The sequence below is a fragment of the Cervus elaphus genome, chromosome 32 (assembly GCF_910594005.1).
Source record: "Cervus elaphus chromosome 32, mCerEla1.1, whole genome shotgun sequence".
Classification (NCBI taxonomy): domain Eukaryota; kingdom Metazoa; phylum Chordata; class Mammalia; order Artiodactyla; family Cervidae; genus Cervus; species Cervus elaphus.
Window position 1 is genome coordinate 15164689 of NC_057846.1, and position 70913 is coordinate 15235601.

At 46.5% G+C, this 70913-nt stretch overlaps 2 protein-coding genes and 3 pseudogenes across 2 annotated transcripts; all 5 read right to left on the reverse strand.

The window, feature by feature from the left end:
- Positions 1-793: 793 nt before the first annotated feature.
- Positions 794-1713, reverse strand: LOC122687813 (annotated as a pseudogene).
- A 14891-nt stretch (positions 1714-16604) lies between these two features.
- On the reverse strand, positions 16605-19650 carry LOC122687799 (beta-defensin 103A-like). The gene is made up of 4 exons (XM_043893462.1): positions 19573-19650; positions 17905-18050; positions 17481-17644; positions 16605-16818 (listed from the first exon to the last, which is right to left on the reverse strand). Exons 3-4 carry the CDS (start codon positions 17536-17538, stop codon positions 16640-16642), a joined length of 237 nt encoding a protein of 78 aa, XP_043749397.1. The 5' UTR covers positions 17539-17644; positions 17905-18050; positions 19573-19650; the 3' UTR covers positions 16605-16639.
- An 11975-nt stretch (positions 19651-31625) lies between these two features.
- LOC122687809 (beta-defensin 103A-like) lies at positions 31626-43220 on the reverse strand. The gene is made up of 3 exons (XM_043893469.1): positions 43109-43220; positions 32392-32555; positions 31626-31771 (listed from the first exon to the last, which is right to left on the reverse strand). The coding sequence occupies exons 2-3, from the start codon at positions 32447-32449 to the stop codon at positions 31626-31628; spliced, it is 204 nt and encodes a 67-aa protein (XP_043749404.1). The 5' UTR covers positions 32450-32555; positions 43109-43220.
- On the reverse strand, positions 41800-42980 carry LOC122687806 (annotated as a pseudogene).
- A 14661-nt stretch (positions 43221-57881) lies between the features above and the next one.
- LOC122687807 lies at positions 57882-59197 on the reverse strand (annotated as a pseudogene).
- Between the last annotated feature and the right edge of the window lie 11716 nt (positions 59198-70913).

The following is a 70913-nucleotide window of genomic DNA, read 5'->3' on the forward strand; positions in this document are numbered from 1 at the left end:
TAATTTTGGTGATTGTCTTAACAATTATATTTGTTGTCTACCGTTGCCTTCATGCAAAGATTGTCAAAACTAAACAAACTCTAATGGTCAGAACTCTTCTTACAAATATTATAAATAAATAAGGGGGAATTGTCAGGGAATGTTTGACGGGAGGATTCCTACATGCTGTCTCTCATGAGTCCTTTGTCCCTCTTCAAGTGGAACAGCACGCTGCTCCCAGGGACTGAGGTCATTGTGTGAGGCAAGCATGAGTCTCCTTTAGTAAACATTCTCCTTAGGACAAAACACCTTAATCTCCTTCCCCTTTCTTGAGATATGGATTGTCTCCTGACCTTGTGACTAACATTAACCCTTGTTCCCTTGGTAACGGTTGCTGTACATTTGGTTTTCTGATCTCTATCATTCCCGAAAGAAGTTTCCTGTACTGCAGCCTGTATATACTCATAGAAAAATCATTAAAGCACCTTTGCTCCATCAGAGCTTAGGTCCCCGGGTCTTTTTTGTCTCTCTCTCTCTCTCTCTCTCTCTTTTTCTGGCTGACTCTCTGGAGCGTGGAGACCCGTGGTGCTCACTTTTCTGCCCGGGCTTCTAAGACCCCCTCGAGAGGGCGCCTGGTGCCTTCGTGAGCGATGCAAGTCCTGTATCAAGGACTTTATTGGTTCTCTGCATAAACCAAGGGATATCAGCCTCTTTCTCTCTTTCACTTTCTTATCGTCGACTCCGTACCACAAGGTTCTGGTCCAAAGGACCCCAATAATAATCAAGCTTCTAATTTTTTGTTAAAAGTCTTTAATTTGATTTGGCTTCTGGAGTCTTCAAGGAGGCATTTTCACACTATGTAACATTCTCCTCGTGTTTCTGGACTTTTCATTTCTTCTTCCAGCAGCATTTTTGGCCACTCAGGGAACAGCGACCTATCTGTTCCTCCTTTGAAAGGCAGCTGATCAGAGCACACCGGCCGCTTCTTTTTTGCAGTAATACTTTTGTAACCTGCTTATGATTCCTCCATTGCCTGCGGTGAAGAAACGGAGCACACAGAAGGTTTTAGGAAGGCCGAGGTGCAAGTCCAAGGCTTTTGAAATCTCCCTAATAAGTTATATGTTGCCATTCTCTGTTCTTTTATGTCTTATTCTTCTTTCTTTACCATCTGGAGTAAAGAAGAATGTGGGGCTAGCTACTAACAATGATTCTGTGGGTTCGGCTCAGCTGAGAAAGTTGCATGACAGTAGTAGCCCTCTTGCGACCTGACACCAGGGAAGCAGGGGCCACGATGATCCCCCAAGTCCTTAAGTGACAGAAAGACTGTACCTCCAACCGCTAAGCTAATAAAAGGGAACCTGTGCTTCTGTCCTCAGATTAAGTTCATTTTTCCTGTTGGTATTAAAGATTTAGATCACTTTCTTCCTGTCTCATGAACAGGTATAATAATCCTCCCATGGAGGGATGGTTTGTGAGCTGATTAGTCTCTTAAGAGTGAATCAGAAGGGATGGAGATGCTACTTTGAGCTTCCTGATGGTCTTTGTCAAGAAAAAAACAAAAAGAAAAACTGGTAATGTCTAGTTCTCAAGCAATAAATCTCCTTTATCTAAAATTCACAAACGAATGGAGAGGGCTGACTCTGACTGACAAATTCTCAATCCAGTCAGCCCTGTCATTTCCCAGCGCTTCTTACCTGGAACAGGCAGCAAGAACAAGAAGAGCAACACAAAGAGAAGGTAGAGAGACTCACGGCTGGCTGGCTTCCCAGCTGAGACTGGACAGGACGGTGTGCTCGCTCACTTTATAAAGGCTCCAGGGCCACAGCCATAGGGAGAAGCATTCAGCAGCTGCAATTCCTGAAATATTGCAGTGATGACAATATGATGTATTTCCTTAAGCTTCATGCCAAGGTCCCTTACAAAGCAGACCATGCCCATTCCCCCCAGGAGTTATTACAAACCTCAGGGAGACTCAGAGCCTGATGTGAGCACAGGCCTGTTCTGATGCCTCTGAGCTCTGGGTGCTCGTGTAGGGCTGGCTCAGGTCTGACTGTCTGGACGGGAAAGACCTGCCCACTCCAGGATGCAGTCCTGGGGCATGTAGCTGGGAGCTCACCTGTGCCCACTGTGGTCTTATAAAGCTTTTGCTTCTTCCCAAAGTCCTGGGCGAGCCTGAGCCCCATCAGTCCAGTCCAAGGCTGGTGTATTCAGAATCTAGGTGTAGACTGGGGCTGGGTCACACCCTGAGCCTGCAGGGATACGCCCGAAATGGAATCAGCTTTTAAGTTGTGTGGGAGGGGAGGGAAAGTGGGTTGCATTCCAAAGACTCTGTCTTGTGTCTTAGGCCTGTGATGGAGGGCAACATCTCAGGTCAAACATAGCTTATTCTTTACTGCAGTCTGAAAACCACCAAATTCGTGAGTCAGGAAGGTGTCTGATGTTTCCCTTCAGGGCTCTGCCCTTAATCGCCAGCATGAGAGTCCTGAGAGCGCCTTCCTTGGACACAGGACCAACAGCGCCCACGGTGGTGGCTGCTCCTCGGGGGTGGGGTCTGCTCAGAGCACCTGGTCCCTCATGGGTCGGCGTCATTTGAGCAAGAATCAACTTTGGCTCCTTTGAGACGCTAAGATCTGGAGGCGCTGTCACCACAGCACAGCCTGGAGCAGGCTGTCCCCTGAGGAGGGCTGCAGGGAAAATGCAGGACACCCAGCTTAGCTTGGATTTCAGGTGCTCAACAAACAATCTGATAGGATAAGTATGTCCCAAGTGATGCAGAGGTCACACTCAAGCTAAAGTATTTGTTGTTTATATATAAACAAATATATAAATTTATATACGTGTAAATATATAAACAAATCTATAAATGTGTTGTTTATATAATTCAGGAAGTAAATTTGTATTTTGGGATTGTTGAATATTTAATAAAAACATGGTCTTTGGAATCAAACCCAGTTGGGCTTGAGTTAAAGTCCTCCCTACACACAACCTGCACGGCTTTGAAGAAATTACCTTATATCTAAATCCAGCTGTAAAACAGAGCTAAAAACATTTATCCCGTAAATAGTGATGTGAGGAATACATTTGGGAGAAGACATTAAGAGTTTTGGTGTCTCAGTAAAGAGGTCCTAGTATGAACAGGTCCTAGTATGGAAAAGTCAACCTATAGGTGAATGAATAAATGGATGAATGGAGGGAATCAGGGAGGGAAGGAGGGAAGGAGGAAAGGAAGGAAGGCTCAGGCATAATCCTTAGGGTTTTGAGGGTCTGGAGAGAGCCCATTAAGTTGCTTTCTCCCAAAGTGTTCCGGAGCACAAGCACCCACTCACCCATTCCCAACATAACAGGGAAAAGCTTCTCATAATACGTCATGGTCTCTAGTCTTCACTCACACACCTCTCTTCCATCTTACATGAACTGTATGTTCTGAGATTTTTCCCTCTGTCCTGAGGCAACTTAGCAATAAAATGTTTTCACCTTTAATCTTTTGATCAGCATTGGAATCTTTCACTAAGTAGAGATCTATTTTAATTTAGTGATATCAACCTAAAAATAAAATGAGTGTTTGCAGTAAGCTGTTTCAGTAAGTCTTACCTAGTTCAACAGAATAGCTGTGAGGGTTTTACTTCATTGGCCCAGCAACAGTACTTTTATAATAATAGAAAAGAAAGGAGAAACTAAAAGCATTGGGTCATATTTCTCTCTTGTACTCATACGGAGAGCGATCCTTTACACTGACTCCCTAATTGTTAGGCATCTATCCCACCACTTCTTCAAACACAGATGACTCTCTCTCTCTCTCCTGAATACCTTGCAGTTGGCTCCTCCGCCCTTCTCAGGTGCACTGCGGCCCATCCACTGAGGCAGGGACAGCCGAGAGCCCCTGTCCATTGCCACACAATGAGGGGCCAGGTCAACAAAGGGCAGAGGAAGGGCTGAGTGAGGTCACACAGGATGCCTCATGATCCCTGTTGCAGGAGTCATCCTGGGGGAAAGGGGTGGGCCCAGCCAGAGTTGATGGTACCAATTGCCCTGAGAGTGATGAGAGGAAGTCGGGGCGGCAGACACTCCTTCTAAAGAGTTTTGCTGAAAAACTAAGTGCAAAGAAATACAAGATGATGATGCTATCATGTCAACGAAGAACTGTTTCCTTGTTTTAGGTTTTTTTTTTTAAGCACTGGCTTTGGTGGGTACTTTTTGTTTGTCTGTTTTGGAACTATTGGTCTCTTCCTTAGCATGTGGAATCTTAGTTCCACAACCAGGGATGGAATCCAGCCCCCTGCATTGGCAGCATGAAGTCTTTAACCACTGGATGCCGGGTCAATCCCTGCTGTTAGTTTCTATAGATGCAGTGCTACTGCTGCTAAGTCACTTCAGTCGTGTCTGACTGTGCCACCCATAGGCGGCAGCCCACCAGGCTCCCTGTCCCTGGGATTCCCCAGGCAAGAACACTGGAATGGGTTGCCATTTCCTTCTCCTGTGCATGAAAGTGAACAGTGAAGGTGAAGTCACTCAGTAGTGTCCAACTCCCAGCAACCCCACAGATTGTAGCCCACCAGGCTCCTCCATCCATGGGATTTTCCAGGCAAGAGTACTGGAGTGGGGTGCCATTGCATTTGCCATAGATTGAGTAGATGAAGCCAAGAGGTGGAGCTGATTTGGGCCTCACCCATAAGTAAGAAGAGAAATGAGATCCAGAACTCAGGTGGAAAGGTTGGCTTTGGATCAGAGCAGGAACCTGTTTGTTTCATGAGTCACATGGAAAAGCCATCCTCCTCTATTTGGTGCTGAAATGAGAAGAGCATTCCTCCCACACAAGAGTGCAACAAGACACTCAGAAATGTTATGGCAATAAAATATCAGCAGATACATTTAGAAAAAAACTTTAAAAGTTAAGCAAAAATTAAAAATTAAAATCGCAATAAAGAATATGATAAAACTTTAATAAACAGTACCACCAAACCACACTCAATATCAGATAAACTGTCCATGATAAAATTTTAAAAATAAAGGATAAAAGGGATATAAGATTATAAGGTGTAACACTGAGTCCCAAATACAACCTTTGAGATGAAAAAGAGTTGGCAGATGCACCATGGGCATTTCTGTGAATAAAGAAATATAAAGCTGAGCAAAATGTTGACAGCCGTTATCATTTTTTTCCTCCATTAAACACACACAGGTTTGTCTCTTTTGAGCTCCTCATTTTAGGCTCAAGACATGATTTTAAGCGATTGCTGTATTGATTTCCTGTTGCAGCTTAGCAAATTGCCACCCGCTAGGTTGCTTAAAGCAACACATACTTGTTATTGTGGTTCTGAGGATCCAAAGTCCCAAATGGGTCTCGCTGGCTTCAAATCACGGTGTCAGCAGGATGCTCTTCCTTCTGGAGGCTTCCATTCTTTTCATGCTTAGAAGCTGCCTGCCCTCCTTGGCTTATGGTCCCCCCTCCACGTCAGTATGAGCCGGGGCTGGTTTAGGCTCTCAGCGCACATCTCTCTGACACTGAGCTGCATCCCTCGTCCACATCGAAGGCTCCTTGTAAGGAGATAGCATTGGGCACAGTCAGTTAATTCATGTCATTTCCCTATCTTAGCCCCAATGATTAGGTACCTTAATTCTACCTGTGCTAGAATTCTCACTTGTCATGTGTCTGCCCTTTCAGGCTACTAAAACAGAAACACCAAAGGCTAGGTGGCTCTTTTTTTGCACTGTATTTTTTAATTGAAGGATGATTGCTTTACAGAATTTTGAGGTTTTCTGTCATACACCAATAAGAATCACCCATGTCCCCTCCCTCCCAAAACCTTGTCCTGTCTCCTTCTCCATCCCACCCTTCCAGCTGGTCCCAGAGCCCCCGTCAGAGTTCCCTGAGTGATACAGCTAATTCCCGCTGGCTATCTATTTTACATGTGGTATTGTAATAGGTGGCTGATTAACAACAGACCTCTACTTCTCAGATTTGGAGACTGGGAGCTCCAGGATCAAGACAGAGCAGGTGGCTGGTAGACGGCGGTGTTCTCCCTGTGTCCTCAGAGGGCACAAGGGTGAGCGATCTCTCTGGGGTCTCTTTCATAAAGGCCCTCATTCCACCCTTGAGGGTCCCACCCTCATAACCAAATAGCCTCCCAAACGCCCTGTCTCCTAACACCATCCCCTTGGTGACCTCAGCTTGCACTGAGGGAAGAGTTTGTGTGAAGACCAGAGAGCTGCTCACACATACCGCCTGCACCAGCAAGGCTCTTGATTTAACTGGGAAACCCTCTGAAGAAACTGCAGGCAGGCTGAGGTCCGCGTGCTCACCCTGCCCTGGCGGGCTCTGAGTTCCTTGCTGTGTTGTCCTCACTGAATTGTGCTTTCCATAGGATTTGTTTTTCCATCGCATTTAGTTGCATCCTATCATGTTCGCACAGAGAGACATGCTTTGTCCCTGTCAACTGTGTCATTCAACTGATGACAGTTGGTGAAGCAATGTCTCGGCTCAATGCCCGGCACATCCAGGAGTAGGACAAGTCCATTCCTACAGAGAGCTTACGGCCCAAAAGGGAATCGAAAGTCTATCCACCTGTGGACAAGGAAGGAGGAAGAAGCATAAACCAAACGGAAGTGAGGGCTGCAGGGGAACAGGGGAGGGGGTTTCCCCCTGAGCAGGGGTCGGGGATTTCCTACCAGACTGGTGTTCTGGTGATTCTGGACCCTTGGGATGCATGTTTGAGGGGAGACGAGGGGCAGGCCAGGGTGCCCTGAGCCAGGAATCAGGAAGGACAGCAGACAGAGGGGCTGGGGAAGGTCAGGGCCCCAAGGAACAGGGGTTTCAGATTCCCCCATGGTTCCCGTAAGGAGCTCAGAGAGCATCCTCAGGGATTTCAGAATTCGCCTGGGATCAGACACCACACAACAACCTCAGTGACCAGTGGGCAATTCTTTAATTTTGAACAAAATTTATTCTGGTTTAAATTTTAGATGCTCTGTCGAAGGGTGCAGTTTCTGACTCCGCATCGGTCCTGGCCACCTCGTCGCCTTCTTTTACCACCCTCTGCAGCATTTTACTCCAAACTCGAAACAGGTGCCAATCTCTCTCATGCTTCCAGGGCACCCGTTCGGCAGACAGATGCCAAAATTCAAACGGCAGCTTAGAGAATTTCTTATCCCTTGAGTAAATCCTAAAAAGAGAACGAAGAGGGAAAGAACGTGTCAGCAGGAAAAGCGGCATCTCGAGAAGGGCAGCTGTGTGCCCTCTGAGCGAGATCCTGGGGCTTTCTGTGCTGAGATGCGGACACGGCCTCATGACAACAGGATGTGAGTCCAGGACACTGTGGGCCAGTTTCCAGGCAGACGCTGACCCTGCCCAGACTCTGGTGGACCCTCACATTTCCAGAAGCAGAGGCTGAGGGACTGGGGCGTGAGGAGCACGGTTGTGTGCGGGGTCAGCTCCACCACGAGGGCAAAGACCAGGAAGCTCTGCTACATCCACCTTCTGGTCAGGAGTCAGAAGAGGCCCGCGGGCGTCTATTTTCACCGTCTAGTTTTCCAACACAAGGAGTCAGTCAAGTAATGGAGCTGAGATAGGAGGAAAAGATGCAGCTGAAACTGTAAGAACTGTTGAAAGAGAACTTACTCTCAAAGTAACTTACAACTGAGAGTGATAATGGTTCGGAAAAAAAAGTTTTGTATCATTGTCTCTACTGACTCAGAGCTCTCAGCGCTGGGGCGAGTCAGCCCCTCTCCTCATCCCTTTGTTGTTTCCTCGTGACCAGCGGCCGTCCTGCTTTCTTCACAGGCTCTCCTCCTCCCTTACTGGTTTACTCCTGACCAGCAGCCTTCCCGCTTCCCTCACAGACTTTCTCCTCCCTTTGTGGTTTCTGCCTGACCAGCAGCTTCCCGCTTTCCTCACATGCTCTCCTCCTCCCTTTGAGGTTTCCTTCCGACCAGCGGCCTTTCCATCTGCCTCACACGCCTTTCTCCTCCTGACCACAAGGCACCTCTGGTCCTTCTAGTTCCCCCCCAGGGATTGAACCCAGGTCCCGGGCACTGAGCGGCCGTCATCCTTACTCCCCTGGCGTCTCTCCCTGCCACTGTGTAAGAGTTGGGTTACAGTCATAAACAACAATGATGAAAAGGGCTTTTCAACTTCATTTTGACATCTAATCAGTTGTCAGGTCTTAGTTTCCACATCCTCTCACTCCCTCCTTTCCTCCTTCCTTTCTTTCTACATATTTTCATCCTATTTCTGGAAATATCAAGGATAAGATGAACATTAGACATCCGATCGTGCACACTGCTTTGGATGTGGTGCCTCCCAGCTGAGGAGCGAGCGTCGCATCATCAGCGACGTGTCCAGGAGGACCTTCCTGCTGAGGAGGCTCAGCACCGAGCGTCCCAAGAGCAGCTCCCGAAGCCCAGGCTCAGCCTGACTCTCCTCTGGACTTCTCTGGTTGCCCAGAGCCGCCACCCTTCAAGTAGAAAGATTTATAAAGTGACATTGTGCACTTCTGTCATGGGACAAAATCAGATTTCTTGTTTTTATGAAAAAGAAAAAAAGAGAGTCACTCATCAGAGGCATCTTCTGTTTCCTCCTCATGAAACCAATGAGGAGATGGGCTCAGAAGCTTTGACTCGCTAGAGTGGCTTAGAAACAGCCAGGAACTTTGCAGGGCGGTTCTCAGACCCCTCCCACTACTAAGGACTCAGCGCTGTCTTCTCAGAAGCATCACATAGGGTGGGTTTAGTCTGACCCCGTGTAGACGAGGGTAGCAGGACAGAAGGAGGTAGAAACAGGAGAGAGAGCCCGTGGCTCCCCCGGGGCTCCCAGGAGCTCACCTGACTCAGCAGACAGGACCACGAAGAGGAGCGCGAGGAGCAAGTGATGGAGCCTCATGCTGGCAGCCGGAGGTCTGGGGCTGACGCTGGAGCAGAGGCTGCGCTTGCCGCTTTATAAAGGTCCCAGGTTCCTGGAGGAATTCCGCGCTGGCTGTGGATTTGGTTCTTATGAACTGGTTAACTGAGTCTCTATCTGTGTGTCCTGGGAGTGGCCTTTATAGCACAGAGCAGGGTCAGTCTCTCTTATGCTAATGAGGCTGTTGAAAACCCCACAAAAAGCTTTCCTGCTGCCCTTTTGACCAGAGGCTTCTCCCTGGAAGTCAGTTCAGCTGTTGGGCAAGGGTGTGGCAAGGCCCAGGGGCCTGTCTCCCCTGGCAGGGGCACAGACTTCTTGCTCAACCTTGGCTTACCCGCTCCCCAGCCCCACCCTCATCCCTGCAGGGCTTTGAATCTGCCCACTGGTTTCCTGTTCAGAAGGACATGGCAACCCACACCAGTCCTCTTGCCTGGAAAATTCCAAGGATGGAGAAGCCTGGTGGGCTACAGCCCATGGGGTCGCAGAGAGTTGGACACGACTGAGTGACTTCACTTTCTTTATTTCGCTAGTTCTTTTGGGAAGGAAATGGCAACCTACTCTAGTGTTTTTGCCTGGACAGTCCCATGAACGTAGGGGCCTGGTGTGCTGCAGTCTGTGGGGTTGCAGAGCGGCAGACACAACTAAGCAACTCACACATACACTGTTTTCCTGAAAGGCTGTTTCAAGTCCAAATAGGGACTGACTCGTCCAGAGGCAGTTTCACACCCTGGGCAAGACTTGCTGACTCCCAGCATCCGCAGAGACAGCCATCCTCTCTATGGCCCCTGGGGCCCTGAGGGAAGAGATCCAGTGGTCCCAACCCTCTCGCCACTCCAGTTAGCCTGTTACGGCTTGGCAGCAACAGTTGCCGCCAAAGTCTTGGTTTTCTCTGCCCACCGGAGCTGAATAAAACTTGTGGAGACAGAGTTTGGAGCAAAGGGAAAGATGGCTTTAACCCTTAAGCTGGCAGAAGGGAGAACACAGTAGGCTCTTGCCTCAAGGAGCCTGTCTCCCCTCCGTTGGGAATCGAGGGCATCATACAATTGGTGTTCTCAGTCAGGGGTTGGAGATACACCACAAAAGGTGTAGGGGTCTTTAATGATCTCTTTTTGGACTGTTTGGAAACAGTCAAGGCCAGAGTCAGATAGCTGGTTTTCGTGTCTGGCAGTTGGTCCTGGTGGTTCGGTCCATTGTCCTTTGGGGATTTCCTGGCAACTTTCTTCCTGTAATACAGAAGGGGGAAAGCAAACCACTAGGGGGAGGCTTCCAAGAGAGTGTACCGTAAAATAAAGTATCCACATTAGGTAACACAGAGCAAAGAGAGGGAAATTAAACTACAAGGGGAGGTTTATGATGCGATAGAGTTAAGTATCAGGATGTGGCTAGACTAAATTAAAGGATAACAGATGCAGATGTGACTCCTGCAGAGATGGAGGGCAACAGGTGCCGGATGTAGTTTGCATAATCGGTTAGTCTTCTGAGAAGAAGAAACTTGGTTATCAGTGCAGACTGTAGGTTAGGAATAGTTAAAGTGGAGAAAGATGCAAAAGGAAAAAAGGAAAGGGAAAAAAATCTTTTCTTAATTCACTGCAGGACAATCACACACCAGTCTCATAAAATCTTAGTGGGACACGTGATGGGCAGATGGGTGCTCTGTTTTCTTTCATCAGAAACAGAGTGGGAAGATGATACTGCCACTGAACGCATCTCCCCAGCCTAGTATCACAAAGGCCCAGCAGTGGGGACCCCTTCACTGGGTTAAGAGGGACCTCCATCACTAAGTAACATCCCTCACTTAGTATCATCCATCCATCTCAGTGCTGGAGAGACACTGACCTGGCTTTTCAGAAATGCTAAACCTAGGATGGAGCTTGCCATGCAGCTCTGAGTAAAACTCCAAGCACTTTCGAAATGTGGGTACCCCGGGTGGACCCCGTCCTGAAGGAGCCCCCAGAGCTTCAGTCCTGTTTAGGTCCCCTGCTGTGGCTCAGCATCTCACATCTGAGGCTCGGCAAAGCCATGCAGGGTGCCTCCAACAGACAGAGTCCCTGGCTGGCACCCAGGGATAGGAATTTTCTGATGGAAAATAAGTTGTCTTGATCATGATTCCCTCTGCTTTAGCTCTACATGATATTTGAGAGAGGTAGACATCATCTACTTATATATATATCATAATTTATACAGATCCAACCAGTCCATCCTAAAGGAGATCAGTCCTGTGTGTTCATTGGAAGGACTGATGTTGAAGCTGACACTCCAATACTTTGGCCACCTCATGCAGAGAGTTGACTCATTGGAAAAGTCCCTGATGCTGGGAGAGATTGGGGCAGGAGGAGAAGGGAACGACAGAGGATGAGATGGCTGGATGGCATCACCAACCTAATGGATGTGAGTTTGGATGCACTCCGGGAGTTGGTGATGGACAGGGAGGCCTGGCCTGCTGTGATTCATGGGGTGGCAAAGAGTCAGACACGACTGAGTGACTGAACTGAACTGAACTGATACATAAGATAGATATATATATATGTATCTGTTTATTTATGGACCTTGCAGTCAAAATCTATGCTACAGGGTTAATTTACATACATACTCTAATACTACAGTGGAGAAAGAAGTGAGACTAAATCGCTGTCTGCAGTGGCTCATCATTGATAATGCTGTTTTTCAGGGAACTCTGCTTAATGTTATGTGACAGCTTGGATGGGAAGGGAGTTTGGGGGAGAATGGATACATGTATACGCATGGCTGTGTCTCTTTGCTGTCCACCTGAAACCATCACAACATTATTAGTCAGTTATACTCCAAAGTTTTTTTAAATGTAATTTTTAAAAATGCTGTTTTCTGGGACTTTCTTGATGGTCCAGTGGGTAAGACTGTACTCCCAAGCATAGCAGGTCAGGGAACTAGAACCCACATGCCACAACGATGACCTGGTGTAGCCTAAATAAATAAACAAAAATTTGTGTGTTTTAATGATCTATGGTTTGCAGCACAGCAGATTTTTTTCTTTTAAGGAAGATGATGCAGTTTTATGTGTAAGACCCAGCATGAGTTTTCACAGAAGGAAGTTTCCAAAAGGCTTGCAAGGTGCCATGGTGAGTTTCAAGAGAGTTTCTTGCCACAGTTCCTCACCATTGGGACATGGCCCTTGTAGGAATTCTCCAATTGCAGTGGCTTATTTTTCCTAGGCAAGATCTAAAGACGAATCCTTTGCAAAGCTGTTAATCTGGACATAAAGCCCAGGGGCATCTCTGTCCATCAGGGAAGGGTCCTGTTGTTCAGCAAGGAGGTCAGACATCCAAGAAACCATGCGGTGGCTCACCAGAAACCAGAGATGAGTTAATATAAGATAGAGGGAAGTGTTCATTGTAGGTAAAGTCTAAATGGATTATTAGTTTTCACAGGTTCAAAGCCAAACAAGGCCATGTGGATCAAGGGTGCTTCATGCCTGGGCTGAGAGGCAACTCAGGGTCTCATTCTTTAAAGGGAAGATAAATGCTATGTCCCCAAACCTTTAACCTGTGAGTAGGAAATTGAGGCAGTGTCTTTCCAGGAGAGTGCATCACTTCCTCAGGCAAGAAGGGGTGTCCCAGTCCTACAGATAAGGTTTTGAAGAGCAAAGCCCTTCACATCTACACCTCCACAAACTCAGGTGTTCTCAGCTCGGAGCCCTGGGTGTTAATGGGCAGAGGCCGTTGTTCCCAGTTCCCTTCTCCTGTGGATGGGGTGGGTGCCATGGCTTCTGATGGTCACCTGGGTCACACCCCGGTCACACCTGTCCTCAGAAAGGGAACAGGGCTGAGTCTAATGCTGTGCTCCCCCACTGACACTTTTAGCAGTTTTTTCTTTGAACTTGTCCCACACTTATATTTTGCAAGGAGCCTTGCTCAGTAGCTGGCCACTTGTGTTCAAGTTACCACTTTGACCTCCCCTAAACAACCTCGCCAGGTAGATATGACCCAAGTTTTAAACAAGATGGTCCTGAGGACTAGAAAGCCACGTCTGACACCATAGGCAAAACTGACTTAAAAGTCAGTTAAAATTGGCTGCAAATCCAACAAAAATATGTGTCCAAGGCCTCAGCATGCTAAGTGGCAGTGGTGTAACTTGGAGCAAAATCAGCCTCTCTTCACGGGGTCCTGCCTGCCGCCTGCATTCAGCAGAGCATCCTGAGAACTTCACCAGGGCATTCTCCTGTAAGGCGAGAGCTCCCACAGTGCTGTCAAAGGCCCGCTATCTGGTGCAGATGAGACCGGAAGTGGGCGGGGCACAACCTCTAAAAGAATGACAGGGACTTGCCTGGTGGTTGGATTGTTAAGAATCTGCCTTGCAATGCAGGGGATGTGGGTTCAGTCCCTGGCCTGGGAACTAGGATTCCACGTGAAAGAATAAAAGTAAGGTCTCTCAGTCGTGTCCAACTCTGCCACCCCCATGGAATTTGGCCCACCAGGCTCCTCCGTCCATGGCATTTTCCAAACAAGAATACTGGAGTGGGTTGTCATTTCCTTCTCCACTTACCGTGGGGCAACTAAACCAAGGTGCTGAGATGAATATCCTGCATATCGCAACTAAGATCTGAAGTAAATATTTTTTTTAAATCCTTTTGTATTTCGGCAGCTATGTGACACACCCAGAGGCACCATGACAGTTCCAGGGCTGAACATAAAGTTCAAAAAGTGGATGCTGACCCAGTTCATGGAAATCCCCACCCTTTCCCCAAAATAGCTGGCATACTCCTCCATCTCATCAGCCTATGAAATGACCCCCCCTATAAACACTGAGCGCCCCATACCCTGGGGCTGCGCTTGCCTTCCAGGATGGCCAAAGCTCTCTGTATAGAGTGTTTCCTCCCTGGATTGACCTTCTTTCACTTCACCGTGACTCGCTCTTGAATTCCTGCCTATGTGAAGCCAAGTACCCACACCTGGTGGCCATCCCAGGGACTCGGACATGACCTGGGATGTGACCATCCTCTCTCACCCCACTCTCTTGCCCGCAGCACTGCTCCCGTCTTCTACTGCCTCAGAGATCCCTGGAGCATTAAAAGAACACCGTCTTTTCAGGTTGTTCATTGTTTCCTTTGCTGTGCAGAAGTTTTCAGTTTGATGGATCCTACCGTCTAGCTTTGTTTCTGTGGCTTGTGCTTTTGGTGGCAAGCTCAAAACCATCCTTGTGGAGACCCATGCCAAAGAATTTTTCTCCTATGCTTTCTTTTAGGAGTTGTGTGGTTTTTGTAAACCTTTAATCTATCTTGTGTTTAATTATGTATATGATATAAGAGATCAACCAGGGACGGAACCTGTGCCCCCTGCATTGAAAGCTTGGAATCTTAACCACTGGATTGACAGGGAAATTCCAGGTGTAATTGCTAATTTGTCTGTTTCTCTGCTTATTCCTACAAGTTTTCTTTACAAATTTTAAACTTCCTATGTTAAGTACATTCTGATTCAGTAATCATATGTATTCTTGATGAATTAAACATTTATCATTAGGATAAATACCCCTCTCTATATCTTGTCCTTGTCCTAGAAGTACATGATTGTGTCCCATGCTTAGTCACTCAGTCGTGTCTGACCCTTTGTGACCCCATAGACTGTAGCCTGCCAGGCTTCTCTCCCCATGTGGATCCTACAGGGAAGAACACTGGAGTGGGTTGCCATGCCCTCCTCCAGGGCATCTTCCCAAACCAGGAATCACCCAGGTCTCCCACAGGGCAGGCAGATTCTTTACCATCTAAGCCTGTCAGTTAACCAATACGTCCTCCTGTGTTTCCTTTAAATTAATGTTTCCACAGCATATCTCTTGTCTCAACAGTGAAGAATCTGCCTGAGATGCAGGAGATGCGGAGACATGGTTTTGATCCCTGGGTGGGGGAGATTGCCTGGAGGAGGGCATGACAACCCACTGCAGTAACCTTGCCTGGATGATTCCATAGGGGTCTCAAGAGTGTTGGACACGACTGAGCGTCTAAGCAACAGAAGCAGCATATCTGTTTCCATCCGTTCATTTTTAATCCATTTGCCTTTATATTTGATATCTCAAGTGCGGTTTTTTAATAGATAATTAATATCTGATTCTTGCTTTTCTGTTTCTTTTTTAACTGAAATGATCATTTGTTTCCTGAAGATAATGTCTAGAATCTTAGCATCACAGTTTATTCCATAAGGCTGAACCAAAATTGCACCTAGTATCATAGACTTCATTTTTTTAGAGCAGTTTTAGAATTGAATGAAAAGCACAGTTTTCCCCTATGCTTTCAGCAACTCCACAGTCCACAGAGGGCAAAGAGTCGGACACAACTGAAGTGACTTAGCACACAAGCACACAGCCCTGATCCTGACGCCCGTTGCTGGTTTTCGGTCCAGAAGTGAAGATGTCTGCACTCTCTGAACTGTGACCCCACTCTCTTTGACTCAGGAGAATTGTTGGCCTGTTTGGGTTCTTGTTACCTATGCTTTAGACCTGGAAATCTGTAGAGGCTGGAGATGCCATAAGTCTTACTTCAGTTGTTTTCTTTTCTTTTTTTAAATGGCTGAGCACAGATATTTTTACAATTTAATTAGTTGATTCATTAATTTGTCTGCCTTGGACCTTAATCACAGCAGGCAGAATCTAGTTGCAGCATGTGGAATCTAGTTCCCTGACCAGGGGTGGACCGAGGCCCCCTGCATTGGCAACACAGATTCCCAGCCCCAGACCGCCGGGGAAGTCCCTCACCTCACCTGTTTTCTGCTCTCCTCAATTACGGTCCTGCATTGCTTGTGCCAGAGCCTGAATCAGTGGTTTCACAGGTTTTGCCTGGTTCCTAGTTGTGTACTGTAGAAGGGCAGCATACAGTCCCATGACATACTTTTTTTTCTTTAATGCTGAATTGTGGGGTCCAAGCTCTTGTCTTTGAGTGCATTCCCTTTCTTCCTGAGAACTCAGTTCCGTGACTGGGGGCTCTTGTTGGGGATGATGGGCCTGCCACCACGTTTGCTGGAATCATTCTGTATCAACCTCCAGAGACCACTGAATAGTTACAGGGCCTTGGAATGTACTTCAGCTCACAGAAAGGAGGACATGGCAACCCACTCCAGTATATTTGCCTGAATAATCTTATGGACACAGAAGCACTCATATCAGAACCCTTTTGAAAGGAAAGATCATATTTGTTGGAGAAACAAATATGTGTTTTTAAGAAGGAGGTAGAATTTGAGGTGCCCCTGAGAGATGGGTTTGGAGACATAGCTGGAGGAGAGATTTTATCCAGGCCTGAGGTCAGTCAGAACAGAGGCAAGAGTGAGAGGAAAGCTAAGGGCAAGGTCGAGGAGGAGCCAGGGTCCCCGTGTCTCTGAGCTGGAAAGTGCTCAGAAGGACCTGGGAAGACCCTCAGGGAAGTCCTGAGTTTTCAGAGATGGATTTGGTGTGGAGATGCTATGATAGATGGACAGACGGCACAGCTCAGATGGGTGATAGAAGGCAAAGGAAGTGTTTCAGAAAGAACAAGTGGTCCAGCCTTATTGTGGGGTGAAAGTTGTGAAAGAGGAATAAATTCTGACAATCTTTGGGTCATCAGTTGAGACCCTCTTGTGCCTTCCTCTAGGGATTCTACTTTATTTGAATTAAAGGGGGGTCATTAACACTTTCTAAGCTGCCTATTGGTAACAAGCAACACAATAAACAGAATGTTAAAAAATAATCATGATAATAATCAAGCTTCTAATTTTTTGTCAAAAGTCTTTATTTTGATTTGGCTTCTGGAGTCTTCAAGGAGGCATTTTCACACTATGTAACATTCTCCTCGTGTTTCTGGACTTTTGATTTCTTCTTCCGGCAGCATATTCGGCCACTCAGGGAACAGTGGCCTATCTGTTCCTCCCTTGGAAGGCAGCCGATCAGAGCACACCGGCCACTTCTTCTTTTACAGTAATACCTTTGTAACCAGCTTATGATTCCGCCATTGCCTACGGTGAAGAAACGTAGCACTCGGAAGGTTTTAAGAAGACCGAGGTGCAAGACCAAGGATTTGAAATCTCTCTAATAAGTTATCTGTTGCCATTCTCTGTTCTTTTATGTCTTTTTCCTCTTTCTTTTCCATCTGGAGTAAAGAAGAATGTGGGGCTAGCTACTAACAATGATTCTGTGGGTTCGGCTCAGCTGAGAAAGTTGCATGACAGTAGTAGCCCTCTTGCGACCTGACACCTGGTAAGCAGGGGCCACGATGATCCCCCAAGTCCTTAAGTGACAGAAAGACTGTACCTCCGACTGCTAAGCTAATAAAAGGGAACCTGTGCTTCTGTCCTCAGATTAAGTTCATTTTTCCTGTTGGTATTAAAGATTTACATCACTTTCTTCCTGTCTCATGAACAGGTATAATAATCCTCCCATGGAGGGATGGTTTGTGAACTGATTAGTCTCTTAAGAGTGAATCAGAAGGGACTGAGACCATACTTTGAGATTCTTGATGGTCTTTGTCAAGAAAAAAAAAAAAAAAGAAAAACTGGTAATGTCTAGTTCCCAAGCAATAAATCTCCTTTATCTAAAATTCCCAAATGAATGGAGAGGGCTGACTCTGACTGACAAATTCTCAATCCAGTCAGCCCCGTCATTTCCCAGCGCTTCTTACCTGGAACAGGCAGCAAGAACAAGAAGACGAACTCAAAGAGAAGGTAGTAGACCCTCATGGCTGGCTGCCTTCCCAGCTGAGACTGGACAGGACGGTGTGCTTGCTCACTTTATAAAGGCTCCAGGTCTGCAGCCATAGGGAGAAGCATTCAGCAGCTGCAATTCCTGTAATATTGCAGTGATGACAATATGACGTATTTCCTGATGCTTCATGCCAAGGTCCCTTACAAAGCAGACCATGCCCATTCCCCCCAGGAGTTAATTACAAACCTCAGGGAAACTCAGAGCCTGATGTGAGCACAGGCCTGTTCTGATGCCTCTGAGCTCTGGGTGTCGTGTAGGGCTGGCTCAGGTCTGACTGTCTGTGACGGGAAAGACCTGCCCACTCCTGGATGCAGTCCTGGGGCATGTAGCTGGGAGCTCACCTGTGCCCACTGTGGTGTTCTAAGCTTTTGCTTCTTCCTAAAGTCCTGGGCGATCCTGAGCCCCATCAGTCCAGTCCAAGGCTGGTGTATTCAGAATCTAGGTGTAGATTGGGCCTGGGTCATGCGCTGAGCCTGCAGGGATACGCCTGAAATGGAATAAGCTTTTAATGTGTAGGAAGGGAAGGAAAGTGGGCTGCATTCCAGAGACTCTGTCTTGTGTCTTAGGCCTGTGATGGAGTGAGGCATTTCAGGTCAAACATAGCTTATTCTTTACTGCAGTCTGAAAACCACCAAATTCGTGAGTCAGGAAGGTGTCTGACGGTTCCCTTCAGGGCTAGGGCCCTTAATCGCCAACGTGAGTCCTGAGAGCTCCTTCCTTGACACAGGACCAAAAGCGCCCAAGGCGGTGGCTGTTCCTCGGGATGGGGTCTGATCAGAGCCCCTGTCCCTCACGGGTTGTGTCGTTTGAGCAAGAATCAACTTTGGCTCTTTTGAGATCCTATGATCTGGATGCGCTGCCACCACAGCACAGCCTGGAGCAGGCTGTCCCCTGAGGAGGGCTGCAGGGAAAATGCAGAACACCCAGTTTAACTTGGATTTCAGGTGATCAACAAACAATCTCGTAGGATAAGTATGTCCCAAGTGATGCAGAGATCACACTCAAGCTAACGTATTTGTTGTTTATATATAAACAAATATATAAATTTATATATGTATAAATATATAAACAAATCTATAAGTGTGTTGTTTATATAATTCAGGAAGTAAATTTGTTTTTTGGGATTGTTGAATATTTAATAAAAACATGGTCTTTGGAATCAAACCCACCTGGGCTTGAGTTAAAGTCCTCCCTATACACAACTTGCACGGCTTTGAAGAAATTATGTTATTTCTAAATCCAGCTGTAAAACAGGGCTAAAACAATTTATCCCGTAAAGAGTGATGTGAGGAATACATTCGGGAGAAGTCATTAAGAGTTTTGGTGTCTCAGTAAAGAGGTCCTAGTATGGAAAATTCAACCTATGCGTGAATTAATAAATGGATGAATGGAGGGAATCAAGGAGAGAAGGAGGGAAGGAGAAAAGGAAGGAAGGCTCAGGCATAATCCTTAGAGTTTTAAGGATCTGGAGAGAGCCCATTAAGTTGCTTTATTCCAAAGTGTTCCCGAGCACAAGCACCCACTCACCCATTCCCAACATAACAGGGAAAAGCTTCTCATAATACGTCATGGTCTCTAGTCTTCACTCACCCACCTCTCTTCCATCTTACATGAACTGTATGTTCTGAGATTTTTCCCTCTGTCCTGAGGCAACTTAGCAATAAAATGTTTTCACCTTTAATCTTTTGATCAGCATTTGAATCTTTCACTAAGTAGAGATCTATTTTAATTTAGGGACATCAACCTAAAAATAGAATGAGTGTTTGCAGTAAGCTGTTTCAGTAAGTCTTACCTAGTTCTACAGAATATCTGTGAGGGTTTTATTTCCTTGGCCCCAGCTACAGTACTTTTAATATAATAGAAAAGAAAGGAGAAACTAAAAGCATTGGGTCACATTTCTCTCTTGTACTCTTACAAGGAAAGCGATCCTTTACACTGACTCCCTCAATGTTAGGCATCTATCCCACCACTTCTTCAAACACAGATGTCTCTCTCTCTCTCCTGAATACCTTGCAGTTGGCTCCTCAGCCCTTCTCAGGTGCACTGCGGCCCGTCCACTCAGGGAGAGACATCCGAGAGGTCCTCTCCATTGCCACACAATGAGGGGCCAGGTCAACAAAGGGCAGAGGAAGGGCTGAGTGAGGTCACACAGGATGCCTCGTGATCCCTGTTGGCAGGAGTCATCCTGGGGGAAAGGGGTGGGACCAGCCAGAGCTGATTGTACCAACTGCCCTGAGAGTGATGAGAGGAAGTGGGGGCTGCAGACACTCCTTCTGAAGAGTTTTGCTGAAAAGCTAAGTGCAAAGAAGACCGAGCTCATGATTGCTCTCATGTCAATGAAGAACTGTTTCCTTCTTTTAGGTTTTATTTTTTTAAACACTGGCATTTGGGGGGTATTTTTTGTTTGTCTGTTTTGGAACTAATGGCCTCTTCCTTAGCATGTGGAATCTTAGTTCCACAACGAGGGATGGATTCCAGCCCCCTGCATTGGCAGCATGAAGTCTCTAACCACTGGACGCCGGGTCAATCCCTGCTGTTAGTTTCTATAGATGCAGTGCTACTGCTGCTAAGTCACTTCAGTCGTGTCTGACTCTGTGCAACCCATAGACGGCAGCCCACCAGGCTCCCCCGTCCCTGGGATTCCCCAGGCAAGAAAACTGGAGTGGATTGCCATTTCCTTCTCCTCTGCATGAAAGTGAAAAGTGAAGGTGAAGTCACTCAGCTGTGTCCGACTCCCAGCGACCACACAGACTGCAGCCTACCAGGCTCTTCCATCCATGGGATTTTCCAGGCAAGAGTACTGGACTGGGGTGCCATTGCATTTGCCATAGATTGAGTAGATGGAGGCAAGAGGTGGAGCTCATTTGGGCCTCACCCACAAGTAAGCAAGAGAAATGAGATCCAGGACTCAGGTGGAAAGGATGGCTTTGGACCAGAGAACGAACCTGTTTGGTTCATGAGTCACATGGAAAAGCCATCCTCTTCTTGGTGCTGAAATGAGAAGAGCATTCCTCCCACGCAAGAGTGCAATAAGACACCCAGAAATGTTATGGCAATAAAACATCAGCAGATGTATTTAGAATAAAACTTTAAAAGTTAAGCAAAAATTAAAAATTGAAATCCCAATAAAGAATATGATAAAAGTTTAATAAACAGTACTACCAAACATACTCAATATTAGATAAACTGTCCATGATAAAATTTTAAAAATAAAGGATAAAAGGGATATAAGATTATAAGGTGTAACACTGAGTCCCAAATACAACCTTTGAGATGAAAAGGAGTTGGCAGATGCACCATGGGCATTTCTGTGAAAAAAGAAATATAAAGCTGAGCAAATGTCTACAGCTGTTATCATTTTTTTCCTCCATTAAACACACACAGGTTTGTCTCTTCTGAGCTCCTCATTTTAGGCTCAAGGCATGATTTTAAGCAATTGCTGTATTGATTTCCCATTGCAGCTTCGCAAATTGCCACCAGCTAAGTGGCTTAAAGGAACACACACTTGTTATTGTGGTTCTGAGGATCCAAAGTCCCAAATGGGTCTCGCTGGCTTCAAATCACGGTGTCAGCAGAATGCTGTTCCTTCTGGAGGCTTCCATCCTTTTCATGCTTAGAAGCTGCCTGCCCTCCTTGGCTTATGGTCCCCCCTCCACGTCAGTATGAGCCGGGGCTGGTTTAGTCTCTCAGCCCACATCTCTGACACTGAGCTGCATCCCTCCTCCACATCAAAGGCTCCTTGTAAGGAGATGGCATTGGGCACAGTCAGTTAATCCAGGTCATTTCCCTATCTTGAGGGCCAATGACTAGGTACCATAATTCCACCTGTGCTGGAATTCTCACTTGTCATGGGTCTGCCCTTTCAGGCTATTAAAACAGAAACACCAAAAGCTAGGTGGCTCTTTTTTTGCACTATATTTTTTAATTGAAGGATGATTGCTTTACAGAATTTTGAGGTTTTCTGTCATACATCAACAAGAATCATCCACATGTTCACCCATGTCCCCTCCCTCCCAAAACTTTATCCCATCTCCTTACCCATCCCACCCTTCTAACCGGTCGCAGAGCCCTGTCTGAGTTCCCTGAGTCAAAAGCTAATTCCAGCTGTCTATCTGTTTTACATGTGGTATTGTAATAGGTGGCTTATTAACAACAGACCTCTACTTCTCAGATTTGGAGGCTGGGAGCTCCAGGATCAAGACAGAGCAGGTGGCTGGTGGACAGAGGTCTTCTCCCTGTGTCCTCAGAGGGCACAAGGGTGAGCAATCTCTCTGGGACCTCTTTCATAAAGGCCCTCATTCCACCCTTGAGGGTCCCACCCTCATGACCAAATCGCCTCCCAAACGCCCTGTCTCCTAACACCATCCCCTTGGTGAGCTCAGCTTGCACTGAGGGAAGAGTTAGTGTGAAGACCAGAGAGCTGCTCACACATAGCACCTGCACCAGCAAGGCTCTTGATTTAACTGGCAAACCCTCTGAAGAAACTGCAGGCAGGCTGAGGTCTGCGTGCTCACCCTGCCCTGGCGGGCTCTGAGTTCCGTGCTGTGTTGTCTTCACTGAATTGTGCTTCCACAGGACTTGTTTTTCGATCACATTTAGTTGCATCCTATCATGTCCACACAGAGAGACATGCTTTGTCCATGTCAACTGTGTCATTCAATTGATGACAATTTGTGAAGCAATGTCTCGGCTCAATGCCCGGCACACAAAGGAATAGGGCAAGTCCATGCCTATAGAGACCTTAGAGCCCAAATGGGAACCGGAAGTGTATCCACGTGTGCACAAGCAGGGGTAAGAAGCATAAACTAAATGGAAGTGAGGGCTGCAGGGGGACAGAGGAGGGGGTTTCCTCCTGAGCAGGGGTCGGGATTTCCTACCAGACTGGTGTTCTGGTGATTCTGGACCCTGGGGGTGCATGTTTGAGGGGAGACGAGGGGCAGGCCAGGGTGCCCTGAGCCAGGAATCAGGAAGGACAGCAGACAGAGGGGCTGGGGAAGGTCAGGCCCCCAAGAAACAGGGGGATCAGAGAACCCACCACGATCCCCCCTGGTTCCCGTAAGGAGCTCAGAGAGCATCCTCAGGGATTTGGGAATTCTCCTGGGATCAGATATCACACAACAACCTCAGTGACCAGTGGGCAATTCTTTAATTTTGAACAAAATTTATTCTGGTTTAAATTTAGGTGCTCTGTCAAAGGGTGCAGTTTCTGATTCTGCATCGGTCCTGGCCACGTCTTTGCCTTCTTTTATCTCCTTCTGCAGCATTTTACTCGTGGCCATAAACAGATGCCAATCTGTCTCATGTGTCCAGGGCACCCGTTCGGCAGACAGATGCCTAAATTCCAACGGCAGCTTACAGAATTTCTTATCCCTTGAGTAAATCCTAAAAAGAGAAAGAAGAGGCAAAGAACGTGTCAGCAGGAAAAGCGGCATCTCGAGAAGGGCAGCTGTGTGCCCTCTGAGCAAGGCCCTGGGGCTTTCTGTGCTGATATGTGGACACGGCCTCGTGACAACAGGATGTGAGTCCAGGACACCGTGCACCAGTTTCCAGGCAGACGCTGACCCTGCCCGGGCTCCGGTGGACCCTCACGTTTCCAGAAGTAGAGGCTGAGGGACTGGGGTGTGAGGAGCACGGCTGTGTGCGGGGTCAGCTCCACCTCGAGGGCAAAGACCCGTAAACTCTGCTACATCCACCTTCTGGCCAGGAGTCAGAAGCGACCCGCGGGCGTCTATTTTCACCGTCTAGTTTTCCAACTCATGGAGTCAGTCAAGTAATGGAGCTGAGATAGGAGGAAAAGATGCAGCTGAAAGTGTAAGAACTGTTTAAAGAGAACTTACTCTCAAAGTAACTTACAACTGAGAGTGATAATGGTTTGGGAAAAAAAGTTTTGTATCATTGTCTCTACTGACTCAGAACTCTCAGAACTGGGGCGAATCAGCCCCTCTCCTCATCCCTCTGTGGTTTCCTCGTGACCAGCGGCTGTCCTGCTTTCCTCACAGGCTCTCCTCCTCCCTTACTGGTTTCCTCCTGACCAGCGGCCTTCCCACTTCGCTCACAGCCTTTCTCCCCCCTTTGTGGTTTCTTCCTGACCAGCAGCTTTCCCGCTTCCCTCACACGCTCTCCTCCTCCCTTTGAGGTTTCCTTCCGACCAGCGGCCTTTCCATCTACCTCACACGCCTTTTTCCTCCTGACCACAAGACACCTCTGGTCCCTCTACCTCCCCCCCCAGGGATTGAACCCGGGCCCCGGGCACTGAGCGGTCGTCATCCTTACTCCCCTGGCCTCTCTCCCTGCCTCTGTGTAAGAGTTGGGTTACAGTCATAAACAACACTGATGAAAAGGGCTTTTCAACTTCATTCTGACATCTAATCAGTTGTCAGGTCTCAGTCTCTGCATCCGCTCTCTCCCTCCTTCCCTCCTTCCTTTCTTCCTATAGATTTTCATCCTATTTCTGGAAATATCAAGGATAAGATGAAAATTAGACATCCGATCCTGCACAGTGCTTTGGATGTGGCGCCTCCCAGCTGAGGAGCGAGGGTCGGATCATCAGCGACGTGTCCAGGAGGACCTTCCTGCTGAGGAGAGTGAGCACCGATTGTCCCAGGGGCAGCTCCCAAAGCCCAGGCTCGGCCTGACTCTCCTCTGGACTTCTCTGGTTGCCCAGAGCCACCACCCTTCAAGTAGAAAGATTTATAAAGTGACATTGTGCACTTCTGTCATGGGACAAAATCAGATTTCTTGTTTTTATGAAAAAGAAAAAAAGAGAGTCACTCATCAGAGGCATCTTCTGTTTCCTCCTCATGACACCAATGAGGAGACGGGCTCAGAAGCTTTGAGTCGCTAGAGTGGCTTAGAAACAGCCAGGAACTTTGCAGGGCGGTTCCCAGACCCCTCCCAGTACTAAGGACTCAGCGCTGTCTTCTCAGAAGCATCACACACGGTGGGTTTAGTCTGACCACGTGTAGATGAGGGTAGCAGGACAGAAGGAGGTAGAAACAGGAGAGAGAGCCCGCGGCTCCCCCGGGGCTCCCAGGAGCTCACCTGACCCAGCAGACAGGACCAGGAAGAGGAGCGCGAGGAGCAGGTGATGGAGCCTCATGCTGGCGGCCGCAGCTCTGCAGCTGACGCTGGAGAAGAGGCTGTGCTTGCCGCTTTATAAAGGTCCCAGGTTCCAGGTGGAATTCCGCGCTAATTGTGGATTTGGTTCTTATGAACTGGTTAACTGAGTCTCTATCTGTGTGTCCTGGGAGTGGCCTTTATAGCACAGAGCAGGGTCAGTCTCTCTTATGCTAATGAGGCTGTTGAAAACCCCACAAAAAGCTTTCCTGCTGCCCTTTTGACCAGATGCTTCTACCTGGAAGTCAGTTCAGCTGTTGGGCAAGGGTGTGGCAAGGCCCAGGGGCCTGTCTCCCCTGGCAGGGGCACAGACTTCTTGCTCAACCTTGGCTTACCCGCTCCCCAGCCCCACCCTCATCCCTGCAGGGCTTTGAATCTGCCCACTGGTTTCCTGTTCAGAAGGACATGGCAACCCACTCCAGTCCTCTTGCCTGGAAAATTCCAAGGATGGAGAAGCCTGGTGGGCTACAGTCCATGGGGTCGCAGAGAGTTGGACAGGACTGAGTGAATCCACTTTCTTTATTTCTCTAGTTCTTTTGGGAAGGAAATGGCAACCAACTCCAGTGTTTTTGCCTGGAGTGTCCCATGAATATAGGGGCCTGGTGTGCTGCAGTCTGTGGGGTTGCAGAGAGGCGGACACAACTAAGCAACTCACACATACACTGTTTTCCTGAAAGGCTCTTTCAAGCCCAAATAGGGACTGACTCGTCCAGAGGCAATTTCACTCCCTGGGCAAGACTTGCTGACTCCCAGCATCCGCAGAGACAGCCATCCTCTTTCTGGCCCCTGGGGCCCTGAGGGAAGAGACCCAGTGGTCCCAACCCTCTCCCCACTCCAGCTAGCCTGTTACGGGTTGACAGCAACAGTCGCCGCCAGAGTCTTGGTTTTCTCTGCCCACCGGAGCTGAATAAAACTTGTGGAGACAGAGTTTGGAGCAAAGGGAAAGATAGTTTTAACCCTTAAGCTGGCAGACGGGAGAACACATGCCTCATGGAGCCTGTCTCCCCTCCGTTGGGAATCGAGGGCATGATACAATTGGTGCTCTCAGTCAGGGGTTGGAGATATACCACAAAAAGTTTAGGGGTCCTGAATGATCTCTTTTTGGGCTGTTTGGAAACAATCAAGGCCAGAATCAGGTAGCTGGTTTTTGGGTCTGGCAGTTGGTCCTGGTGGTTGGGTCCATTGTCCTTTGGGGATTTCCTGGCAACTTTCTTCCTGTAATACAGAAGGGGGAAAGCAAACTACTAGGGGGTGGCTTCCAAAGAGGGTGTACCGTAAAGGTTAGCATCAACATGAGGTAACACAGAGCAAAGGAAGGGAAATTAAACTACGAGGGGAGGTTTATGATGCGATAGAGTTAAGTATCAGGATGTGGCTAGACTAAATTAAAGGATAACAGATGCAGATGTGACTCCTGCAGAAATGGAGGGCAACAGGTGCTGGATGTAGTTTGCATAATCGGTTAGTCTTCTGATAAGAAGAAACCTGGTTATCAGTGCAGACTGTAGGTTAGGAACAGTTAAAGTGGAGAAAGATGCAAAAGGGAAAAAAGAAAGAGGGAAAAAAAACTTTTCTTAATTCACTGCAAGACAATCACATGCCAGTCTCATAAAATCTCAGTGGGACACGTGATGGGCAGATGGGTGCTTCCTTTCCTTTCATCAGAGACAGAGTGGGAGGAAGATACTGCCACTGAATGCATCTCCCCAGCCTAGTATATCAAAGGCCCAGTAGTGGGGATCCCTTCACTGGGTTAAGAGGGACCTCCATCACTAAGAAACATCCCTCACTTAGCAACATCCATCCATCTCAGTGCTGGAGAGACACTGACCTGGCTTTTCAGAAATGCTAAAATTCAGGATGGAGCTTGCCATGCAGCTCTGAGTAGAACTCCAAGCCCCATAGAAATGTGGGTACCCCGGGTGGACGCGGTCCTGAAGGAGCCTCTAGAGCTTCAGTCCTGTTCAGGTCCCCTGCTGTGGCTCAGCATCTCACATCTGAGGCTCGGCAAAGCCATGGAGGCTGCCTCCAACAGACAGAGTCCCTGGCTGGCACCCAGGCATAGGAATTTTCTGATGGAAAATAAGTTGTCTTGATCATGATTCCCTCTGCTTTAGCTCTACATGATATTTGAGAGAGGTAGACATCATCTACTTATATATATATCATTATTTATACAGATCCAACCAGTCCATCCTAAAGGAGATCAGTCCTGTGTGCTCATTGGAAGGACTGATGTTGAAGCTGAAACTCCAATACTTTGACCACCTCATGCAAAGAGTTGACTCACTGGAAAAGACCCTGATGCTGGGAGGGATTGGGGGCAGGAGGAGAAGGGGATGACAGAGAATGAGATGGCTGGATGGCATTACCAAATTGATGACATGAGTTTGGGTGAACTCTGGGAGTTGGTGATGGACAGGGAGACCTGGCATGGTGTGATTTCATGGGGTTGCAAAGATTCAGACAGGACTCTGAGCTGAACTGATACATAAGGTATATATATGTATCTGTTTATTTATGGACCTTGCAGTCAAAATCTATGCTACAGGGTTAATTTACATACATCCTCTAACACTACACTGGAGAAAAAAGTGAGACTAATTCGTTGTCTGCAGTGGCTCTTCATTGAAAATGCTGTTTTTCAGGGAATTCTGCTTAATGTTATGTGACAGCTTGGATGGGAAGGGAGTTTGGGGGAGAATGGATACATGTGTACGCATGGCTGTGTCTCTTTGCTGTCCATCTGAAACCATCACAACATTATTAGTCAGCTATACTCCAATTCAAAGTGTTTTTTAAATGTAGTTTTTAAAAATGCTCTTTTCCAGGACTTCCTTGATGGTCCAGTGGGTAAGACTGTACTCCCAAGCTTAGCAGGTCAGGGAACTAGAACCCACATGCCACAATGACGACCTGGTGTAGCCTAAATAAATAAACAAAATAAAAATTGGTGTGTTTTAATGATCTATGGTTACAGCACAGCTGATTTTTTTTTGTTTTAAGGAAGATGCAGAGTTTTTTTTTTTTCTTTTAAGGAAGATGCAGTTTAAGCAAGATGATGCAGTTTCATGTGTAAGACCGGGCATGAGTTTTCACAGAAGGAAGTTTCCAATAGGCTTGCAGGTTGCCATGGTGAATTTCAAGAGAGTTTCTTGCCACAGTTCCTCACTAGTGGGACATGGCCCTTGTAGGAATTCTCCAATTGCAGTGGCTTATTTTTTCTAGGCAAGATCTAAAGATGACTGCTTTGCAGAGATGTTAATCTGGAGCTAAAGCCCAGGGGCATCTCTGTCCATCAGGGAAGGGTCCTGTTGCTTCAGCAAGGAGGTCACACACCCAAGAAACCATAGGGTGGCTCACCAGAAACCAGAGATGAGTTTAATATAAGATGGAGGGAAGGGTTCATTGTAGGTAAAGTCTAAATGGATTATTAGTTTTCACAGTTTAAAAACCAAACAAGGCCATGTGGATCATGGTTGCTTCATGCCTGGGCTGAGAGGCAACTCAGGGTCTCATTCTTTAAAGGGAAGATAAATGCTGTGTCCCCAAACCTTTAACCTGTGAGTAGGAAATTGAGGCAGTGTCTTTCTGGGAGAGTGCATCACTTCCTCAGGCAAGAAGGGGTGTCCCAGTCCTACAGATAAGGTTTTGAAGAGCAAATCCCTTCACCTCTATGACTCCACAAACTCAGGTGTTGTCAGCATGGAGCCCTGGGTGTTAATGGGCAGAGGCTGTTGTTCCCAGTTCCCTTCTCCTGTAGATGGGGTGGGTGCCATGGCTTCTGATGGTCACCTGGGTCACACCTGTCCTCAGAAGTGGACTAGGGCTGAGTCTAATGCTGTGCTCCCCCACTGACACTTTTGCTAATTTGTCTGTTTCTCTGCTTATTCCTATAAGTTTTCTTTAAGAATTTTAAACTTTCTTTGCTAAGTACATTCTGATTCACTACTCAGATGTATTTTTTTTTTCATTTATTTTTATTAGTTGGAGGCTAATTACTTCACAACTTTGCAGTGGGTTTTGTCATACATTGACATGAGTCAGCCATAGATTTACACGTATTCCCCATCCCGATCCCCCTCCCACCTCCCTCTCTACCCGATTCCTCTGGGTCTTCCCAGTGCACCAGGCCCGAGCACTTGTCTCATGCATCCAGCCTGGGCTGGTGATCTGTTTCACTATAGATAATATACATGCTATTCTTTCAAAACATCCCACCCTCACCTTCTCCCACAGAGTTCAAAAGTCTGTTCTGTACTTCTGTGTCTCTTTATCTGTTTTGCATATAGGGTTATCGTTACCATCTTTCGAAATTCCATATATATGTGTTAGCATGCTGTAATGTTCTTTATCTTTCTGGCTTACTTCACTCTGTATAATGGGCTCCAATTTCATTATTCTTCCATCTCATTATTCTTGATGAATTAAACATTTTCTCATTAGGATAAGTACCCCTCTCTATATCTGGTCCTTGTCCTAGAAGTTACTTAATTGTGTCCCATGCTTAGTCACTCAGTTGTGTCTCACCCTTTGTGACCCCATAGACTGTAGCCTGCCAGGCTCCTCTGTCCATGGGGATTCTCCAGGCAAGAACAATGGAGTGGGTTGCCATGCCCTCCTCCAGGGCATCTTCCCAAACCAGGAATCCCACCCAGGTCTCCCACAGGGCAGGCAGATTCTTTACCATCGAGCCACCAGGAAGCCAGTCAATTAACCAATACAGCCTCCTCTGTTTACTTTAAATTAATGTTTCCACAGCATATCTGTTGTCTCAACAGTGAAGAATCTGCCTGAGATGCAGGAGATGCGGAAACATGGTTTTGATCCCTGGGTGGGGGAGATTCCCTGAAGGAGGGCATGACAACACAGTGCAGTAACCTTGCCTGGATGATTCCATAGGGGTCTCAAGAATGTTGGACAGGATTGAACATCTAAACAACAGCAGCAGCATATCTGTTTCCATCCTTTCACTTTAAATCCATTTGCCTTTATATTTGATATCTTAAGTGAGGTTTTTTTTAATAGATAATTGATATTATTCTTTTTTATTGTTGTTGTTGTTGCTTTTACTGAAATGATCATTTGTTTCCTTAAGATAGTGTCTAGAATCTTAGCATCACAGTTTATCCCATAAGGCTGAACCAAAATTCCATCTAGTATCATAGACTTCATTTTTTTAGAGCAGTTTTGGAATTGAATGAAAAGTACAGTTTTCCCCTATGCTTTCAGCAACTCCACAGTCCACAGAGGGCAAATAGTCGGACACAACTGGAGCGACTTAGCACACAGGCACACAGTGCTGATCCTGAGGCCTGTTGCCAGTTTTCTGTCCAGAAGTGAAGATGTCTGCACTCTCTGAACTTTGACCCCACTCTCTTCGACTCAGAAGAATTGTTGGCCTGTTTGGGTTCTTGTTCCCTATATTTAGGCCTGGAAATCTGTAGAGGCTGGAGATGTCATAAGTCTCACTTCAGTTTTTTTTTTTTTCTTTTCTCTTAAATGGTTGAGCACAGATATTTTAAGCATTTAATTAGCTAATTCATTCATTTGACTGCCTTGGACCTTGGACAGAATCTAGCTGAAGCATGTGGGATCTAGTTCCGTGACCAGGGGTGGACCCAGGAGCCCTGAGCTGGGAGCACAGAATCCCAGCCCCAGACCTCAGGGGAAGTCCCTCACCTACCTGTTTTCTGCTCTCCTCATTACGGTCCTGCATTGCTTGTACCAGAGTCTGAATCAGCAGTTTCACAGGTTTTGCCTGGTTCCTTAGTTGTGTACTGTAGAAGGGCAGCATACAGTCCCATCATGTCCTTTTTCTTTTTCTTTTAATGCTGAATTGTGGGGTCCAAGCTGTTGTCTTTGAGTGTTTGCCCTTTCTTCCTGAGAACTCAGTTCCGTGACTGGGGGCTCTAGTTGCGGGTGATGGACCTGCCACCACATTTGCTGGAATCATGCTGTATCAACCTCCAGAGACCATTAAATAGTTACAGTGCCTCGGAATGTACTTCAGTTCACATAAAGGAGGACATGGCAACCCACTTCAGTATTTTTGCCTGAAGAGTCTTATGAACAGTGGAGCCTGGTGGGCCCCAGTCCATGGGGTCACAATAAACACTTGTTGAGCAGCTTTTGTGCAAAAACATTGGGCTAGGAGTGTTGAAATGATGAAGCGTCCTTCAAAACCCGCAACCAAATATGGAGATTGGAAATATGCAAATGTAGTGAATGTAAAAATCAAGCAGGAGTCATAGATGGACCACTCAGATCAGATCCCTTTTAAAAGGAAAGATCATATTTGTTGGGGAAACAAATATGTTTTCTAGAAGGAGGTAGAATTTGAGGTGCCCCTGAGAGACGGGTTTGGAGACATAGCTGGAGGAGAGATTTTATCCAGGCCTGAGTTCAGTCGGAACAGAAGCAAGAGCGAGAGGAAAGCTAAGGGCAAGGTTGAGGAGGAGCCAGGGTCCCCGTGTCTCTGAGCTGGAAAGTGCTCAGAAGGACTTGGGAAGACCCTCAGGGATGCCCTGAAGTTTCAGAGATGGATTTGCTGGGGAGATGCTATGACAGATGGACAGACTGCGAAGCTCAGATGGGTGACAGAAGGCAAAGGAAGTGTTTCAGAAAGAACAAGTGGTCCAGTGTCATTGTGGGGTGAAAGTTGTGAAAGAGGAATAAAATCTGAAAATCTTTGGAACATCATCTGAGAGCCTCTTGTGGCTTCCTCTAGGGATTATACTTTATTTGAATTAAAGGTGAGTCATTAACACTTTCTAAGTTGCCTGTTTGGTAACAATTAGCACCATAAAGAGAATGTTAAAAAATAATCACGATAATAATCAAGCTTCTAATTTTTTGTTTAAAGTCTTTAATTTGATTTGGCTTCTGGAGCCTATAAGGAGGCATTTTCACACTATGCAACGTTCTCCTCGTGATGCTGGATATTTCATTTCTTTTTCTGGCAGCATTTTTGGCCACTCAGGGCACAGCGGCCTATCTGTTCCTCCTTTGGAAGGTAGCCAGTCAGAGCACACCGGCCGCTTCTTCTTTTGCAATAATACTTTTGAAACCCGCTTATGATTCCACTATTGCCTGCGGTTGAAGAAACTAAGCGCATCGCCATTTTTTGTTCTTTTATGTCTTTTTCCTTTCTCTATACCATCTGGAGCAAAGAAGAAGGTGGGGCTAGCTACCCACCATGAGTCTGTGGGTTCGGCTCAGCTGAGAAAGTGGCGTGACCGTGGCAGCCCCCTTGTGAACTGACACCTGGGAGGCAGGGGTCACGATGGTCCCCGAGTCCTTAAGAGACCGAAAGACTGTACCTCCAACCGCTAAGCTAATAAAAGGGAACCTGTGCTTCTGTCCTCAGATTAAGTTCGATTTCCTGTTGGTATTAAAAGATTTACACATAAAATAAATAAATAAAGATTTACATCACTTTCTTCCTGTCTCATGAACAGGTATAACAATCCTCCCATGGAGGGATGGTCTGTGAGCTGATTAGCCTCTTAAGAGTGAATCAGAAGGGATGGAGACCCTACTTTGAGCTTCTTGATGGTCTTTTTCAAGTAAAATAAAGGAGAAAAACTGTAATGTCCAGTTCTCAAGCAACAAAACTAGTTTATCTAAAATTCCCAAATGAATGGAGAGGGCTGACTCTGACTGACAAATTCTCAATCCATTCAGTCCTGTCATTTCCCAGCACATCTTACCTGGAACAGGCAGCAAGAACAAGAAGAGGAACTCAAAGAGAAGGTAGTAGACCCTCATGGCTGGCTGGCTTCCCAGCTGAGACTGGACAGGACGGTGTGCTCGCTCACTTTATAAAGGCTCCAGGTCCGCAGCCACAGGGAGAAGCATTCAGCAGCTGCAATTCCTGTAATATTACAGGGATGACAATATGATGCATTTCCTTAAGCTTCATGCCAAGGTCCCTTACAAAGCAGACCATGCCCATTCCCCCCAGGAGTTAATTACAAACCTCAGGGAAACTCAGAGCCTGATGTGAGCACAGGCCTGTTCTGTTGCCTCTGAGGTCTGGGTGCTCATGTAGGCTGGCTCATGTCTGGCTGTCTGAGACAGGAAAGACCTGCCCACTTCTGGATGCAGTCCTGGGGCATGTAGCTGGGAGCTCACCTGTGCCCACTGTGGTCTTCTAAGCTTTTGCCTTCTTCCTAAAGTCCTGGGAGAATCTGAGCCCCATGAATCCAGTCCAAGGCTGGTGTATTCAGAATCTAGGTGTAGACTGGTGCTGGGTCATGCCCTGGGCCTGCAGGGATACACCCAGAATGGAATCACCTTTTAAGTAGTGTGGGAAGGAAGGGAAAGTGGGCTGCATTCCAGAGACTCTGTCCTGTGTCCTTGGCCTGTGATGGAGTGCAACATCTCAGGTCAAACACAGCATATACTTTACTGCGGTCTGAAAAACCACCAAATTCGTGAGTCAGGAAGTTGTCTGACGTTTCCCTTCAGGCCTGGGCCCACTAATCACCAGCATGAGAATCCTGCAAGCGCCTTCCTCGGACACAGGACCAGCAGCGCCCACAGTGGTGGCTGCTCCTCGGGGGTGGGGTCTGCTCAGAGCCCCTAGTTCCTCACGGGTTGGCGTCATTTGAGCAAGAATTAACTTTGTCTCTTTTAAGATGCTAAGATCTGGAGGCGCTGTTACCACAGCACAGCCTGGAGCATGCTGTCTCCTGAGGAGGGCTGCAGGGAAAATGTAGGACACCCAGTTTAACTTGGATTTCAGGTGATCAACAAACGATCTGGTAGGATAAGTATATCCCAAGTGATACACAGATCACACTTAAGCTAAAGTATTTTTTATTTATATATAAACAAATATATAAATATATATATATAAACAAATATATAAATTTGTTGTTTATATAATTCAGTAAGTAAATTAGTTTTCTGGGATTGTTGAATATTTCATAAAAGATGGTCTTCGGAATCAAACCCACTTGGGTTTGAGTTAAAGTCCTCCCTACACACAACCTGCACGATTTTTTTTTTCTTTCATTTATTTTTATTAGTTGGAGGCTAATTGCTTTGCAATATTCTAGTGGTATTTGTCATACATTGACATGAATCAGCCATGGATTTACATGTATTCCCCATCCCGATCCCCCCTCCTACCTCCCTCTCTACCTGCTCCCTTTGGGTCTTCCCAGTGCACCAGGCCCGAGCACTTGTCTCATGCATCCCACCTGGGCTGGTGATCTGTTTCACCATAGATAGTATACATGCTGTTCTTTTGAAATATCCCACCCTCACCTTCTCCCACAGAGTTCAAAAGTCTGTTCTGTACATCTGTGTCTCTTTTTCTGGTTTGCATATAGGTTTATCGTTACCATCTTTCTAAATTCCATATATATGTGTTAGTATGCTGTAATGTTCTTTATCTTTCTGGCTTACTTCACTCTGTATAATGGGCTCCAGTTTCATCCATCTCATTAGGACTGATTCAAATGAATTCTTTTCAATGCCTGAGTAATATTCCATGGTGTATATGTACCACAGCTTCCTTATCCATTCATCTGCTGATGGGCATCTAGGTTGCTTCCATGTCCTGACTATTATAAACAGTTCTGTGATGAACATTGGGGTGCACGTGTCTCTTTCAGACTGGTTTCCTCAGTGTGTATGCCCAGAAGTGGGATTGCTGGTTCATATGGCAGTTCTATTTCCAGTTTTTTAAGAAATCTCCACACTGTTTTCCATAGTGGCTGTACTAGTTTGCATTCCCACCAACAGTGTAAGAGGGTTCCCTTTTCTCCACACCCTCTCCAGCATTTATTGCTTGTAGACTTTTGGATAGCAGCCATCCTGACTGGCGTGTAATGGTACCTCATTGTGGTTTTGATTTGCATTTCTCTGATAATGAGTGATGTTCAGCATCTTTTCATGTGTTTGTTAGCCATCTGTATGTCTTCTTTGGAGAAATGTCTGTTTAGTTCTTTGGCCCATTTTTTGATGGGGTCATTTATTTTTCTGGAATTGAGCTGCAGGAGTTGCTTGTATATTTTTGAGATTAATCCTTTGTCTGTTTCTTCATTTGCTATTATTTTCTCCCAATCTGAGGGCTGTCTTTTCACCTTGCTTATAGTTTCCTTTGTTGTGCAAAAGCTTTTAAGTTTCATTAGGTCCCATTTGTTTATTTTTGCTTTTATTTCCAATATTCTGGGAGGTGGGTCATAGAGGATCTTGCTGTGATTTATGTCGGAGAATGTTTTGCCTGTGTTCTCCTCTAGGAGTTTTATAGTTTCTGGTCTTACATTTAGATCTTTAATCCATTTTGAGTTTATTTTTGTGTATGGTGTTAGAAAGTGCTCTAGTTTCATTCTTTCACAAGTGGTTGACCAGTTTTCCCAGCACCACTTGTTAAAGAAGTTGTCTTTTTTCCATTGTATATCCTTGCCTCCTTTGTCAAAGATAAGGTGTCCATAGGTTCGTGGATTTATCTCTGGGCTTTCTATTCTGTTCCATTGATCTGTATTTCTGTCTTTGTGCCAGTACCATACTGTCTTGATGACTGTGGCTTTGTAGTAGAGTCTGAAGTCAGGCAGGTTGATTCCTCCAGTTCCATTCTTCTTTCTCAAGATTACTTTGGCTATTCAAGGTTTTTTGTATTTCCATACAAATTGTGAAATTATTTGTTTTAATTCTGTGAAAAATACTGTTGGTAGCTTGATAGGGATTGTATTAAATCTATAGATTGGTTTGGGTAGAATAGCCATTTTGACAATATTGATTCTTTCAGTCCATGAACACGGTATGTTTCTCCATCTGTTTGTGTCCGCTTTGATTTCTTTCATCAGTGTTTTATAGTTTTCTATGTATAGGTCTTTTGTTTCTTGAGGTAGATATACTCCTAAGTATTTTATTCTTTTTCTTGCAATGGTGAATGGTATTGTTTCCTTAATTTCTCTTTCTGTTATTTCATTGTTAGTATGTAGTAATGCAAGGGATTTCTGTGTGTTAATTTAAATCCTGCAACTTTACTATATTCATTGATTAGCTCTAGTAATTTTCTGGTAGAGTCTTTAGGGTTTTCTATGTAGAGGATCATGTCATCTGCAAACAGCGAGTTTCACTTCTTCTTTTCCTATCTGGATTCCTTTTACTTCTTTTTCTGCTCTGATTGCTGTGGCCAAAACTTCCAACACTATGTTGAATAGTAGTGGTGAGAGTGGGCACCCTTGTCTTGTTCCTGATTTCAGGGGAAATGCTTTCAATTTTTCACCATTGAGGGTGATGCTTGCTGTGGGTTTGTCAGATATAGCTTTTATTATGTTGAGGTATGTTCCTTCTATTCCTGCTTTCTGGAGAGTTTTAATCATAAATGAGTGTTGAATTTTGTCAAAGGCTTTCGCTGCATGTACTGAGATAATCATATGGTTTTTATCTTTCAATTTGCTAATGTGGTGTATTACATTGATTGATTTGTGGATATTAAAGAATCCTTGCATTCCTGGGATAAAGCCCACTTGGTCATGGTGTATGATTTTTTTACTATGTTGTTGGATTCTGTTTGCTAGAATTTTGTTAAGGATTTTTGCATCTATGTTCATCAGTGATATTGGCCTGTAGTTTTCTTTTTTTGTGGCATCTTTGTCTGGTTTTGGAATTAGGGTGATGGTGGCCTCATAGAATGAGTTTGGAAGTTTACCTTCTTCTGCAATTTCCTGGAAGAGTTTGAGTAAGATAGGTGTTAGCTCTTCTCTAAATTTTTGGTAGAATTCAGCTGTGGAGCCATCTGGTCCTGGCTTTTGTTTGCTGGAAGATTTTTGATTACTCTTCTTGAAATGCTGTTTTTCAGGGAACTCTGCTTAATGTTATGTGACAGCTTGGATGGGAAGGGAGCTTGGGGGAGAATGGATACATGTATACGCACGGCTGTGTCTCTTTGCTTTCCACCTGAAACCATCACAACATTATTAGTCAGCTATACTCCAATTCAAAGTGTTATTTAAATGTAACTTTAAAAAATGCTGTTTCCCGGGACTTCCTTGATGGTCCAGTGGGTAAGACTGTACTCCCAAGCATAGCAGGTCAGGGAACTAGAACCCTCATGCCAGAACAACGATCTGATGTAGCCTGAATAAGTAAACAAAATAAAAATTGGAGTGTTTTAATGATCTATGGTTTGCAGCACAGCAGATTTTTTTTTCTTCTAAGGAAGATGCAGTTTAAGCAAGATGATGCAGTTTTATGTGTAAGACCGGGCATGAGTTTTCACAGAAGGAAGTTTCCAATAGGCTTGCATGGTGCCATGGTGAGTTTCAAGAGAGTTTCTTGCCACAGTTCCTCACTAGTGGGACATGGCCCTTGTAGGAATTCTCCAATTGCAGTTGCTTATTTTTCCTAGGCAAGATCTAAAGACGACTCCTTTGCAGAGCTGTTAATCTGGAGATAAAGCCCAGGGGCATCTCTGTCCATCAGGGAAGGGTCCTGTTGTTTAGCAAGGAGGTCACACACCCAGGAAACCATGGGGTGGCTCACCAGAAACCAGAGATGAGTTAATATAGGAGAGAGCAAAGAGTTAATTTTAGGTGAAGTCTAAATGGATTATTAGTTTTCACAGTTTAAAAGCCAAATAAGGCCATGTGGATCATGGTTGCTTCATGCCTGGGCTGAGAGGTAACTCAGGGTCTCATTCTTTAAAGGGAAGATAAATGCTGTGTCTCCAAACCTTTAACCTGTGAGTAGGAAATTGAGGCAGTGTCTTTCCGGGAGAGTGCATCACTTCCTCAGGCAAGAAGGGGTGTCCCAGTCCTACAGATAAGGTTTTGAAGAGCAAAGCCCTTCACATCTACACCTCCACAAACAGAGGTGTTCCCAGCACAGAGCCCTGCGTATTAATGGGCAGAGGCTGTTGTTCCCAGTTCCCTTCTCCTGTGGATGGGGTGGGTGCCATGGCTTCTGAAGGTCACCCGCGTCACACCCCGGTCACACCTGTCCTCAGAAGGGGACTAGGGCTGAGTCTAATGCTGTGCTACCCCACTGACACTTTGAGGAGTTTTTTCTTTGAACTTGTCCCACACTTATATTTTGCAATGAGCCTTGCTCAGTAGCTGGCCACTTGTAGTCAAGTTACCACTTTGCGTTCCTCTAAGCAAAGCCTCCAGGTAGGTATGACCCAAGTTTTATACAAGATGGTCCTGAGGACTAGAAAGCCATGTGTAAGGCCACAGGCAAAACTGACTTAAAAAGTCAATTGAAATTGGCTGCAAATCCAACAAAAAGGTGTGTCCAAGGCCTCAGCCTGCTAAGTGGCAGTGATGTAACTTGGAGCAAAATCAGCCTCTCTTCACAGGGTCCTGGCTGCCGCCTGCAGTCAGCACAGCGTCCTGAGAACCTCACCTGGACATTCTCCTGTAAGGCGAGAGCTCCCACAGTGCTGTCAAAGGCCCGCTATCTGGTGCAAAGAGACAGGAAGTGGGTGGAGCACAACCTCTTAAAGAATGACAGGGACTTCCTGGTGGTCCAGTTGTAAGAATCTGCCTTGCAACGCAGGGGATGTGGGTTCAGTCCCTGGCCTGGGAAGTAGGATTCCACGTGAAAGAAAGAAAGTGAGGTCCCTCAGTCATGTCCGAATGTTTGCGACCCCATGGACCTTGGCCCACCAGGCTCCCCTGCCCATGGAATTTTTCAGGCAAGAATACTGGAGTGGGTCGCCATTTCCTTCACTTGCCATGGGCCATCAAAGCCAGTGTGCTGAGGTGAATATCCTGCATACCACAACTGAGACCTGAAGTAAATATATATTTTTAAATCCCTTTGAAATACGGCAGCTAGGTGACACACCCAGAGGCACCATGACAGTTCCAGGGCTGACCATAAAGGTCCAAAAGTGGGTGCTGACCCAGTTCCTGGAAATCCCCACCCTTTCCACAAAATAGGTGGCATACTCCTCCATCTCATTAGCCTATGAAATGACCCACCCCTATAAACACTGACAGCCCCATACCCTGGAGCTGGGCTTGCCTTCCAGGATGGCCAACACTCTGTATAGAGTGTTTCCTCCCTGGATTGACATTCTTTCACTTCACCATGACTCGCTCTTGAATTCCTGCCTATGTGAAGCCAAGTACCCACGCTTGGCGGCCATCCCAGGGACTCGGACATGACCTGGGATGTGACCATCCTCTCTCACCCCACTCTCTTGCCCGCAGCGCTGCTGCGGTCTCCTCCAGCCTCAGAGATCCCTGGAGCATTAGAAGAACACCGTCTTTTCAGTTTGTTCATTGTTTCCTTTGCTGTGCAGAAGTTTTCAGTTTGATGGATCCTACAGTCTAGCTTTGTTTTTGTGGCTTGTGCTTTTGGCGTCTAGCTCAAAACCATCCTTGTGGAGACCCATGCCAAAGAATTTTTCTCCTATGCTTTCTTCTAGGAGTTGTGTGGTTTTTGTAAACCTTTAATCTATCTTGGGTTGAATTTTCTATATGATATAAGAAATCTTACTTGCTCAAGCAGGGATAGAACTTGTGCCCCCTGCATTGAAAGCTAGGGATCTTAACTACTGGATTGCCAGGGAAATTCCAATTCTAATTGCTAGTTTGTCTCTTTCTCCGCTTATTCCTGTAAGTTTTCTTTGAGAATTTTAAACTTCCTTTGCTAAGTACATTCTGATTCAGTAATCATATGTATTCTTGATGAATTAAACATTTTATCATTAGGATAAATACCCCTCTCTGTATCTGGTCCTTGTCCTAGAAGTACATGATTGTGTCCCATGCTTAGTCACTCAGTCGTGTCTGACCCTTTGTGACCCCATAGACTGTAGCCTGCCAGGCTCCTCTGTCCATGGGGATTCTCCAGGAAAGAACACTGGAGTGGGTTGCCATGCCCTCCTCCAGGGCATCTGCCCAAACCAGGAATCGAACCCATGTCTCCCACATGGCAGGCACATTCTTTACCATCTGAACCACCAGGAAGCCTGTCAGTTAACCAATACAGCCTACTATGTTTTCTTTAAATTAATGTTTCCATAGCATATCTGTTGTCTCAACAGTGAAGAATCTCCTGAGATGTAGGAGATGCAGAGACATGGTTTTGATCCCTGGGTGGGGAAGATTCCCTGAAGGAGGGCATGGCAACCCACTCTAGCAGTCTTGCCTGGATGATTCCATAGGGGTCTCAAGAGTGTTGGACATGACTGAGCGTCTAAACAACAGAAGCAGCATACTGGTTCCATCCTTTCATTTTTAATCCATTTGCCTTTATATTTGATATCTCAAGTGGGTTTTTTTTTTATAGATAATTGATATCTGATTCTTGTTTGTTTTTTTTTGTTTTTTGTTTTCTTACTGAAATGATCATCTTTTTCCTTAAGATAGTGTCTAGAATCTTAGCATCACAGTTTATCCCATAAGGCGGAACAAAAATTGCACCTAGTATCATAGACTTTGTTTTTTTAGAGCAGTTTTAGAATCGAATGAAAAGCACAGGTTTTCCCCTATGCTTTCAGCAACTCCACAGTGCACAGAGGGAAAGAGTCGGACAGAACTGAAGCGACTTAGCACACAGGCACACAGCCCTGATCCTGAGGCCCGTTGCTGGTTTTCTGTCCAGAAGTGAAGATGTCTGCACTCTCTGAACTTTGACCCCACTCTCTTCGACTCAGAAGAATTGTTGGCCTGTTTGGGTTCTTGTTCCCTATGCTTTAGGCCTGGAAATCTGTAGAGGCTGGAGATGTCATAAGTCTCACTTCAGTTTTTGTCGTTTCTTTTTTAAAAATGGTTGAGCACAGACATTTTTACAATTAAATTAGTGAATTCATTAATTTGGGTGCCCTGGACCTTAATCACGGCAGGCAGAATCCAGTTGCAGAAAGTGGGATCTAGTTCCCTGACAACGGATGGCCCCGGCCCTCTATGTTGGGAGCACAGAATCCCAGCTGACAGACCGGCAGGGAAATCCCTCACTGCACCTGTTTTCTACTCTCCTCAATTACGGTCCTGCATTGCTTGTGCCAGAGTCTGAATCAGTGGTTTCCCAGGTTTTGCCTGGTTCCTTAGTTGTGTACTGTAGAAGGGCAGCATACAGTCCCATCATGTCCTCTTTTTTTTTTTTTTTTAAATGCTGAATTGTGGGGTCCAAGCTCTTGTCTTTGAGTGTTTGCCCTTTCTTCCTGAGAACTCAGTTCCTTGACTGGGGGCTCTTGTTGGGGGTGATGGGCCTGCCACCATGTTTGCTGGAATCATTCTGTATCAACCTCCAGAGACCACTGAATAGTTACAGGGACTTGGAATGTACTTCAATTCACAGAAAGGAGGACATGGCAACCCACTCCAGTATTTTTGTCTGAAGAATCTTATGGACAGAGGAGCCTGGTGGGCCCCAGTCCATGGGGTCACAATAAACACTTGTTGAGCAGCTTTTGTGCCAAAACACTTGGGCCAGGAGTGATTAAGTGATGAAGTGCCCTTCAAAATCCTGCAACCACATATGGAGATTGGAAATATGCAAATGTGCTGAATGTAAAAATCAAGCAGGTCTCACAGATGGAACACTCAGATCAGAACCCTTTTAAAAGGAAAGATCATATTTGTTGGGGAAACAAATGTGTGTTTTTAAGAAGGAGGTAGAATTTGAGGTGCCCCTGAGAGATGGGTTTGGAGACATAGCTGGAGGAGAGATTTTATCCAGGCCTGAGGTCAGTCAGAACAGAGGCAAGAGTGAGAGGAAAGCTGAAGGCAAGGTCAAGGAGGAGCCAGGGTCCCCATGTCTCTGAGCTGGAAAGTGCTCAGAAGGACTTGGGATGACCCTCAGGGATGCCCTGAAGTTTCAGAGATGGATTTGATGGGGATGCTATGACAGATGGACAGAGTGCAAAGCTCAGATGGGTGACAGAAGGCAAAGGAAGTGTTTCAGAAAGAACAAGTGGTCCAGTGTCACTGTGGGGTGAAAGTTGTGAAAGAGGAATAAAATCTGACAATCTTTGGAACATCAGCTGAGACCCTCATATGGCTTCCTCTAGGGATTATACTTTATTTGAATTAAAGGGGAGTCATTAACACTTTCTAAGTTGCCTATTTGGTAACAGGCAGCACAATAAACAGAATGTTAAAAAATAATCATGATAATAATCAAGCTTCTAAGTTTTTGTTAAGTCTTTAATTTGATTTGACTTCTGGAGTCGTCAAGGAGGCATTTTCACACTATGCAACTTTCTCCTCGTGTTTCTGGATTTTTTATTTCTTCTTCCGGCAGCATGTTTGGCCACTCAGGGAACAACGACCTATCTGTTCCTCGTTTGGAAGGCGGCCGATCAGAGCACGCCGGCCACTTCTTTTTTGCAATAATACTTTTGTAACCCGCTTACGATTCCACCATTACCTGCAGTGAAGAAACAGAGCACACGGAAGGTTTTAGGAAGGCTGAGGTGCAAGTGCAAGGCTTTTGAAATCTCTCTAATAAGTTATCTGTTGCCATTTTCTGTTCTTGTATGTCTTTTTCCTCTTTCTTTAACCATGTGGAATAAAGAAGAAGGTGGGGCTAGCTACTAACAATGATTTTGTGGGTTCGGCTCAGCTGAGAAAGTGGCGTGATCGTGGTAGCCCCCTTGTGACCTGACACCTGGGAGGCAGGGGCCACGATGGTCCCCCAGGTCCTTAAGAGACCAAAAGACTGTACCTCCAACCACTAAGCTAGTCAAAGGGAACCTGCGCCTCTGTCCTCAGATTAAGTTCATTTTTCCTGTTGGTATTAAAGATTTACATCACTTTCTTCCAGTCTCATGAACAGGTATAACAATCCTCCCATGGAGGGATGGTTTGTGAGCTGATTAGTCTCTTAAGAGTGAATCAGAAGGGATGGACACCCTACTTTGAGGTTCTAGATGATCTTTGTCAAGAAAAAAAAAAAAAGAAAAACTGGTACTGTCTAGTTCCCAAGCAAAAAATCTACTTTATTTAAAATTCCCAAATGAATGGAGAGGGCTGACTCTGACTAACAAATTCTCAATCCATTCAGCCCTCCCATTTCCCAGCACTTCTTACCTGGAACAGACAGCAAGAACAAGAAGAGCAACCCAAAGAGAAGGTAGTAGACCCTCATGGCTGGCTGGCTTCCCAGCTGAGACTGGACAGGACGGTGTGCTCGCTCACTTTATAAAGGCTCCAGGTCTGCAGCCATAGGGAGAAGCATTCAGCAGCTGCAATTCCTGTAATATTACAGTGATGACAATATGACGTATTTCCTTAAGCTTCATGCCAAGGTCCCTTACAAAGCAGACCACGCCCATTCCCCCAAGGAGTTAATTACAAACCTCAGGGAGACTCAGAGCCTGATGTGAACACAGGCCTGTTCTGATGCCTCTGAGCTCTGGGTGCTCGTGTAGGGCGGCTCAGTTCTGGCTGTCTGAGACGGGAAAGACCTGCCCACTCCTGGATGCAGTCCTGGGGCATGTAGCTGGGAGCTCACCTGTGCCCACTGTGGTCTTCTAAGCTTTCGCTTCTTCCGAAAGTCCTGGGCGAGCCTGAGCCCCATCAGTCCAGTCCAAGGCTGGTGTATTCAGAATCTAGGTGTAGACTGGGGCTGGCTCACACCCTGAGCTTGCCAGGATATGCCCGAAATGGAATTGGCTTTTAGTAGTGTGGGAAGGGAAGGACAGTGGGCTGCATTCCAGAGACTCTGCCCTGTGTCCTTGGCCTGTGATGGAGTGCAGCATCTCAGGTCAAACATAGCTTATTCTTTACTGCAGTCTGAAAACCACCAAATTTGTGAGTCAGGAAGGTGTCTGACGTTTCCCTTCAGGGCTGGGTCCCTTAATCGCCAGCATGAGAGTCCTGAGAGCGCCTTCCTTGGACACAGGACCAGCAGCACCCACAGTGGTGGCTGCTCCTCAGGGATGGGGTCTGATCAGAGCACCTGGGCCCTCACAGGTTGGCGTCATTTGAGCAAGAATCAACTTTGGCTCCTTTAAGATGCTCAGATCTGGAGGCGCTGTCACCGCAGCACAGCCTGGAGCATGCTGTCCCCTGAGGAGGGCTGCAGGGAAAATGCAGGACCCCCAGTTTAGCTTGGATTTCAGGTGATCAACAAACAATCTGGTAGGATAAGTATGTCCCAAGTGATGCAGAGGTCACACTCAAGCTAATGTATTTGTTGTTTATATATAAACAGAGATATAAATTTATATATATAAATATATAAACAAATCTATAAATGTGTTGTTTATGCAATTCAGTAAGTAAATTTGTTTTTGGGGATTGTTGAATATTTAATAAAAACATGGTCTTTGGAATCAAACCCACTTGGGCTTGAGTTAAAGTCCTCCCTACACACAACCTGCACGACTTTGAAGAAATTACGTTATTTCTAAATCCAGCTGTAAAACAGGGCTAAAAACATTTATCCCGTAAATAGTGCTTGAGGAATACATTTGGGAGAAGACATTAAAAGTTTTGGTGTCTCAGTAAAGAGGTCCTAGTATGAACAGGTCCTAGCATGGAAAAGTCAACCTATGGGTGAATGAAAAAATGGATGAATGGAGGGAATCAGGGAGAGAAGGAGGGAAGGAGAAAAGGAAGGAAGGCTCAGGCATAATCCTTAGGGTTTTGAGGGTTGGAGAGAGCCCATTAAGTTGCTTTATCCCAAAGTGTTCCCGAGCACATGCACCCACTCACCCATTCCCAACATAACAGGGAAAAGCTTCTCATAATACGTCATGGTCTCTAGCCTTCACTCACCCGCCTCTCCTCCATCTTACATGAACTGTATGTTCTGACATGTTTCTCTCTGTCCTGAGGCAACTTAGCAATAAAATGTTTTCACTTTTAATCTTTTGATCAGCATTTGAATCTTTCACTAAGTAGAGATCTATTTTATTTTAGTGACATCAAGCCAAAAATAGAATGAGTGTTTGCAGTAAGCTGTTTCAATAAGTCTAATTCTACAGAATAGCTGTGAGGGTTTTATTTCCTTGGCCCCAGCAACAGTACTTTCATAATAATAGAAAAGAAAGTATAAACTAAAAGCATTGGGTCACAATTCTCTCTGGTACTCTTCTACTGAGAGCGATCCTTTACACTGACTCCCTAAATGTTATGCAGCTATTCCCACCCCTTCGTCAGCCACTGATGTCTCTCTCTCTCTCCTGACAACTTACCTTACAGTTGGCTTCTCCACCCTTCTCGGGTGGACTGCGGCCCGTCCACTCAGGCAGAGACAGCCGAGAGCCCCTGTCCATTGCCACACAGTGAGGGGCAGGTCAACAAAGGGAAGAGGAAGTGCTGAGTGAGGTCACACAGGATGCTTTGTGATCCCTACTGGCAGGAGTCATCCTGGGGGAGAGGGCTGGGACCAGCCAGAGCTGATGGCACCAACCGCCCTGAGAGTGACGAGAGGAAGTGGGGGCTGCAGATACTCCTTCTGAAGAGTTTTGCTGAAAAACTAAGTGCAAAGAAGACCGAGCTCATGATTGCTGTCATGTCAATGAAGAACTGTTTCCTCTTTTAGGTTTTTTTTTTAACACTGGCTTTTGCGGGGTGGTTTTTGTCTGTCTGTTTTGGAACTAATGGCCTCTTCCTTAGCATGTGGAGTCTTAGTTCCACAACCAGGGATGGAATCCAGCCCCCTGCAGTAGCAGCATGAAGTCTTTAACCACTGGATGCCGGGTCAATCCCTGCTGTTAGTTTTTATAGATGCAGTGCTACTGCTGGTAAGTCACTTCAGTCGTGTCTGACTCTGTGTGACCCATAGACGGCGGCCAATCAGGCTCCCCCGTCCCTGGATTCCCCAGGCAAGAACACTGGAGTCGGTTGCCATGTCCTTCTCCTGTGCATGAAAGTGAACAGTGAAAGTGAAGTGGTCAGTCATGTCTGACTCCTAGGGACCCCACAGACTGCAGCCTACCAGGCTCCTCCATCCATGGGATTTTCCAGGCAAGAGTACTGGAGTACCCAGGCAAGGGTGCCATTGCATTTGCCATAGATTGAGTAGATGGAGGCAAGAGGTGGAGCTGATTTGGGCCTCACCCACAAGTAAGCAAGAGAAATGAGATCAGGGACTCAGTTGGAAAGGTTGGCTATGGACCAGAGCAGGAACCTGTTTGGTTCATGAGTCACATAGAAAAGCCATCCTCTTCTTGGTGCTGAAATGAGAAGAGCATTCCTCCCACGCAAGAGTGCAACAAGACACTCAGAAATGTTATGGCAATAAAACATCAGCAGATATATTTAGAATATAACTTTAAAAGTTAAGCAAAAATTAAAAATTGAAATCCCAATAAAGAATATGATAAAAGTTTCATAAACAGTACTACTTAACCACACTCAATATCAGATAAACTTTCCATGATAGAAACTTAAAAATAAAGGATAAAAGGGATATAAGATACATGAGGTGTAAGACTGAGTCCCAAATATAAACTTGGAGATGAAAAAGTTTGGCAGATGAACCATGGCCATTTCTGTGAAAAAAGAAATATAAAGCTGAGCAAAACGTTGACAGCCGTTTTTTTCCTCCATTAAACACACACAGGTTTGTCTCTTGTGAACTCCTAATTTTAGGCTCAAGGCATGATTTTAAGCGATTGCTGTATTGATTTCCTGTTGCAGCTTAGCAAATTGCCACCAGCTAAGTTGCTTAAAGCAACACATACTTGTTATTGTGGTTCTGAGGATCCAAAGTCCCAAATGGGTCTCGCTGGCTTCAAATCACGGTGTCAGCAGGATGCTGTTCCTTCTGGAAGCTTCCATCCTTTTCATGCTCAGTAACTGCCTGCCCTCCTTGGCTTATGGCCCCCCTCCATGTCAGTGTGAGCCGGGGCTGTTTTAGTCTCTCAGCCCTTATCTCTCTGACACTGAGCTGCATCCCTCCTCCACGTCTAAGGCTCCTCGGAAGGAGATGGCATTGGGCACAGCCTGATAATCCAGGTCATTTCCTTATCTTAAGCCCCAATGATTAGCTACCTTAATTCCACCTGTGCTGGAATTCTCACTTGTCATGTGTCTGCTCTTTCAGGCTACTAAAACAGAAACACAAAAGGCTAGGTGGCTCTTTTTTTGCACTGTATTTTTTAATTGAAGGATGATTGCTTTACAGAATTTCGAGGTTTTCTGTCATACATCAACAAGTATCATCCAAGGGTTCACCCATGTCCCCTCCCTCCCGAAACTTCGTCCCATCTCCTTCCCCATCCCACCCTTCCAGCTGGTCGCAGAGCCCCTGTCAGAGTTCCCTGAGTCATAGAGCTAATTCCCGCTGGCTATCTATTTTACATGTGGTATTGTAATAGGTGGCTGATTAACAACAGACCTTTACTCCTCAGTCTTGGAGGCTGGGAGCTCCAGGATCAAGACAGAGCAGGTGGCTGGTGGACGGCGGTCTTCTCCCTGTGTCCTCAGAGGGCACAAGGGTGAGCGATCTCTCTGGGGTCTGTTTCATAAACGCCCTCATTCCACCCAGGAGGGTCTCACCCTCACGACCAAATCACCTCCCAAAGGCCCTGTCTCCTAACACCATCCCCTTGGTGAGCTCAGCTTGCACTGAGGGAAGAGTTAGTGTGAAGACCAGAGAGCTGCTCACACATACCGCCTGCACCAGCCAGGCTCTTGGTTTAACTGGGAAACCCTCTGAAGAAACTGCAGGCAGGCTGAGGTCCGCGTGCTCAGCCTGCCCTGGCGGGCTCTGAGTTCCGTGCTGTGTTGTCCTCACTGAATTGTGCTTCCACAGGACTTGTTTTTCCATCGCATTTAGTTGCATCCTATCATGCTCGCACAGAGAGACATGCTTTGTCCCTGTCAACTCTGTCATTCAACTGATGACAGTTGGTGAAGCAATGTCTCGGCTCAATACCCGGCACATACAGGAATAGGACAAGGCCATTCCTACAGAGACCTTAATGTCCAAAAGGGAACCAGAAGTGTATCCACGTGTGCACAAGGAAGGCGGAAGAAGCATAAACCAAACGGAAGTGAGGGCTACAGGGGGACAGAGGAGGGGGTTTCCTCCTGAGCAGGGGTCGGGGGTTTCCTACCAGACTGGTGTTCTGCTGATTCTGGACCCATGGGGTGTATGTTTGAGGGGAGATGAGGGGCAGGCCAGGGTGCCCTGGGCCGGGAAGCAGGAAAGACAACAGACAGAGGGTCTGGGGAAGGTCAGGCCCCCAAGGAACAGGGGGATCAGAGCACCCACCACGATCCCCCGATGGTTCCCGTAAGGAGCTCAGAGAGCTTCCTCAGGGTTTTGGGAATTAGCCTGGGATCAGACACCACACAACCACCTCAGTGACCAGTGGGCAATTCTTTAATTTTAAACAAAATTTATTCTGGTTTAAATTTTAGACGCTCTGTTGAAGGGCACAGTTTCTGACTCTGCATCGGTCCTGGCCACGTCTCCGCCTTCTTTTATCTCTTTCTGCAGCATTTTACTTGGACCCCGAAACAGGTGCCAATCTGTCTCATGCTTCCAGGGCACCTCTTCGTCACACAGATGCCTCTATTCTCATGGCAGATATAATAATTTCCTATTCTTTGCATAAATCCTAAAAAGAAAAGGAAGAGGGAAAAAACGTGTCAGCAGGAAAAGCGGCATCTCGAGAAGGGCAGCTGTGTGCCCTCTGAGGGAGATCCTGGGGCTTTCTGTGTTGAGATGCGGACACGGCCTCGTGACAACAGGATGTGAGTTCAGGACACCGGGGACCAGTTTCCAGACAGACGCTGACCCTGCCCGGGCTCCGGTGGACCTTCACGTTTCCAGAAGCAGAGGCTGAGGGACTGGGGTGTGAGGAGCACAGTTGTGTGCGGGGTCGGCTCCACCACGAGGGCAAACCAGGAAGCTCTGCTACATCCACCTTCTGGCCAGGAGTCAAAAGCGGCCCGCGGGCGTCTATTTTCACCGTCTAGATTTTCAACTCATGGAGTCAGTCAAGTAGTGGAGTTGAGATAGGAGGAAAAGATGCAGCTGAAAGTGTAAGAACTGCCTGAAGAGAACTTAATCTCAAAGTAACTTACAACTGAGAGTGATAATGGTTTGGAAAAAAAAGTTTTCTATCGTTGTCTCTACTGACTCACAGCTCTCAGCGCTGGGGCGAGTCAGCCCCTCTCCTCATCCCTTTGTGGTTTCCTCGTGACCAGCAGCCTTTCCGCTTTCCTCACACGCTCTCCTCCTTCCTTACTGGTTTCCTCCTGACCAGAGGCCTACCCGCTTTCCTCACAGGCTGTCTTCATCCCTTTGTGGTTTCCTTCCGAGCAGCGGCCTTTCCATCTCCCTCACATGCCTTTTTCCTCCTGACCACAAGGCACCTCTGGTCCCTCTAGTTTCCCCCCCCCCCCCGGGGATTGAACCCGGGCCCCGGGCACTGAGTGGCCATCATCCTTAACACCCTGGCCTCTCTCCCTGCCACTGTGTAAGAGTTGGGTTACAATCATAAACAACACTGATGACAAGGGCTTTTCAACTTCATTTTGACATCTAATCAGTTGTCAGGTCTCAGTCTCCCCATCCTCTCTCTCCCTCCCTCCCTCCTTCCTTTCTTCCTATATATTTTCATTTTATTTCTGGAAATATCAAGGATAAGATGAAAATTAGACATCCGATCCTGCACACTGCTTTGGATGTGCTGCCTCCCATCCGAGGAGCGAGGGTCGGATCATCAGCGACGTGTCCAGGAGGACCTTCCTGCTGAGGAGACTCAGCACGGAATGTCCCAAGGGCAACTCCTGAAGCGCAGGCTCGGCCTGACTCTCCTCTGGACTTCTCTGGTTGCCCAGAGCCACCACCCTTCAAGTAGAAAGATTTATAAAGCGACATTCTGCACTTCTGTCATGGGACAAAATCAGATTTCTTGCTTTTATGAAAAAGAAAGAGAGTCACTCATCAGAGGCATCTTCTGTTTCCTCCACATGACACCAATGAGGAGATGGACTCAGAAGCTTTGAGTCGCTAGAGTGGCTTAGAAACAGCCAGGAACTTTGCAGGGCGGTTCCCAGACCCCTCCCGCTACTAAGGACTCAGCACTGGCTTCTCAGAAGCATCACACACGGTGGGTTTAGTCTGACCCCGTGTAGATGAGGGTAGCAGGACAGAAGGAGGTAGAAACAGGAGAGAGAGCCCGCGGCTCCCCCGGGGCTCCCAGGAGCTCACCTGACCCAGCAGACAGGACCAGGAAGAGGAGCGCGAGGAGCAGGTGATGGAGCCTCATGCTGGCGGCCGGAGCTCTGAGGCTGATGCTGGAGAAGAGGCTGCGCTTGCCGCTTTATAAAGGTCCCAGGTTCCGGGAGGAATTCCGCACTGGCTGTGGATTTGGTTCTTATGAACTGGTTAACTGAGTCTCTATCTGTGTGTCCTGGGAGTGTCCTTTATAGCACAGAGCAGGGTCAGTCACTCTTATGCTAATGAGGCTGTTGAAAACCCCACAAAAACTTTCCTGCCTCCCTTTTGACCAGATGCTTCTCCCTGGAAGTCAGTTCAGCTGTTGGGCAAGGGTGTGGCAAGGCCCAGGGGTCTGTCTCCCCTGGCAGGGGCACAGACTTGTTGCTCAACCTTGGCTTACCCGCTCCCCAGCCCCACCCTCACCCCTGCAGGGCTTTGAATCTGCCCACTGGTTTCCTGTGCAGAAGGACATGGCAACCCACTCCAGTCCTCTTGCCTGGAAAATTCCAAGGATGGAGAAGCCTGGTGGGCTACAGTCCATGGGGTCTCAGAGAGTCGGACACGACTGAGTGACTCCACTTTCTGTATTTGTTTAGTTCTTTTGGGGAGGAAATGGCAACCAACTCCAGTGTTCTTGCCTGGAGAGTCCCATGGACAATGGGGCCTGGTGTGCTGCAGTATATGGGGTTGCGTAGTTGGACACAACTAAGCAACTGACACATACACTGTTTTCCTGAAAGGATGTTTCAGGCCCAAATAGGGACTAACTCATTCAGAGGCAGTTTCACTCCCTGGGCAAGACTTGCTGACTCCCAGCATCTGCAGAGACAGCCATCCTCTTTCTGGCCCCTGGGGCCCTGAGGGAAGAGACCCACGGGTCCCAACCCTCTCCCCCCGCCAGCTAGCCTGTTACGGGTTGGCAGCAACAGTCGCCCCCAACATCTTGGTTTTCTCTGCCAACCAGAGCTGAATAAAACTTGTGGAGATAGATTTTGGAGCAAACGGAAAGATGGCTTTAACCCTTAAGCTGGCAGAAGGGAGAACACAGTAGGCTCTTGCCTCAAGGAGCCCGATTCCCCTCTGTTGGGAATCGAGGGCATCATACAATTGGTGCTCGCAGTCAGGGGTTGGAGATAAACCACAAAAGGTGTAGGAGTCTTGAATGCTCTCTTTTTGGGCTGTTTGGAAACAGTCAAGGCCAGAATCAGGTAGCTGCTTTTGGGTCTGGCAGTTGGTCCTTGTGGTTGAGTCCATTATCCTTTGGGGATTTCCTGGTGACTTTCTTCCTGAAATACAGAAGGGGAAAAGCAAACCACTAGGGGGTGTCTTCCAAGAGAGTGTACCGTAAAGTTAAGCATCAACATGAGGAACACAGAGCAAAGGAAGGGAAATTAAACTACAAGGGGAGGTTTATGATGCGATAGAGTTAAGTATCAGGATGTGGCTAGACTAAATTAAAGGATAACAGATGCACATGTGACTCCTGCAGAGATGGAGGGTTACAGGTGTTGGATGTAGTTTGCATTATCGGTTAGTCATCTGAGAAGAAGAAACTTGGTTATCAGTGCAGACTCTAGGTTAGGAACAGTTAAAGTGGAGAAAGATGCAAAAGGGAAAAAGGAAAGGGAAAAATAACTTTTCTTGATTCACTGCAACACCATCATACGCCAGTCTCAAAAAGTCTCAGTGGGACACGGGATGGGCAGATGGGTGCTTCGTTTCCTTTCATCAGAGACAGAGTGGGAGGATGATACTGCCACTGAACGCATCTCCCAGCCTAGTATCACAAAGGCCCAGCAGTGGGGATCCCTTCACTGGGTTAAGAGGGACCTCCATCACTAAGTAACATCCCTCACTTACTAACATCCATCCATCTCAGTGCCGGAGAGACACTGACCTGGCGTTTCAGAAATGCTAAACCTCAGATGGAGCTTGCCATGCAGCTCTGAGTAAAACTCCAAGCCCTTTAGAAATGTGGGTACCCCGGGTGGACCCCGTCCTGAAGGAGCCCCCAGAGCTTCAGTCCTGTTCAGGTTCCCCACTGTGGCTCAGCATCTCACTTCTGAGGCTCAGCAAATCCATGGAGGCTGCCTCGAACAGACAGAGTTCCTGGCTGGCACCCAGGGATAGGAATTTTCTGATGGAAGATAAGTTGTCTTGATCATGATTCCTTCTGCTTTAGCTTTACATGATATTTGAGAGAGTTAGACATCATCTGCTTATATATATATCATTATCTATATAGATCCAACCAGTCCATCCTAAAGGAGATCAGTCCTGTGTGTTCATTGGAAGGACTGATGTTGAAGCTGACACTCCAATACTTTGACCACCTCATGCAAAGAGTTGACTCCTTGGAAAAGACCCTGATGCTGGGAGGGATTTGGGCAGGAGGAGAAGGGGATGACAGAGGATGAGATGGCTGGATGGCATCACCAACTTGATGGATGTGAGTTTGGGTGAACTCCGGGAGTTGGTGATGGACAGGGAGGCCTGGCCTGCTGTGATTCATGGGGTGGCAAAGAGTCAGACACGACTGAGTGACTGAACTGAACTGAACTGATACATAAGATATATATATGTATCTGTTTATTTATGGACCTTGCAGTCAAACTCTATGCTACAGGGTTAATTTACATGCATGCTCTAATACTACACTGGAGAAAGAAGTGAGACTAAATCCTTGTCTGCAGTGGCTCTTCATTGAAAATGCTGTTTTTCAGGGAACTCTGCTTAATGTTATGTGACAGCTTGGATGGGAAGGGAGCTTGGGGGAGAATGGATACATATATACGCATGGCTGTGTCTCTTTGCTGTCCACCTGAAACCATCACAACAGTATTAGTCAGTTATACTCCAAAGTGTTTTTTAAATGTAATTTTTAAAAATGCTGTTTTCTGGGACTTCCTTGATGGTCCAGTGGGTAAGACTGTACTCCCAAGCATAGCAGGTCAGGGAACTAGAACCCACATGCCACAACGATGACCTGGTGTAGCCTAAATAAATAAACAAAATAAAAATTGGTGTGTTTTAATGATCTATGGTTTGCAGCACAGTAGATTTTTTTTTCTTTTAAGGAAGATGCACAGTTTTTTTTTTTTCTTTTAAGGAAGATGCAGATTTTTTTTTCTTTTAAGGAAGATGCAGTTTAAGCAAGATGATGCAGTTTTATGTCTAAGACCGGGCATGAGTTTTCACAGAAGGAAGTTTCCAAAAGGCTTGCAGGGTGCCATGGTGAGTTTCAAGAGAGTTTCTTGCCACAGTTCCTCACTAGTGGGACATGGCCCTTGTAGGAATTCTCCAATTGCAGTGGCTTATTTTTCCTAGGCAAGATCTAAAGACAACTGCTTTGCAGAGATGTTAATCTGGAGATAAAGCCCAGGGGCATCTCTGTCCATCATGGAGGGGTCCTGTTGCTTCAGCAAGGAGTTCAGACACCCGAGAAACCATGGGGTGGCTCCCCAGAAACCAGAGATGAGTTAATACAAGATAGAGGGAAGCATTACTTTTAGGTAAAGTTTAAATGGATTATTAGTTTTCACAGGTTCAAAACCAAACAAGGCCATGGTGGATCATGGGCTGAGATGTAACTCAGGGTTTCACTCTTTAAAGGGAACATAAATGCTGTGTCCCCAATCCTTAACCTGTGAGTCAAAAATTGAGGCAGTGTCTTCCCGGGAGAGTGCATCACTTCCTCAGGCAAGAAGGGGTGTTCCAGTCCTACAGATAAGGTTTTGAAGAGCAAAGCCTTTCACATCTACGACTCCACAAACTCAGGTGTTCTCAGCAGAGAGCCCTGGGTGTTAACGGGCAGAGGCTGTTGTTCCCAGTTCCCTTCTCCTGTGGACGGGGTGGGCGCCATGGCTTTTGCTGGTCACCCGAGGACCTGTCCTCAGAAGGGTCTAGGACTGGGTCTAATGCTGTGCTCCCCCACTGACACTTTTAGTAGTTTTTTCTTTGAACTTGTCCCACACTTACATTTTGCAATGAGCCTTGCTCAGTAGCTGGCCACTTGTATTCAAGTTATCTCTTTGAGTTCCCCTAAACAAAGCCGCCAGGTAGGTATGACCCAAGTTTTATACAAGATGGTCCTGAGGACTAGAAAGCCATGTGTGAGGCCACAGGCAAAACTGACTTAACAAGTCAATTAAAATTGACTGCAAATCTACCAAAAAAGTGTCCAAGGCCTCAGCATGCTAAGTGGCAATGGTCTAACTTGGAGCAAAATCACCCTCTCTTCCCGGGGTCCTGCCTGCCGCCTGCAGTCAGCACAGGATCCTGAGAACTTCACCTGGGCATTCTCCTGTAAGGCGAGAGCTCCCATGGCACTGTCAAAGGCCAGCTATCTGGTGCAGATGAGACCGGAAGTGGGCGGGGCACATCCTTTAAAAGAATGAGAGGGACTTCCCTGGTGGGCCTCTTGTTAAGAATCTGCCTTGCAACACAGGGGATGTGGGTTCAGTCCCTGGCCTGGGAAGTAGGATTCCACATAAAAGAAAGAAAAAGAGGTCGCTCAGCCGTTTCAGACTCTTTGTGACCCCATGGACCCTGGCCTACCAGGCTGCTCCGTCCATGGAATTTTCCAGGCAAGAATAGTAGAGTGGGTTGCCATATCCTTCTCCACATGCTGTGGGGCAAGTAAGGCAGCGTGCTGAGATGAACATCCTGCATACTGCAACTAAGACCTGAAGTAAATATATATTTTTAAATCCCTTTGTAACACGGCAGCTAGGTGACACACCCAGAGGCACCATGACAGTTCTAAGGCTGATCATAAAGGTCAAAAAGTGGGTGCTGACCCAGTTCCTGGAAATCCCCACCCTTTCCTGAAAATAGCTGGCATACTCCTACCCCTCATCAGCCTATGAAATGACCCACCCCTATAAACACTGACTGCCCCATACCCTGGAGCTGGGCTTGCCTTCCAGGATGGCCAACGCTCTCTGTGTAGCGTGTTTCCTCCCTGGATTGACCTTCTTTCACTTCACCGTGACTCGCTCTTGAATTCCTGCCTATGTGAAGCCAAGTACCCACACCTGGCGGCCATCCCAGGGACTCGGACATGACCTGGGATGTGACCATCCTCTCTCACCCCACTCTCTTGCCCGCAGCACTGCTGCCATCTCCTCCAGCCTCAGAGATCCCTGGAGCGATAAAAGAACACCGTCTTTTCAGTTTGTTCATTGTTTCCTTTGCTGAGCAGAAGTTTTCAGTTTGATGGATCCTACTGTCTAGCTTTGTTTTTGTGGCTTGTGCTTTTGGTGTCAAGCTCAAAACCATCCTTGTGGAGACCCATGCCAAACAATTTTTCTCCTATGCTTTCCTTTAGGAGTTGGGTGGTTTTTGTAAACCTTTAATCTATCTTGGGTTGAATTTTCTATATGATATAAGAGATCTTACTTGCTCAACCAGGGACAAAACTGTGCCCCCTGCATTGAAAGCTAGGGATCTTAACTACTGGATGGCCAGGGAATTCCAATTGTAATTGCTAATTTGTCTGTTTCTATGCTTATTCCTATGGGTTGTCTTTAAGAATTTTAAGCTTCCTTTGCTAAGTACATTCTGATTCAGTAATCATATGTATTCTTGATGAATTACACATTTTATCATTAGGATAAATACCCCTCTCTGTATCTGGTCCTTGTTCTAAAAGTTACTTGATTGTGTTCCATGCATAGTCACTCAGTCGTGTCTGACCCTTTGTGACCCCATAGCCTGTAGCCTGCCAGGCTCCTCTGTCCATGGGGCTTCTCCAGGAAAGAACACTGGAGTGGGTTGCCATGCCCTCCTCCAGGGCATCTTGCCAAAGCAGGAATTGAACCCAGGTCTCCCACATGGCAGGCACATTCTTTACCATCTGAACCACCAGGAAGCCTGTTAATTAACCATACACTCTCCTATGTTTTCTTTAAATTAATGTTTCCATAGCATATCTGTTGTCTCAACAGTGAAGAATCTCCTGAGATGTAGGAGATGCAGAGACATGGTTTTGATCCCTGGGTGGGGAGAGTCCCTGGAGGAGGGCATGGCAACCCACTCCAGCTGTCTTGCCTGGATGATTCCATAGGGGTCTCAAGAGAGTTGGACACAACTGAGTGTCTAAACAACAGCAGCAGCATATCTGTTTCCATCCTTTCCTTTTTAACCCTTTATATATGATATCTCAAGTGGGTTTATTACAGATAACTGATATCTGATTCTTGATGTTTTTTTCTTCTCTACTGAAATGATCATCTCTTTCCTTAAGATAGTGTCTTGAATCTTAGCATCACAGTTTATCCCGTAAGGCGGATCCAACTTCCCACCTAGTATCATAGATTTCATTGTTTTAGAGCAGCTTTAGAATTGAATGAAAACCACAGTTTTCCCATATGCTTTCAGCAACTCGAGAGTCCAGAGAGTGGCAAAGAGTCAGACACAACCAAAGCGACTTAGCACACAGGCACACAGCCCTGATCCTGATGCCCGTTGCTGGTTTTCGGTCCAGAAGTGAAGATGTCTGCACTCTCTGAACTTTGACCCCACTCTCTTCGACTCAGGAGAATTGTTGGCCTGTTTGGGTTCTTGTTCCCTATGCTTTAGGCCTGGAAATCTGTAGAGGCTGGAGATGCCATAAGTGTCCTTGACTTGTTTCCTTTTCTTTTTTTATAAATGGTTGAGCACAGGATGTAAAAAATTTAATTAGTGAATTCATTAATTTGGGTGCCCTGGACCTTAATCACGGCAGGCAGAATCTAGTTGCAGCATGAGGAATCTAGTTCCCTGACCAGGGGTGGACCCAGGCCCCCTGTGTTGGGAGCACAGAATCCCAGCCCCAGACCGGTGGGGAAGTCCCTCACCTCACCTGTTTTCTACTCTCCTCAATTATGGTCCTGCATTGCTTGTGCCAGAGTCTGAATCAGTGGTTTCCCAGGTTTTGCCTGGTTCCTTAGTTGTGTACTGTAGAAGGGCAGCATACAGTCCCATCACGTCATTTTTTTTTTTTGTAAACGCTGAATTGTGGGGTCCAAGCTCTTGTCTTTGAGTGTTTGCCCTTTCTTCCTGAGAACTCAGTTCCTTGACTGGGGGCTCTTGTTGGGGGTGATGGGCCTGCCACCACATTCGCTGGAATCATTCTGTATCAACCTCTAGAGACCACTGAATAGTTACAGGGCCTTGGAGTGTACTTCTGCTCTCATAAGGGAGGACATGGCAACCCACTCCAGTATTTTTCCCTGAAGAATCTTATGGACAGAGGAGCCTGGTGGGTCCCAGTCCATGGGGTCACAATAAACACTTGTTGAGCAGCTTTTGTGTGAAAACAATTGGGCCGGGAGTGATTAAATGATGAAGTGCCCTTCAAAATCCTGCAGCCAAATATGAAGAGTGGAAATATGCAAATGTAGTGAATGTAAAAATCAAGCAGGAGTCATAGATGGACCACTCAGATCAGAACCCTTTTGAAAGGAAAGATCATATTTGTTGGGGAAACAAATGTGTGTTTTTAAGAAGGAGGTAGAATTTGAGGTGCCCCTGAAAGATGAGTTTGGAGACATAGCTGGAGGAGAGATTTTATCCAGGCCTGAGGTCAGTCAGAACAGAGGCAAGAGTGAGAGGAAAGCTGAAGGCAAGGTCGAGGAGGAGCCAGGATCCAGTGTCTCTGAGCTGTAAAGTGCTCAGGAGGACTTGGAAAGACCCTCAGGGATGCCCTGAAGTTTCAGAGATGGATTTGCTGGGGAGATGCTATGACAGATGGACAGACTGCACAGCTCAGATGGGTGACAGAAGGCAAAGGAAGTGTTTCAGAAAGAATAAGTGGTCCAGTGTCACTGTGGGGTAAAAGTTATGAAAGAGGAATAAAATCTGACAATCTTTGGAACATCAGTTGAGAGCCTCTTGTGGCTTCCTCTAGGGATTATACTTTATTTGAATTAAAGGGGAGTCATTAACACTTTTTAAGTTGCCTATTTGGTAACAAGCAGCACAATGAACAGAATGTTAAAAAATAATCATGATAATAATCAAGCTTTTAAATTTTGTAAAAAGTCTTTGATTTGACTTCTGGAGTCTTCAAGGAGGCATTTTCACACTATGCAACTTTCTCCTGTTTCTGGATTTTTCATTTCTTCTTCCGGCAGCATTTTTCGGCCACTCAGGGAACAGCGGCCTATCTGTTCCTCATTTGGAAGGCAGCCGATCAGAGCACACTGGCCGCTTCTTCTTCTGCAGTAATACCTTTGTAACCCGCTTATGATTCCGCCATTGCCTGCGGTGAAGAAATGGAGCACACGGAACGTTTCAGGAAGGCTGAGGTGCAGGTCCAAGGCTTTTGAAATCTCTCTAATAAGTTATCTGTTGCCATTTTCTGTTCTTGTATGTCTTTTTCCTCTTTGTTTACCATCTGGAGTGAAGAAGAAGGTGGGGCTAGCTACTAACAATGATTCTGTGGGTTTGACTCAGCTGAGAAAGTGGTGTGACCGTGGCAGCCCCTTTGTGAACTGACACCTGGGAGGCAGGGGCCACTATGGTCCCCCGGGTCCCTAAGAGGCCTAAAGACTCTACCTCCGACTGCTAAGCTAATAAAAGGGAACCTGTGCTTCTGTCCTCAGGTTAAGTTCCTTTTCTCCTGTTGTATTAAGATTTTAAAATAAATAAATAAATAAAGATTTAAATCACTTTCTTCCTCTCTCATGAACATGTATAACAGTCCTCCCATGGAGGCATGGTTTGCGAGATGATTAGTCTCTTAAGAGTGAATCAGAAGGGATTGAGACCATACTTTGAGGTTCTTGATGGCCTTTGTCAAGAAAAAAAAAAAGAAAAGCTGGTAATGTCTAATTCCCAAGCAATAAATCTCCTTTATCTAAAATTCCCAAATGAATGGAGAGGGCTGACTCTGACTAACCAATTCTCAATCCATTCAGCCTGTCATTTCCCAGCGCTTCTTACCTGGAACAGGCAGCAAGAACAAGAAGAACGACGCAAAGAGAAGGTAGTAGACCCTCATGGCTGGCTGGCTTCCCAGCTGAGACTGGACAGGACGGTGTGCTCGCTCACTTTATAAAGGCTCCAGGTCCGCAGCCATAGGGAGAAGCATTCAGCAGCTGCAATTCCTGTAATATTGCAGTGATGACAATATGATGTATTTCCTTAAGCTTCATGCCAAGGTCCCTTACAAAGCAGACCATGCCCATTCCCCCCAGGAGTTAATTACAAACCTCAGGGAGACTCAGAGCCTGATGTGAGCACAGGCCTGTTCTGATGCCTCTGAGCTCTGGGTCCTCGTGTAGGGCTGGCTCAGGTCTGACTGTCTGAGACGGGAAAGACCTGCCCACTCCTGGATGCAGTCCTGGGGCGTGTAGCTGGGAGCTCACCTGTGCCCACTGTGGTCTTCTAAGCTTTTGCCTTCTTCCTAAAGTCCTGGGCGAGCCTGAGCCCCATGAATCCAGTCCAAGGCTGGTGTATTCAAAATCTAGGTGTAGACTGGGGCTGGGTCATGCCCTGAGGCTGCATGGATACGCCCGAAATGGAATCAGCTTTTAAGTAGTGTGGTAAGGGAAGGAAAGTGGGCTGCATTCCAGAGACTCTGCCCTGTGTCCTTGGCCTGAGATGGAGTGCGGCATTTCACGTCAAACATAACTTATTCTTTACTGCAGTCTGAAAACCACCAAATTCGTGAGTCAGGAAGGTGTCTGACGTTTCCCTTCAGGGCTGGGGCCCTTAATCACCAGCACGAGAGTCCTGAGAGCGTCTTCCTCGACAACAGGACCAGCAGCGCCCACGGTGGTGGCTGCTCCTCGGGGATGGTGCCTGATCAAATCACCTGGTCCCTCACGGGTTGGTGTCGTTTGAGCAAGAATCAACTTTGGCTCTTTTTAGGTCCTATGATCTGGAGGCACTGTCACTACAGCACAGCCTGGAGCATGCTGTCACTTGAGGAGGGCTGCAGGGAAAATGCAGGACACCCAGTTTAACTTGGATTTCAGGTGATCAACAAACAATCTGGTAGGATAAGTATGTCCCAAGTGATTCAGAGATCACAGTCAAGCTAATGTACTTGTTTATATACACAAATATATAAATTTATATGTATATAAATATATTAAACAAATCTATAAATGTGTTGTTCATATAATTCAGTAAGTAAATTTGTTTTTTGGGATTGTTGAATACTTAATAAAAACATGGTCTTTGGAATCAAACCCACTTGGGCTTCAGTTAAAGTCCTCCCTACATACAACCTGCACGATTTTTTTTTTTTAACATTTATTTTTATTAGTTGGAGGCTAATTACTTTACAATATTGTAGTGGTATTTGTCATACATTGACATGAATCAGCCATGGATTTACATGTATTCCCCATCCCGATCCCCCGTCCCACCTCCCTCTCTACCCGAGCCCTCTGTGTCTTCCCAGTGTACCAGGCCCAAGCACTTGTCTCATGCATCCAACCTGGGCTGGTGATCTGTTTCACCCTAGATAATATACATGTTTCGATGCTGTTCTCTCAAAACATCCCACCCTTGCCTTCTCCCACAGAGTCCAAAAGTATCTTCTGTACATCTGTGTCTCTTTATCTGTTTTGCATATAGGGTTCTCATTACCATCTTTCTAAATTCCATATATATGTGTTAGTATACTCTAATGGTCTTTATTTTCTGGCTTACTTCACTCTGTATAATGGGCTCCAGTTTCATCCATCTCATTAGAACTGATTCAAATGAATTCTTTTTAATGGCTGAGTAATATTCCATGGTGTGTATGTACCACATCTTCCTTATGCATTCATCTGCTAATGGTCATCTAGGTTGCTTCCATGTCCTGGCTATTATAAACAGTGCTGTGATGAATATTGGGGTGCACGTGTCTCTTTCAGACTGGTTTCCTCAGTTTGTATGCCCAGGAGTGGGATTGCTGGTTCATATGGCAGTTCTATTTCCAGTTTTTTAAGAAATCTCCACAGTGTTCTCTATAGCGGTTGTACTTGTTTGCATTCCCACCAACAGTGTAAGAGGGCTCCCTTTTCTCCACACCCTCTCCAGCATTTATTGCTTGTAGACTTTTGGATAGCAGCCATCCTGACTGGCATGTAATGGTACCTCATTGTGGTTTAGTGGCAGGATATAAAATTAACACACAGAAATCCCTTGCATTCCTATACACTAACAATGACAAAACAGAAAGAGAAATTAAGGAAACAATACCATTCATCATTGCAAGAAAAAGAATAAAATACTTAGGAGTATATCTACCTCAAGAAACAAAGGACCTATATATAGAAAACTATAAAAAACTGATGAAAGAAATCAAAGAGGACACAAACAGATGGAGAAATATACCGTGTTCATGGATTGAAAGAATCAATATTGTCAAAATGGCTATACTACCCAAAGCAATCTATAGATTCAATGCAATCCCTATCAAGCTACCAAGGCTATTTTTCACAGAACCTGCACGACTTTGAACAAATTACCTTATTTCTAAGTCCCAGCTGAAAAACGGGGCTAAAAACACCTATCCCGTAAATAGTGCTGGGAGGAATACATTTGGGATAAGACATTAAAAGTTTTGGTGTCTCAGTAAAGAGGAAGTGGTCAATATAATTTACTATTACTATTAGTGTTACTGTTAGTCACATGAAATGATCTGGAATCTGTAAAGTCTCCTGTACATGTTGTCTATCAGCTTTACAATTTATGGACTTACTACCAACTAGTTAAGGGCAATCATGGGAGACTATTTTTCACTTTAAGCTTCTCTTTCCTTATTTGAAAAATGGAGCATATTGTATATGCATGCTTCTTTCATATATATCATTCAGTTGCTATATATTTCAGCATATCACTGAATGAGAATCAACCTGACTTTCCTTACTCCAGGCTCCAAGTTTGGAGCCAGCTTAGCCACTGGTTACCTGATGTCTTCTGGATAAGACATATGAGTAAGAGGAAGAGAAGGTACAGGAGCCTCATGATGGAAGAGGAGCTTTCTGGATTCCAGGTCGACCCAGCAGTGTCTGATGGCACACCTGAATTGGACAGGCGATCTGGGAAAGAGTTTGACCAACAGGTAGAGAGAAAGAACTTGTATTCCGACTGGTGGTGGTACTGTGCTCAGTCTGGTTGGACTCTTTGCAACCCCGGGGGATGTAGCCTACTAGGTTCCTCTGTTTATGGAATCTTCCAGGCAAGAGTACTGTAGTGGGTTGCCAGTTCCTACTCCAGGGGATCTTGCTGATCCAGGGATCGGATCTGGGTCTCCTGTGTTTCCTTACCACTGTGCCACCTGGGAAGTCCCTACTAGAGATATTCAGTTATGGCCTGGGAGTAATTTGAGGGTGTCTCATCTGTGGACTCGGGATCCCAGACCCAAGTGTCTCCCTTTTGTAAAGGTAGAGGTTTGCAGGAAGTCAGGGTTTCCACATTGGTTGTGACTTCTCTTTATGGCTCTGAGGTTTGGTTTTTTTTTTTTTTTTTTTTTTTGAGAAATATCATTAAAAATTGCATTCTGTTAACAAATTATTCATTTATTTATTAAGCTTTTTTGCATGTGTCTGCATCTGTCTCTTTATCCTTTCAGAATAAATACTGCACCACACCTCGCCCCCCCCCTCCACACACCTTTTGCAATTAAAAAGCAAAAAGAATTTTGGAAACAGAAATGGTCTTCTCTCCTTTTGCACTCTCAACATATTTCTTGCTACCATTTCCAGAGAGACAGATATATCCTAAGCAAGTTTACCAGGTCATCTCTTGCACAGAACACAACCAGGTGAGGCTTTATAGGCTAGAGCATTTCTTAATACAGGTATTACATCAACATATTCTTAAGTTAAAAGCATAAGAGGGTACTAGCTGTAGGGCTTCCCAGGTGGTCCTAGTGCTAAAGAGCCCACCTGCCAATGCAGGAGATGCAGCTTTGATCTCTGGGTCAGCAAGATCCCCTGGATGTCAAATAATTAACTCCAATTTTCTTGTCTGGGAAATCCCATGGCCAGAGCAGCCTGATGGGCTGTAGTCTGTGGGGTTGGAAGGTGTTGGACAAGACTGAAGTAACTCAGCACACACGCATACCTGGCAAATAACTGAAATTTTTCTCCATCTCTTCCTTCTCTCCATCTCAGTTTTGCTTTATAGTGTTCATAACTCTCTTTATCTTTATATGTAAATTTCTAAAGCAACAAGTCCTGTTTTATTATCTCACATCTTGATCAGTGCCTGGCATAGAGCAGGTGGTCAGTCAAACCTTTGTATGAACAAGATCCTAGTATGGAAAATCAACCTATGGGTGAATGAATAAATGGATGAATGGAGGGAGTCAGAGAGGGAAGGCGGGAAGGAGAAAAGGAAGGGAGGCTCAGGCATAATCCTTAGGGTTTTGTGGGTCTGTAGAGAGCGCATTAAGTTGCTTTATCCCAAAGTTACCAAGCACAAGCGCCCACTCACCCATTCCCAACATAACAGGTCAAAGCTTGTCATAATATGTCATGGTCTCTAGCCTTCACTCACCCACCTCTCTTCCATCTTACAGGAACTGTATGTTCTGACATTTTTCTCTCTGTCCTGAGGCAACTTAGCAATAAAATGTTTTCACTTTTAATATTTTGATCAGCATTTGAATCTTTCACTAAGTGGAGATCTATTTTAATTTAGTGACATCAACCTAAAAATAGAATGAGTGTTTGCAGTAAGCTGTTTCAAAAAATATTACCTAATTCTACAGAATAGCTGTGAGGGTTTAATTTCCTTGGCCCCAGCAACAGTACTTTCATAATAATAGAAAAGAAAGTATAAACTAAAAGCACTGGGTCACATTTCTCTCTTCTACTCTTATAGGGAAAGCAATCCTTTACACTGACTCCCTAAACGTAATGCATCTGTTCCCACCCTTCCTTCAACCACCGATGTCTCTCTCTCTCATGAAAACCTACCTTACAGTTGGCTCCTCCGCCCTTCTCAGGTGCACTGCGGCCCGTCCACTCAGGCAGAGACAGCCGAGAGCCCCTGTCCATTGCCCCACAGTGAGGGGCCAGGTCAACAAAGGGCAGAGGAAGGGCTGAGTGAGGTCACACAGGATGCCTTGTGATCCCTGTTGGCAGGAGTCATGCTGGGGGAAAGGTGGGGGACCAGCCAGAGTTGATGGTACCAACCGCCCTGAGAGTGATGAGAGGAAGTGGGGCTGCAGACACTCCTTCTGAAGAGTTTTGCTGAAAAACTAAGTGCAAAGAAGACCGAGCTCATGATTGCTATCAGGTCAAAGGAGAACTGTTTCATTGTTTTAGGTTTCTTTTTTTTTTTTTAACACTGGCTGTTGGGGTCTGTATTTTGTTTGTCTGTTTTGGAACTTTTGGTTTCTTCTTTAGCATGTGGAATCTTAGTTCCACAACCAGGGATGGATTCCAGCCCCCTGCATGGGCAGCATGAAGTCTTTAACCACTGGACGCCGGGTCAATCCCTGCTGTTAGTTTCTATAGATGCAGTGCTACTGCTGCTTAGTCACGTCAGTCGTGTCTGACTGTGGGACCCATAGACGGCGGCCCACCAGGCTCCCCCGTCCCTGGGTTTTCCCAGGCAAGAACATTGGAGTGGGGTGCCATTGAATTCGCCATAGATTGAATAGATGGAGGCAAGAGGTGGAGCTGATTTGGGCCTCACCCACAAGTAAGCAAGAGAAATGAGATCCAGGACCCAGGTGGAATCGTTGGCTATGGACCAGAGCAGGAAGCTGTTTGGTTCATGAGTCACATGGAAAAGCCATCCTCCTCTTGGTGCTGAAAAGAGAAGAGCATTCCTCCCACGTAAGAGTCCAACACGACACTCAGAAATGTTATGGCAATAAAACATCAGCAAATACATTTAGAATAAAACTTAAAAGTAAGAAAAATTAAAAATTGGAATCCCAATAAGGAATATGATAAAAGTTATTAAACAGTACTACCAAACCACACTCAATATCACATAAATTTTCTGTGATAAAATTTTAAAAATAAAGGATAAAGGGGATATAAGATTATAAGGTATAACACTGAGTCCCAAATACAACCTTTGAGATGAAAAAGAGTTGGCAGATGCACCATGGGCATTTCTGTGAATAAAGAAATATAAAGCTGAGCAAAATGTTGACAGCCGTTATCATTTTTTTACTCCATTAAACACACACAGGTTTGTCTCTTTTGAGGTCCTAATTTTAGGCTCAAGGCATGATTTTAAGTCATTGCTCTATTGATTTCCTGTTGCAGCTTAGCAAATTGCCACCAGCTAAGTGGCTTAAAGGAACACATACTTGTTATTGTGGTTCTGAGGATCCGAGGTCCCAAATGGGTCTCCCTGGCTTCAAATCACGGTGTCAGCAGAATGCTGTTCCTATTGGAGGCTTCCATCCTTTTCACACTTAGAAGCTGCCTGCCCTCCTTGGCTTATGGCCCCCCTCCATGTCAGTGGGAGCCAGGGCTGGTTTATTCTCTCAGTCCACGTCTCTGACACCTAGCTGCATCCCTCCTCCACATCGAAGGCTCCTTGTAAGGAGATGGCATTAGGCACAGTCAGTTAATCCAGGTCATTTCCTTATCTTAAGGACCAATGACTAGCTACCATAATTCCACCTGTGCTGGAATTCTCACTTGTCATGTGTCTGCCCTTTCAGGCTGTTAAAGCAGAAACACCAAAGTCTAGGTGACTCTTTTTTTGCACTGTATTTTTTAATTGAAGGATGATTGCTTTACAGAATTTCGTGGTTTTCTGTCATACATCAACAAGAATCATCCAAGGGTTCACCCATGTCCCCTCCCTCCCGAAACCTCATCCCATCTCCTTTCCCATCCCACCCTTCCAGCTGGTCGCAGAGCCCCTGTCTGAGTTCCCTGAGTGGTAAAGCTAATTCCCACTGGCTATCTATTTTACATGTGGTATTGTAATAGGTGGCTTATTAACAACAGACCTCTACTTCTCAGATTTGGAGGCTGGGAGCTCCCGGATCAAGACAGAGCAGGTGGCTGGTGGACAGCAGTTTTCTCCCTGTGTCCTCAGAGGAACAAGGTGAGCAATCTCTCTGGGGTCTGTTTCATAAAGGCCCTCATTCCACCCAGGAGGGTCCCACCCTCATGACCAAATAGCCTCCCAAAGGCCCTGTCTCCTAACACCATCCCCTTGGTGAGCTCAGCTTGCACTGAGGGAAGAGTTAGTGTGAAGACCAGAGAGCTGCTCACACATACCGCCTGCACCAGCCAGGCTCTTGGTTTAACTGGCAAACCCTCTGAAGAAACTGCAGGCAGGCTGAGGTCCACGTGCTCACCCTGCACTGGCGGGCTCTGAGTTCCGTGCTGTGTTGTCTTCACTGAATTGTGCTTCCACAGGACTGGTTTTTCCATCACATTTAGTTGCATCGCATCATGTCCACACAGAGAGACATGCTTTGTCCATGTCAACTGTGTCATTCAACTGATGACAGTTGGTGAAGCTATGTCTCGGCTCAGTGCCCGGCACATACAGGAATAGGACAAGTCCATTCCTACAGAGACCTTACAGCCCAAAGGGAACCAGAAGTGTATCCACGTGTGCACAAGGCAGGGGTAAGAAACATAAACCAAACGGAAGTGAGGGCTGCAGGCGGACAGGGGAGGAGGTTTCCTCCTGAGCAGGGGTCGGAGGTTTCCCTCGGGCCTGGTGTTCTGGTGATTCTGGACCCTGGGGGTGCATGTTTGAGGGGAGACGAGGGGCAGGCCAGGGTGCACTGGGCTGGGACGCAGGAAGGACAGCAGACAGAGGGACTGGGGAAGGTCAGACCCCCAAGGAATAGGGGGATCAGAGCACCCACCATGATCCCCGGATGGTTCCCGTAAGGAGCTCAGAGAGCATCCTCAGGGATTTGGGAATTCGCCTGGGATCAGACATCACACAACAACCTCAGTGACCAGTGGGCAATTCTTTAATTTTGAACAAAATTTATTCTGGTTTAAATTTTAGATGCTCTTGAAGGATGCAGTTTCTGACTCCGCATTGGTCCTGGCCGCGTCTTTGCCTTCTTTTATCTTCATCTGCAGCATTTTACTGCAGACCCAAAACAGGTGCCAATCTGTCTCATGCCTGCAGGACAGCTGATCGGCACACAGACGCCTCTACTCTTATAGCAGCTTGCAGCATTTCTTACTCCTTGACTAAATCCTAAAAAGAGAAAGAAGAGGGAAAAAAACGTGTCAGCAGGAAAAGCGGCATCTCGAGAAGGGCAGCTGTGTGCCCTCTGAGCGAGATCCTGGGGCTTTCTGCGCTGAGATGCGGACATGGCCTCGTGACAACAGGATGTGAGTCCAGGACACCATGGACCAGTTTCCAGGCAGACGCTGACCCTGTCCGGGCTCCGGTGGACCCTCTCATTTCTAGAAGCAGAGGCTGAGGGACTGGGGCGTGAGGAGCACGGTTGTGTGCGGGGTCAGCTCCACCACGAGGCCAAAGACCTGTAAGCTCTGCTACATCCACCTTCTGGTCAGGAGTCAGAAGTGGCCCGTAGGCGTCGATTTTCACTGTTTAGTTTTCCAGCACAAGGAGTCAGTCAAGTAGTGGAGCTGAGATAGGAGGAAAAGATGCAGCTGACAGTGTAAGAACTGTTGAAAGAGAACTTACTCTCAAAGTAACTTACAACTGAGAGTGATAATGGTTTGGAAAAAAAACTTTTGTATCATGGTCTCTACTGACTCAGAGCTCTCACCGCTGGAGAGAGTCAGCCCCTCTCCTCCTCCCTTTGTGGTTTCTTCCTGACCAGCGGCCTTCCCGCTTTCCTCACAGGCTCTCCTCATCCCTTTGTGGTTTCCTCCTGACCAACGGCCTATCCCCTTTCCTCACAGGCTCTCCTCATCCCTTTGTGGTTTCCTCCTGACCAGCAGCCTTCTGGCCTTCCTCATGTGCTCTCCTCCTCCCTTTGTGGTTTCCTCCTGACCAGTGGCCTTCCCGCTTTCCTCACACGCTCTCCTCCTCCCGTTGTGGTTTCCTCCTGACCAGCCGCCTTTCCATCTCCGTCACACGTCTTTTTCCTCCTGACTGCAAGGCACCTCTGGTCCCTCTATTTCCCCCCACAGGGATTGAACACGGGCCCCGGGCACTGAGTGGCCGTCATCCTTACACCCCTGTCCTCTCTCCCTGCCACTGTGTAAGAGCTGGGTTACAGTCATAAACAACACTGATGACAAGGGCTTTTCAACTTCATTTTGACATCTAATCAGTTGTTAGGTCTCAGGCTCCACATCCTCTCTCTCCCTCCTTCCCTCCTTCCTACATATTTTCATCCTATTTCTGGAAATATCAAGGGTAAGTTGAAAATTAGACATCCGATCATGCACACTGCTTTGGATGTGGTGCCTCCCAGCTGTTGAGCGAGGGTCGCATCATCAGCGCCGTGTCCTGGAGGACCTTCCTGCTGAGGAGACGCAGCACGGAGCGTCCCAAGAGCAGCTCCCAAAGCCCAGGCTCGGCCTGACTCTCCTCTGGACTTCTCTGGTTGCCCAGAGCCGCCCCCCTTCAAGTAGAAAGATGTATAAAGCGACATTCTGCGCTTCTGTCATGGGACAAAATCAGATTTCTTGCTTTTATGAAAAAGAAAAAAAGGAGAGTCACTTAACAGAGGCACCTTCTGTTTCCTCCTCATGAAACCAATGTGGAGACGGGCTCAGAAGCTTTGACTCGCTAGAGCGGCTTAGAAACAGCCAGGAACTTTGCAGGGAGGTTCTCAGACCCCTCTCGCTACTAAGTACTCAGCGCTGGCTTCTCAGAAGCATCACACACGGTGGGTTTAGTCTGACCACGTGTAGATGAGGGTAGCAGGACAGAAGGAGGTAGAAAAAGGAGAGAGAGCCCGCGGCTCCCCCGGGGCTCCCAGGAGCTCACCTGACCCAGCAGACAGGACCAGGAAGAGGAGCGCGAGGAGCAGGTGATGGAGCCTCATGCTGGCGGCCGGAGCTCTGGGGCTGACGCTGGAGAAGAGGCTGTGCTTGCCGCTTTATAAAGGTCCCAGGTTCCGGGAGGAATTCCGCACTGGCTGTGGATTTGGTTCTTATGAACTGGTTAACTGAGTCTCTATCTGTGTGTCCTGGGACTGGCCTTTATAGCACAGAGCAGGGTCAGTCACTCTTATGCTAATGAGGCTGTTGAAAACCCCTGAAAAAGCTTTCCTGCCTCCCTTTTGACCAGATACTTCTCCCTGGAAGTCAGTTCAGCTGTTGGGCAAGGGTGTGGCAAGGCCCAGGGGTCTGTCTCCCCTGGCAGGGGCACAGACTTCTTGTTCAACCTTGGCTTACCCGCTCCCCAGCCCCACACTCACCCCTCCAGGGCTTTGAATCTGCCCACTGGTTTCCTGTTCAGAAGGACATGGCAACCCACACCAGTCCTCTTGCCGGGAAAATTTCAAGGTTGGAGAAGCCTGGTGGGCTACAGTCCATGGGGTTGCAGAGAGTTGGACAGGACTGAGTGACTCCACTTTCTTTATTTCTCTAGTTCTTTTGGGAAGGAAATGGCAACCAACTCCAGTGTTCTTGCCTGGAGAGTCCCATGAACGTCGGGGCCTGGTGTGCTGCAGTCTGTGGGGTTGCAGAGAGTTGGACACAACTAAGCAACTCACACATACACTGTTTTCCTGAAAGGCTGTTTCAAGCCCAAATAGGGACTGACTCGTCCAGAGGCAGTTTCACACCCTGGGCAAGACTTGCTGACTCCCAGCATCCGCAGAGACAGCCATCCTCTTTCTGGCCCCTGGGGCCCTGAGGGAAGAGACCCAGTGGTCCCAACCCTCTCCCCACGCCAGCTAGCCTGTTACGGGTTGGCAGCAACAGTCGCCGCCAAAGTCTTGGTTTTCTCTGCCCACCGGAGCTGAATAAAACTTGTGGAGACAGAGTTTGGAGCAAAGGGAAAGATAGTTTTAACCCTGAAGCTGGCAGACGGGAGAACACATGCCTCATGGAGTCTGTCTCCCCTCCGTTGGGAATCGAGGGCATCATACAATTGGTGTTCTCAGTCAAGGGTTGGAGATACACCACAAGAGGTCTTGGGGTCCTGAATGATCTCTTTTTGGGCTGTTTGGAAACAGTCAAGGCCAGAATCAGGTAGCTGGTTTTCGGGTCTGGCAGTTGGTCCTGGTGGTTGGGTCCATTGTCCTTTGGGGATTTCCTGGCAACTTTCTTCCTGTAATACAGAAGGGGGAAAGCAAACCACTAGGGGGTGGCTTCCAAAGAGTGTACCGTAAAGATAAGCATCAACATGAGCTACCACAGAGCAAAGGAAGGGAAATTAAACTACAAGGGGAGGTTTATGATGCGATAGAGTTAAGTATCAGGATGTGGCTAGACTAAATTAAAGGATAACAGATGCAGATGTGACTCCTGCAGAAAAGGAGGGCAATAGGTTCCGGATGTAGTTTGCATAATCGGTTAGTCTTCTGATAAGAAGAAACTTGGTTATCAGTGCAGACTGTAGGTTAGGAACAGTTAAAGTGGAGAAAGATGCAAAAGGGAAAATGAAAGAGGGAAAAAATACTTTTCTTAATACACTGCAAGACAATCACATGCCAGTCTCATAAAATCTCAGTGGGACACGTGATGGGCAGATGGGTGCTTCCTTTCCTTTCATCAGAGACAGAGTTGGAGGAGGATACTGCCACTGAATGCATCTCCCCAGCCTAGTATCACAAAGGCCCAGGAGTGGGGATCCCTTCACTGGGTTAAGAGGGACCTCCATCACTAAGAAACATCCCTCACTTAGCAACATCCATCCATCTCAGTGCTGGAGAGACACTGACCTGGCTTTTCAGAAATGCTATAGCTCAGGATGGAGCTTGCCATGCAGCTCTGAGTAGAACTCCAAGCCCCATAGAAATGTGGGTACCCCGGGTGGATGCGGTCCTGAAGGAGCCTCCAGAGCTTCAGTCCTGTTCAGGTCCCCTGCTGTGGCTCAGCATCTCACATCTGAGGCTTGGCAAAGCCATGGAGGCTGCCTCCAACAGACAGAGTCCCTGGCTGGCACCCAGGCATAGGAATTTTATGATGGAAAATAAGTTGTCTTGATCATGATTCCTTCTGCTTTAGCTCTACATGATATGTGAGAGAGGTAGACATCATCTACTTATATATATATCATTATCTATACAGATCCAACCAGTCCATCCTAAAGGAGA

Coding starts and splice junctions, on each gene's coding strand:
- LOC122687799 (XM_043893462.1), bottom strand. CDS start 17,538: ATGAGGGTCTACTACCTTCTCTTTGAGTTCGTCTTCTTGTTCTTGCTG. Junction 16,819..17,480: donor GTTCTTGCTGCCTGTTCCAG/GTAAGAAGCGCT, acceptor TCTTCACCGTAG/GCAATGGCGGAATCATAAGC.
- LOC122687809 (XM_043893469.1), bottom strand. CDS start 32,449: ATGAGGGTCTACTACCTTCTCTTTGAGTTCCTCTTCTTGTTCTTGCTG. Junction 31,772..32,391: donor GTTCTTGCTGCCTGTTCCAG/GTAAGATGTGCT, acceptor CTTCAACCGCAG/GCAATAGTGGAATCATAAGC.